Raw genomic sequence first — 72,089 nt, forward strand, 5'->3', positions numbered from 1 at the left:
GACGTTAATATCTAAATAACCATTTGAGATGCGTTTATGAAATTTGGAACACATATGTATCTCGCGAGTCTCAATATATGAGCCAAATTTGACACATCTATGTCAAATAGTTTTTGAGTTATGAGGAGGTCAAAAGTGGCTCCAAATGGTTCGTGTAATATTACACACGGTGCTACTAGCCAGTTCTGTTACTAGAACTTGGCTGACACGCTACCGCGTGTCTAGATAGCAGATTAGCTATTTGTCTTTTATAAACAATTGATAGGTTTACCTGATGATACCTGTCATTGGTCAAAATATATTATTTGAAATTCATAAAATTTTTAATGTCATTTAAATTAATTTTCATAAAATTGTTATTTTCAATTTTAACATGGATGCTATGTGAATACATGTAAACTAGACCATGACTCACCTGTAAGTGATTTTTTTTATTTCTTGTAAAGATGTGTTTTTTGGGCATTATTCTATAATTTGGTATCAACAGGCAGATATCAGAAGTTTTAAATCCACCGTAAATGAAAGGAGTTTTAACGTTTCTGCAAACTCGTTCGAACAAGCTCTCAACACATTAGAGAGCGTGCAAGTATAAGTCGTTATAGCTATCGATTTAACGTCCTCCATTATTAGAAGATTCGGTCTTGCCCTCTATAAGTGGTAAAACTATTTGGTATTCTAGCAAATGCTAAGAGTTTGCAAGATAGTGTGGAACAAGCATTATATTTACTAGTTATCATTCTCGACCTCATTCGAGTCTAATTAGATTTAATTTACTTTACTATTTTGTTAATAAAATATCCTGGAATCCAATTTAAACCATGCTGGGACCCATTTAAACGTTCATAGAAAAATAATAAAAATCGGTTCTTATATGTGTTATTCGGCTACACAAGGTGTAAAACTGTTAGTAGCAGAAAAGAGCTATCCGAACTATTTATAATATTAGCTCTAGGACATAATTACGAGTAAAATTTAAAGAAACAGGTGTATTAACGGCTGCTTCACGATATACATATTTATGATAATATAATGTTTAAAGCTGTAATACTATTAATACAAGAAATAAGAATAAACTTATAACCCCTACTTTCCGTTTACATACATCTTATTATTCATTAAAATATTATTTAAAAAAAAAAACTAATTTGTTTAGGCTCGGGTTCCATCACAGGACAATAATTATTGTGAAAAACATCATTGTAAATCAATTTATTTGAAAAGATCAACTATGCGAGTTTCTTGCCATTTCTTCTCGCTGGAGGCGAAACGGTGGTACCTAGTATTTAAATATTGACGATTCAAAAACGCTTCCTTGTGAAGTTTACTTGAATGAAATGGATTTGATTTGATTTGGCTTTAACCAAATCAAATCAATTAAAAAATAGAGCAACATAGCGACACAAAGTTGACCCGGCCGAGTCGGTGTAGAAAAAGTTCATAAGTTTTCAATGATGTCTTGTGTCTTGGTATTTGTGGAACCGTCGTTACTTCTGATTTTCAATAACACGAGTGATTTAGCTACTTACATTAGGATCAGAGTAATGTATGTGATGTTGTTCAATATTTATATATTTATTTATTATATAGAAATCTGCAAAGCTTACTTTCAGATCTAATAAATTTCTTTCCGTAATTGGTATTCAATGATTTCGAATGGATAGAGTAAGGAATGAGTAGATAAGAGGAAGTTTGAAAGTGGCACCGGTAACCGAGAAGCTATCTGGAAACCGGCTGTCTTGGTATGGGCATGTTATGCGGAGGAATGAGGACCATGTTGTGAGAAAGGTTTTGAGAATGGATGTGGATGGAAATAAAGGTGGGGGACGACCAAAGAAAAGATGGATGGATTGTGTGAAAGACGATATGGTTAAAAAGGATGTTACTTGTGAGATGACGTCCGACAGAGAAGTATGGAAAAGGAACACTTGCTGCGCCGACCTTAAGTAAAATTGGGATAAGGGCAGGAGGATGATGAATTGGTATTCAAAATAAAATAATGCTTCTGTAATTATACACATGAAAAATCGCGAATAATCGCCTTGATAATACTTAATCGTATGCCGTGACGGGAAACGGAATGTCTCTCAGTTCGGCCCGCTCTTTGTCGCGAGATACTAACTAGTCTTAGTTAAATATATTAACAAATATATATATTATTAACGAAATCTATAGTACTTAATATTATCTGGTGATTGATTTTTATCATAATGATGATTTATCATAATGACCATCAATTTTTTTTTTAATAATTTTTTTTTTTGGAAAACTCTATATTAAATTACATAAATATTGCAATTTAAAATGGTTTTATGTTAATTTTGCAAGCAAATTTTATTTTGAGGCTAATTAAAAATAATTAGCCGTGTTTTTAAATTATTATTAAGTTATTACTTATCAAAATATTTTGTGTCATTTTATACATAATAACGTATATAAATATATTATTAATCAATTACAACGCACTACAATACAAAACTATTGACATTCTTTGTGTAAGCATTTTCATCGTATCTTCATTGGCTGCACGTTACCGGGTATTCCCCGTTTCTTGCTTAGTAGTATCACGCCGGAACTTCTTTATCAGCAATATGCTCAAATTACACAATTCGTTTGATACGCAACAACAAGTACTCACATATAACATGCACTAGCTAGTCCCCCGACTTACGCGACTACGAAAATTATTTTATTAATATACACTTAAATAAAATTAAAAATATACTTCATTGAGGGTACCATTGAAAACCAGCATTAGGTGTCCACGCCTATTAATTGCTGAATGGTATACCTATTTGGGACACGTCATATATGTTTATTGTAATATAGTATTTTTTTTTTGTTTGTTTCTTTTAACCCTTTTTTTGTATCAATTAATTTTTTATTGTTTATTTTTTTATGTTCTTTTGTGTAAATGTTTTGTACGGTCCCAAATAAAAGTGTTCTTTCTTTCTTTCTTTCTTTCTTTCAAATAGGCTCTTACATGCGCTTCTGAATCGTCATTTTATATAAATTTTAATATAAAGCAAGTAGTTGTTCCGAATGAAGATTGTAGAATCTTCGAGAGGACCCGATAAAAAATTAGTACCTAGTTACTCTTTTTAATCCACCAAATAAAATATAATATATTTGATGTATTATTATGACTATTATATAAACCAGCACTAATAAATTTTAATGTGTTAATTTCTTTCATAGTTCATCTCGTGCTCGACGGTAAACATCTCCTCTCTTTTCTTTGCTCATTTCCTCAAGATGATGTCCTTAGCCCAGCAGTGAGGCATTTACAGGCTTCTACTATAACTATACCCGGCCTCTTAGTTTTAATTAAATAAAAAACATAGATGCAACGTTGTTTTTGTGTAATAACCGTGTGATTATAGAACGTCAGAGATGATAAGTACAATCGACAATATAGGTGACCTGAGATGGCCCAGGAGTTAGAACGCGTGGGGTACATGTCAGTCACCTACTCGTGGTGTACCCTCGGCAACGGGGCCGGCTTGAGCTTGCTCGACTGCCACGATGAAGACTGGCGCGGAGGGATGCCGTGGGGCTGCTCCTGGTTCGGCAGGGCGGACCATGTGAGTGGCCTAGTGGCTAGGAGGGAGTGAGAGGGCTCGCTACTCGAACCTCCCAGGAGTTTTACACCGCCGGTCAGCGGCAGAGCCAACCATCTTATCCGCCGCAGGGCGCCAGCTTCGTTGACGCGCGTACCATGTGTTCAGTCGCCTTACGACGGCTGCCGCTGGCGGGGCCGCGGTTGCGTGCCATTGGTGATCCCGTTGCCTTACCACTCGGCGGCATGGTGGAAACCCGAGGATGGTTTTAGTGGGTAGGCCAGGGCACTAGGCCCTGGCACGGGGCATAAGGCTCCCCGGTTGAGTCCCACATAATTGTCCCGGTCCCCCGACAGAGCAAAATGCGTAAATACATTTCCTACTCGTAAAACAAAAAAAAAGGGGTTTAGAAGGCGTGCATCTTAACCGATGGTTGCAACTTGGTTGATTACACTACCAGAGCAATACCCAGGCAAGAATCACTGAATTTTCATGTGCTTAATTTGTGTTTATAATTCATCATGTGCTCGACGGTGAACAAAAACATAGTGAGGAAATTTGAATCCACAGCCATATTTGAATCCACCAGCCCAGCAGTGCGCATTGAAGCAGCGTGGTGGAATATTCTCCAAACCTACTCCTCAAAGTGAGAGTCAACCTTAACCCAGCAGTGGGAAATTTACAGGCTGTTAATGTTGTAATTTTGACAAATTAAACCAGGTTTATCTATATAAACGTAAATAATTAATTAAAGGATAATGTAAGCAATTGAAGTTATGAGATGCTGAAAGATGTCCATCCTAATTTAATATATTTAACTGAGATTTAAGTTAAAGGAGGAGGTTGAATAGACCCCGCGCCTGCCATTAACTGTAGGTTCCGACCATAGAAGGGTGAGCGTTCCTCGAGCATGGTACTATTATGCAATTTGTGCGTCCACGTTTATTTAAATAATATAAAAAGTGAAGCTAAAGTCCAGCAGGTTCACAGCCAGGAGATATAAAAAGGCTGAAAGTCCTATCAATAATTAGACCGTAGTCCAGCGGATAGTCCAGTTATAACTGCGATGTTTTAATCGATGATTAATCCGTAATGCCGCCTAATACAAGCAAAACGCTTTTGGTGTCTAAATCCAAATAATTAAAAATTTATAAAAAAAAAATATTGAATAAAAAGCACATATTAACACGTACGTTTAAGTCGATTTAGCATAATTTGTTATATTATATGACGTAGTAGATTCATTTGTTCTTTGTTATATCATTATATAGTATAAAACAAAGTCGATTTCCGGTGTCTGTCCCTGTGTGCTTTGATCTTTAAAATTATACAACGGATTTTGATGCGTTTTTTTTTTTCAATAGATAGATTGATTCAAGAGGAAGGTTTATATGTATAATACATAAAAAATATAGTAGAGAAACACTGACAATTTTAGAGGCTTCTAAAGTGACGTCGTCAAACACATTTTATTGCGCTTACATTGCATAGATAGATCAAAATAATGTACTACAGTAGTGTATAACTTAAAAGGTATCCTTTACTTTTGCGAGAAATAATGGCTTATTTTTGAAGCGATTTTAAGCATATATAGTATTAATCCGTATCCAATTCAGTACCTTAAATACATTTTACATTTAATATAGAAAAATATGGCCTTTTACAAGCAGTTTGTATTGTCTAATGACAAAAGCTATGAACGTTGTAAGACATTCTGTAGTTTATTTTGTACCAGCATTTGATTACCTAAACCAATATAAAATACTATTTTCTTTATTGGCGCGTGACAAACCACTTAGTAGAGATACAAGTAGGCCGAACTCCCGCTAGTACATTGTGTCATTTATAAAAACATAAATACATCCCCTACGATGTCAATTATGATACCCCTAACACTAAGCTAAGGGCTACAAACGACAATCCTCGTATAAAAGGATCCATGCGCCATATCAGCCTCAATCAAATCCGTGGTTTAGGTCCTTCATTGCGAGAACCTATCATTTCAGCATCATTACGGCCTCAAGCCACAGCCAAAGCAAATTTAAAATGACATGCCATAAGGCACACTTATGCAGTGACTGAAATTAAGCTAATAAATCTTCATATCATCAAGAATCTGATGTATCAGAGTGTATTTAGCACAGTACTTAAACTACGCAGTTATATTTTACTAAATAACATTAAGATCACTCGGTGAAGTAATAGCATTTCATAAGATCATTCTGCGTGTACATAGTAACAATATAGCCACCCGAATTTAAAGCGATTGTACGAAACAGTTTTATAATTTTGCCATCACGCTACTCCATGCTGGTTTCATCGCAATGTTTTCCTTCTTTACCGGGCATGAGATTAATTATAAACACAAATTAAGCACATTAGGGTTTATTAGAACTTCCGCGGGTTTGAACTCTAACAACTCTAACCATCACGGCAATGTAAAATTATATTAAAATAGGTAAAGATAAACATTAAAAATAACTCAATGACTATTTAACATTTGATAGCCAAAATGATCTTCATTCGATTTATGGAAAACGACTAAAATAAAAATTATAAAACAAAAGAATGGTGATAACATCACTATTCTAGAATAAAATATAAAATAATAACGTTATGTCACATACATTACTGGCATTGTACAAGCTCGCCTGGATAGGTACCACTATCTCATCAGATATTCTACCTCCAAACAGCAATACTTAGCATATTGTTAGGTTGTGTGTCTCAGACCACCAGTGACTGTAAGGAAAGATGACCACAAAACATCTATACCATGATTATAGTCAATTATTTTGCTGGCATTTCTAAAATAAATGAGTAAAAAACATAATTTTATACAAACCAAGGTTACGTTATTTAAAGTTGACACATTACTTTGCCAAACATCAATTAGCTCGACTCGTATACGAACCTGCAGCTTCTCCGATCCGAACCGAAGTCGGCCATCGCACTGGTTTTAGTGGGTAGGAATTCCATATAAATCTGTGAAACGGGCTTGGGTACCTTCCTAAAGATAAAAGCTGAGTCTTAAACCGTGACAGCAAAAGGCATGATCCCATGACACTCTCAGTACTCTTGTGTGTGCAATTCTGCATGGCACGTATGTTTTATACTTCGTTGTTTATTCGTGTGCCTCTGTTCAACTATAATATAATCGATACGTATTGTGTAGTATTCAAATATTTATAAATTTTTTATTCAACTAACATATATATTGTAATGTATTAAAATTAAACAAGATATACACATTATTTATATTTTTATTTATATTAAAAAACATAGAATATACAATTTGTTATTATAATACGATTACAACAAATTTCATAAAACAAGACAGTTGTAGTATCCAACATAAATGAATATTATTAAACATTAGATGTATCCATAGCATCAGATATGTTTCTAGTACTGATGGATCTTCTACGAGGAACATAAAATCTGGACTTATAAGCCTTATACAAAACTATACAAACTAAAATCAAAAGAATGAAAGCAACACACGTTTCTACAAAAATCGATGATTTAGGTTCGATATTGGAAGTCATTTTTTCATTTTGAGGTACTGATGGGTTTGCCGTTATTACTGACTCAATACGCTTATTCATTAATAATATTCTTTCGTCTACTTCAGCGAGTATTTTTTCTTTATCTAATATCATGGCATTGTCGAAATCTTGCCTTAACTGATTTATATAATTAACGAAATTTTCAGATGTTACATTAAATTGAACTGGCGCAGATATCGTCCTATTAAGTGAATTCATTGCAACAACTACCTTTAATATTCTATCCAGTAATTTATTAGTATATTCCTGTTTTTCATTTAATTCTAAAGTTCCATTACTCAATTCAGTGATTTTAGTTGCATAGTCTATGCTCAAGATTTTTAACAATTGTGTGTCATTATATATATTTTCATTTTTTGGTTTTCTTTCTTCACTTCGACCTTTATCAACATTTAAATTTAGAAGAATATCTCTTATTTCAGTTAATACATTAAAATTATTATCTCCATGTGTTTTTTGACTAATGTTTGCATTATTGTACAATGAGTATTTTTGATTTGGTATACAAGTTATACCAAATAGGTTTTCTTCTTTAATTTTAACGTATCTTAATGCAGTAATAACCAATGGCTTGACGCTATGTTTTATTAAATTGTATACTTTATCACATGGCAGTGGATTATCACCGATGCTTAATTTTTTTATGGTCGTACTGCCGAATTTTTCAATCGAAATGTCTGTAATTCTATTATGATCTACAATAAGTTCTTCTAAGTTTGCCACTGCATAAAACCGTTCGGCTTCTAAGTCACTTATAAAATTATAGGATATATCAAGGACTCTTAAACCAATCAAGTCCTGGATTACACCATAGCTTATTACTAATAAATTGTTGTGCGAAATATTAAGTAAATTAAGCATGTGATTATCCTTAAATACGCCAGGTTCTATAACGTTTAATTGATTGTAACTTATATCAATATTATATATTTCACCCATGCCCGCAAATACACCAGTTTCTAACTGAGTCATATTATTGTAACTTAAATCCAGAAACTGTAATTTTTCAATTTTATTTAAGCCAATAGTACTTAAGTTATTAATATAAGAATGTGAAACTTCTAAATTGGTCAATTGAGACATATCACCGAATTCTTTCAATGTTCTATTTGACATGGAACCTGACAAAATTAATGTTTTTAATAACTTAGCTTCCTTTAAAAAACTTGCTTTTAATTGTATATTAGAATTAAATGACAAATCTAAATACATTAAATGTTTTTGATATTTAAATGTTTCGTCATCTACAGATTTAATAAGATTATGCGATAATAATATTCTATTTAGTAATGGCATACCTTTGAATATATCACCAAACAATGTAATGATATTGTTATTATTAAGTAATAGTTGTTTAAGATTTACTAAGCTTGTCGAATTTAAACTAAATACATTTATTTCATTGTAAGACAGATCAAGAATTTCAATGTTTTCGGTATTCAAAAACGTGTTATACTGCAATTCCTTTACTTTGCTATGGGATATATTAAGATAACTCAAATTTATCATATTATCAAATGATGCATTCATTATAACATTCAACAATGTATGAGATAAATCAAGCATTGGAATGGAATTTAATCCTTTTAGAGTTTCCGCTTCTAAATTACCGATTATTGGGTTTTTGTTCATTAGTATATTACTAAGACGTTCTAATGTTTGAAACGATTGAATATCGATTTTTGATATATGATTTTGTGATAGATCTAAAAATTGTAAGTTTGGTAAACTCTCGAAATAATCTTTTTTGATTTGTATAATATGATTGTCATGTAATAACATCGATCGAAGGTTGATCAAGTCAGTTTTGTCAAAATCTATCTGAGTAATTAGGTTGAATGATAAATCTAACTTTAGTAAGCTTTTAAGGGTTTTAAAAGATTTATTTGACAACGATCTTATGATATTATTGTTTAATAATAATTCTTTTAGACTATCGAGACCTAAAAATGCTAAATCTTCGATTGACGTAATGCTTTGATAACTGATATCTAATCTAGTACTTAATTTCAAACCTACAAATGTACCCTTTTTTAGAGACCCTTGTATATTATTTTTTTCAATAGCAAAAAATGATATAGATTCTGCTTGGAAAAGATATGTTGGTATCTCAGTTAGTTCATTCGCAGACAGATTAATGCTGTTTAAAAAAATATTTGTAGAAAAAATACTTTTTCCTATAACTGTCAAAAGATTACCACTCAAGTCAATTTGTTTTAGAGAAATTAAATTATTAAAAACATTTTTTTCTATATTTACAATATAATTGTCGCTTAAGTCTAATATTTCAAGTTCATTTAAATTTTTAAAATCTCGTACCAGAACATTTTCAAGTTTATTATTATTAAGATATAGTTCTACGAGTTTATTAAAACGGAATAATGACGAATTTATGTCAACAATTCCATTATTAGACAGTTTCAAAATTTTTAAATGATTTATGCCGTCGAATGTCAATAGTGTTATATTGGTAATAAGATTGTAAGACAAATCTAAAAGCTCTAAGTCATAAAATTTATTGAATGTGGTATCAGGCAAATATGATAGTTCGTTATGAGATAGCCAAATTTTTTTTAATCCACTATAAATGTAATAATCATTTTGATTATCATCTATTATTTTTATCTTATTATAAGAAAGATCTATTTCTTTTAAAGAAACTAGATCATATTCATTGTATAATTTGGCAGTAATTATTTCGTTGTGTGACACATTTAACAGTTCTAGTCTTGGCAAACCATAAATAGTTGGAACTGTTTCATAATTGTTAAATGTAATATCCAAAACGGAAAGAAAATGATACAGAGATTGAAAAGTATTTTCCTCTTCTAGGGTATTGTAATTATTGTTATATATTTTATAATATAGCCAAATAGGCACATAACGATTGTAACTATAATAAATTGAGTCATTACATTCATGAGAAACAATACGTTCTATATTAATTTGTTGAAAGTCCACGTTGTCAACGCAATACATCTTAGTAACACATATGTTCTCATCTGAATGACATCCAGGCTGATGATCAAGAAATTCGCAATGAGAATAATTAATCACTATTTGATATATTGTCAAGATTATACCTGAAAAAAAATATGTATAAACTGTTATAAGTATACGTTTATAATATAGTACTGTTACTATGTTTTTGATTATACATTAAATTTCTTTTTACTGATATTATTTACTAAAATGTTGTTTTAATTCATCACATCTATTCGGTAATATAATAACTTAGCATTTTTTTGCATTAGCAGCCTGTAAATTTTCCACTGCTGGGCTAAAGGCTTACTCTCCCTTTGAGGAGAAGGTTTGGAGCATATTCCACCACGTTGCTCCAATGAAATTAGACACATGCAGGTTTCCTCATGATGTTTTCCTTCACTGCCGAGCACAAGATGAATTATAAACACAAATTCAGCACATGAAAATTCAGTGGTGCCTGCCTGGGTTTGAACCCGAAATCATCGGTTAAGATGTACGCTTTCTAACCGCTTGGCCATCTCGGCTCTAATGGCAAACAGTACAGTTATTACATGAATATTATGTTAACTATTATTAGATTATAATCTATCTCGCGATTATATAAACCGTTGAGAGATTGAGAACAGTACTTACAATAACTCATTATTATTCGGTACATTATAATCTATCGGAATGAACTTCAGTTATATTACAAAAAACTTAAACCTAACCTAACCGATAGATTGTTTATTAACCAAATAGCTTTATTGTTAATTAAATCGCCGTTTAGAATCTCTTTAAGCTATACGATTACGAAAGAGATTATATCAAACGGTAGGTATGTATTTAAAATATCACGGTGACATGACATTTAAAAATGATAGTGACGCAAGAGGACTGATTTTTAAATATTGTGTAGGTTTAGAAAATCTTAAGTTTAAACTGTCGAGCTAGATTCCGTTTGAGCTTTCTCCGCCATCTTGAATATGAGGGGGTATTTTGTTTATTTTGCCATCGTATTGCCAATTATATCATATGATTTTAACCAAGTAACCAAAGTAAAAAATAACAGACTAAAATGACAACTACACGATATCTAAAAATCAGCCTAAGTTGTTCACATCTATGATATAATTAATGTCAAAATGAAATATCTTTAGCACGAAGTCAAGTCATGACTAAAAAAAATGATGAATGATTGAAAATATTAATTTAATACAATGTACTTGTTTGAGTGAGTGAGTCATATTTTAAAGAGATCGAACGTATGTGCATCGTTTGTTCTTTATGTTTTAGATATTATTAAGAGTACTCACATATTAAATTTTTCATGGTCATCATCAAATTTATCTGAAAAAAAAAAATTACACATTATTATTAATATTAAATTTAGGCGAAGTTTTTTAAGCGCCATGCAATAAAATCGTGCTCAGGCATTGTATTTTTAAAATTAATTGAGCGCATCAAAACGAGGCCATAAATCCACAGACCAGTCACCAGATGACGTGGATAATGATGATGATGACATCTTCCTGGTAGCTTCGGCTATTGCAGCGAATCTCTAGGGAGAACACAAGTGCCCTTTAATAATCTGGTACGACTGGAATGAGTTCAAGCTCAAAACTGATTTACGTGCTTTCTGAGGCATGGGAAACACACACACTGCGTGGTGTACACACAGCCGACCTGGAGACTACGGACTAGTTACTGCTAATTACTACTTTGCTCCTGAGATACTACTACCTAACTACCTACAGAGATACCCACTATTATAATTATATTCAATTTAAAAAATATTTTAAATAAAATAATAATATAAATCCTATCATTAGCAGCCTGTAAATTTCCCACTGCTGGGCTAAGGCCTCCTCTCCCTTTGAGGAGAAGGTTTGGAGCATATTTCACCTTGCTGCTCCAATGCGGGTTTATTATAATAATAATAAATCATATCATCTATAAAAAAATTGAATTTGTCGATAACTGGCAAAAATAAGGATGTCAATCGACATTTTTTAGTTAAAGTAGGTAGTCACTTTGGCACTGTAAGAATTACTACCAATCCCTTACATCACCAATATGCTACCGACCATAGAAATGTACATAAAATTCTGGCTGTAGTTACACTGGCTCACTCACTCGTCAATCCAGAACACAACAATACTAAGTATTGCTATTGTTGCTGGCGCTAAAATAAATGATGGGTGGGTGATACCTACACAGAGTGGCTATATATTTTTCAATAAAGACAAACACCTTCTTGAATGAAATATACGTACTTATATGTTACGTGCTGCATAGCCCAGAGAGAGGGGCATAACTGACATGACCAAGTCTACTAATGAACTGTCAATTTCAAGGTTCAAGTTAAATCGGAATATAATCGGTAACCAACCGTTAACGCTATAAATTTATTATTGTCGTTGCCATATCTAACACAAACTTTACATTCAAATGGAGTTATTGATTCACGACAAGAGAAGACTTGACAAAACAATTATGATTAACACTGCCTTGTTTAATTAAACTTTAAACTCGATTTGACCATTAGTAATAATAAAAAAAAAATGTCTTACCTTTTATACTTTAAACACAAGTTATATTATATTTTGGGTAATATGTAATATGACCTTTAATGATAATATTTGTATATTCGTCGAAACGACATATTAGTAACGCAGCGTCCTGTGGAATGTAATATACATTGGTAACGATATTTTATTTATAACAATGATCACAGGAAAGTTAACCCGTGACTTCGTCTGTTTCATTGACGTAATAAAAATTAAGCATTTCTACATATTCATTATTATGCAGATATTATTTATTGTTGTTACTTTACAGTAAAAAATAAGTAACATTGATAAATCACTTCAAGTTTTTATATTTATATATAAATTATTATTATTATTCAAATAATATAATAACATTTACTATGTATACAAATATTTGCTATAACAAAGGCTTTTTCATCTATCCCATTTTGTATTATATATAGAAATATATATATATATATATTTTAGGGCACTATATATGATTAAAATTATAATGAACAAATACACGTTTACTTCTTTGATATAAAGTGGAAGTTGATATTACATATGCTAAAAAAAGATTATAAATTAAATTAAAAAACAATTGTATTTCAATGTACAAACAAGTTATTCAAATAATTTTATATTCGTAAGCTTTTGATAATAGTTTCATTGTAGATTAATAACAGAAGGAGGGTTCTTCGCTGATGTAGAAAAACCTTTAATATCGAGTTATTTGATAGCTTTTATTCAATTTGTATTTTCAGTCAAATTTTTATTTTATTTATTTAGAAAATAGACGGATGGTCAAATGAGTATAAGTTAATTTAAGCTGGATTAAATAAGGTAAAATAAATTAAAAGTTGTTCCGGAATCATTTTAACGCTCTAAGGACCTATTGATATACTCGTAAAAGACAATTGATACATCTCGCAAGTTTTGAAGACATTTTGTAGATCTTTTACATTGTTAAAAAAAATGTGGTCCTAGCATTGAGCCCTGTGCAATTCCCTGTGTTTTTCATTGGATCTTACTAGAAGCCTCAGCAATTTCGAACTTCCGAAATGGCCTATCAATTGCATTTATTTACCCAACCTTAGAAACTGTCCTCTAATTTTGATGAAATTAAACTTTTCTCGAAAAAATAGTGTTCAGACATAAACATATTCACATCAAAATCCTCATTTACTTAACATAATTCGAAAATAGTGTAATTTTTACTACTTTGTAACTCCAAGAATATGTCAAAATATACTTTACTCAAGAAGCTTTCAGGAGCAATTCTGAGTCGTCATTTTACAGAATTGTATCAAATGGTAAGCTACTAGTTAAAAACAATTATATTTCTACTTGAAAGTCAACTTGTATTAGCGCCACACTCTTTTATAATAATAAATATAATTTTCGGTTGAATATTATACCTTATTTATTAAGTATTCATACTTTGTTAAAATCATCCTGGATCCTGCGTTGCCCCAAAGTAATATGCTATAAAGTTATCTCTTATAAATGGATATTTGCTATTTAGAGATGGATGAGAATTGTGAAGAAGCTCTCAATACTGACGCAAGAACGCCACCACCGTGACAAAAGCTCGGACCACATCTAACAGAAGAGTTGGATGATTGATCGTGCTTTCTTCAAACATACGGATTTTTTTTAAGCCGATGGACTAGAAAATTATTTATTCTTACATGATTGTCGAATACCTCAGATAGCTTCGGTTTGCAGATATAGTGATCTTGTTTGGCGACTCTCGTGCTATTCCGAGAGACCGGTGGACTATAACACTAACAGATTTTTATATAAAACCTTTAGAAAACAGCAGGACAATGCTGGTTACAAGGGCGATCGCTTATCATGAGTGACAAAGATATTTCCAGTTCAGACAGAGCACTGGACGTTAAAAGACTTTTAGATCTGGATGTTTGTAGGAAATTCTATCAAGTTTAAATAAATAGTTCACAGTAGAACAATTTGAATATATGTAGGCCACTGCTCTTTAAAAATCGTATCGTATCGTATTAACAAGCGTATTCTTAGATATAAGCTTTTTATTCATTCTGGGTCAAACTTTTACAACTTAATGTAATAAAAATGTATGAAATAATTTATATTATACTAATACATATATATATATATATATATGTTTTCACATTGGTATCTATTAAAAGACTTAATAAAAATACATACAGAACCAATTTAAAAGTACCAGAAATAATTAGATATCGCACCATGTACGCTGACAGGACGCTTGGTTTGCATACATAAAGATCAATCCTTCATAAAAAATAAAATACACGAACATTATTATTATTCAATATGAAATAAGAACTAAATTTCTACAACTTCATTTTAACCTGACATCTTTTAGCCACTGTACGGGTTATCGACGCTTTAATGAAAGAAGTATAGTGTTCAGAACGTAGTGTTTTCGTATCTTTTTAAAGCTAGAATATTTATATACTTGTAAGAGTTATTTTTAGAAAGTTTATAAATAAATAAAAAGGATGCAGCAAACGTTAGAATTTTGCTTTGTATGACCAGCGTAATGCCACAGATCAATTTCGCCTTTCCTCAATTTCCACCAGCCGCTACTGCTCATCCGTGATACCCCTATACTATCATCTGCATAGCAAGGTATGTTTCCAAAGGAAAGCATATCATTGATATGCAAAAGAAAAAGTGTGAGTTGAAGTACAAGCCCCTGGGGGAACCATGTAGTCTATGCTAGGGAGAATTCACTATATGGTTTTTTCACGCAACCATTTACTAAAGCTGACAATCAACGCTTCCCCCATGCTTGTCGATAGCTTCACTCCATTGGTGTGTTACCTAGGCTAGAAGATAGCCAGTGGACTATTTTGATTGAACCCTTACTGACGATCATTAATTAGACTTTGATCCTCTAGGTGCTGGATCAGTTGATTATTTAAGATCCGTTCCATTAGCTTACAAAATACTGACGTGACAGCTATTGGCCGATAATTTGCCGGGTTAGACCGGTCCCCTTTTTTTGATAACCGCTTGCACATTAGCTTCTCTCCAATGACATGATATGAAATGAGGATGACAGCCAAGGCGCTTTAACACTGGAGACACCTCTGTTGCATACTCCTTCAGCACTATATCTGGTATTCCATGAGAGCTGCTAGCTTTGTATACGCCAAGCGATTGCAGTTCCGTGCCAGTTTCCGTGCACATCTTGCTGCCAGATTTTAATGTCAGAAATTGTGTAAGTGTTAGATGCAAATAGGATTCATTATTTTGCCAAAAAAAAATTTGTAAAATTGGAAATTTGTTTTATTTTTTATCGAATGACAGTCTAACCAGTTGAACAAAGATCTTCTATGCTATTGAGACAATTAAGAAGGTCTAAAGCTTTTTACTTACTTGCTGCTGTATGGAGCCGAGCACGTTGAGCATAGACTATAATATGCAACGTACTCTGCTCCAAACAGATTACATGAACATATCACGCGACATACAAATATATATGTACGTATAAGGATACGTGAGATGAGGAGATTAAAAACCCCTACTTGTGAAATAATTTAAGTGTGTTTTAGTGAAACTAAAACGAATTAAAAGGTGAAAAATGTCTTAATTAGGTTTTTATTATTAAAAAGTTTTATAAACTCCTACAAAATAGTTTGAATAATGTACCATTAACGTTTTACTTAAACATCACAAACACAGACAGCTTCATTTATTAATAACAGTGGCGACTTCGCCCGGGTGGAATTCCTGGTTTATTCCTTTCGCCGATTCTTGTATGATCCTACGTATTTCTTTCAGAGGTAGTTAATTTATGACCTTGATTTTGACTAAAAATTATGGAACTTCGTGACCTATGTACCTACGTTAATAGGATTAATTATTATTCCAATAATTAAAACCACTCTATACGTTTTCGTGTTATCGGTAAACTATGGCAAACATAAAACATTCTCTTTTAATGAAATCGGTTAAAAATACTGCAAAGTTAAGACAGCACCAACTTCCTTTTCCCCATTGGAATGACAAATTATATACCGATTTTGGTCAAAATATAATCTAAAAAATCCGAAAGCAAAAAATTAGTAACATTTGTTTCAAAAAAAAAAAGGTTTTTTTTTTTAGACGAACATTTGTAATAATAATGCGATGCAAAACGAAAAAGGCTGCTCTTTATATTATTATGATAACTAAAGCCATGATTTATAGTTTGTATTCACAATATATGAGATAATAATAACACATCTACAATAATATAAATATACTATAACATAACACACCGTGAGGTGTCTCATAGCTGTGTAGCTAGAAAAAAACTTCCTAGGAAGTCAAAGATTAGTTATTTTATTAGATGTGCATTTAAAACTATATTATGGTCGTAAGTTTACTGCCTGCTCCACTCAACTCCATTTATTTGTCTTTTCTTTTCGTTTGGAATAAATTATAGTACAAAAACCTTCTCTATGTAAAAATAAAAATACTTTTACATATTATGTTCCCACTTTCACGGTGATTGGTCCAGCAATATTGGAGCCTATTAACCTCAAAAATATATCATCATTAGTGTTTAAACGTATTTATTTTCATGAATATAATGATTTCGTCATAATTCGTGGTAGGGCTTTGTACAAGCTCGTCTGGGTAAGTACCAAGTATTCGTCAGATATTTTACCGCCAAACAGTAGTACTTAGGATTCTTGGGTTCCGGTTAGGGTGAGTAAGCCTTTGTAACTTGTTTGCGGATTGACGATGTAAGGGACGCTTGCAATTTTTTACCATGCCAATGTTTATGGACAGTATTGATCACTTACCATCAGCGGCTCATTTGTCCGGCTACCTATTCTATAAATACAGACATATTATAAAATATGCTTTGTAGGTGAGGAAAATAAGGGCGATTAATAAAAAATATAAAATAGTAACTATCTGTTAACATTTTTCAATGACAAAATACCGACGTTCCTTTTTCTGGTAGTCAGCAAATTTAGCTGGCATCAAATTTAATAACGCTCACGACATTGGACTTTGGAGTTCGACGTAGTGCAGTGGTACAATCTACACATACCTAAACAAGATATCTGGATTTAGGTGAGTGAGGCCATATTAACGTAACATAATAAAATTTTGTTTCACATTTTTGGCTTTCTTCTAAAACTTTTTGCAATCCTGATATGTTTGTCACAAAATAACTCATTTTTAACAAAATCAATTGGGTCAAATTTATATTTTAATGCTTGTTTAATCTCTTTAATGATATATCAATTATACCAACATCAAGTTAATTTATCAATTATCAAGTTAATTATTTAAGAAAATAATGTTATGATATTACATCATATCAGTAAACTACTTAAATAATTTATTTATTAAAGTTGGATTTCTAAGTCTGTTAGTAATTAATGATATTTTTTTATCTAATAATTATTCGATTTAGAAAAGCAATATTATCATAATAACGCTAGTCTCTTAAGTCAGTAATTTGTTTTTACTAAGCGTCTCTTTTATCTTAGCAAGTATTTGATTTAAATATGATATTTAATAGTAATTGAAGCGAGGAGAACAATTTATAACGTGTACAAAATGCAGTTTAATCATGACTTACAAACAAGAATGGTATGTTAAGTCTATCTAAATATATATATTTTTTATTTTTCTATTTCAGAGTAACTGCCAGATCTAATATGCAAACATCATGAAGCAAGGTAATAATTTTTTTTTCTATCAACGTATTAAGTAAACTGTCTCGTTTTTATCTCATAAAAACGAGACAGTTTACTGTCGATGCTACTATGTTATAACTGTACTACAGTTGAATGTATGAAGTATTGTAAAAACTCGAATAGAGGTTACTAGCTGGATTTTTAGTTTATCGCATTAGTGGAATTTTTTAGTAATTGATATTATCAACTAGATCATATTAGTTTAATTATCGATAGAATGTAATGGCTAATTTGGTGGTAGGGCTTCGTTCGACCCTGTTTGGTTAAGTACCACCTACTAACAAACATCATTACTTACTATTGTGTTCCGGTTTGAACAGTGGTAAGCCTGTCTAACTATAGGCACAAGGGACATAGTATCTTAGCTTCAAAGGCTGATCGTATATCAGCCGTGTGAGGAAAAGTTAATATTACAAACAGCTCAATTTTTTGAAGTGGTGGTTCCACACTTAGCTTCAAGCTATTTTCCCGTCGGCCTACAATAAAAAAAAAATCGTTCTTGATAATTTGGTTAATATTTTTACTAGCATTTATTTAACTTTACCTTTGGCTCTTGTATCTCATTGCATTATAATCTAGTTTACTATCTAATTCGATTTTTAAATATTGTTGTTTTCGAACGTAAGTAAATTATATTTTATTATATTTTCAGTTATAATCATAATTCTAATACTGATCTCATCGACAACTGTCCTCTGCTACTGTCCGAAAGATAAGATACATGGAATTGAAAAATGTTCCTATCGAATTGAATGTATTGAAACAATAAAGGACATAAGGCTCGACAATGAATGCACGGGTGCCGCCAATATTGACATTAAGATAGACGTCACTCTCCGGAATGCTACAGACAGCTTCAATCTCAAGGCAGACACTGATTTTCTTTCCATGATTACAACCCTGAGAATGTTTGGTAATTGGCCACGAACCGATCTACCATTTTTGGATAGCATGCATCGCCTCAGGAACGTATACCTTACTTATAGCAACATGCAAAAGATAAACGATAGTCCATTTCGAAACCTTATCAATTTAGAAAGTATTGATCTATCTCACAATAGCCTATCTGAAATCGAAGAACTCTTTCAATTTGATATACGTCCATTTAAAATGCGTAAATTATCACTGGCGTTTAATTTGATAGAAGAAGTGCCTGGTTATACATTTGAAGCTCTTACAAGTCTACAAGAATTAGATCTGTCTCATAATTTAATTAAAGAATTAAGCGAGGAGCCGTTTTGTAATCTTACCAATCTAGTTGTTCTGAGACTGAACAACAACAACATTGTATATCTTAACGGTGCTATGAACAATTTAACAAATCTGCAACATTTATACTTGAGGTATAATCAGATCGAAAATATTGATATGGAATCTTTGAAAACAATTAACCATTTACAAACATTCGATATTTCTAATAATAAAATAGAAATTCTACAACCTATAATATTTTCAAGGCACTGGGATCACTTTAACGATCGATCAATTTTCAGAATTATTTTATCAGAAAATCGAATTGTCTTGCTGCATAATGCTACCGATTTTTATGATAGATTCAAAAAAAAGTTATTAAAAAATGAAGTCCAGCTGATAACTCAGCTGGATTTATCTAAGAACTCCATAAGCCACATCGAATACAACGCCTTTCATTCAATTGGTCGACTTGATTCATTGGATTTATCAAATAATAAACTATTGAGTTTCAATGTAAACTCAGAGGATCTCATGTACGTTAAATATTTAAATTTGAGTTGCAATTCATTAAATAGTTTGTACTACGAAAGTTTCTCACTGATGCATAATTTGCAAAACTTGGATTTATCGCACAATTTAATGGATTATTTCCCGGATCAATCACTATCAAATACTTATAAGTTAAAAAATCTCAATGTGACTTATAATTATATCGAAGAAATCCATAACCTGAGGATAACTTTTCATTCTGAAGGCGGAGTCTTGGATCTCTCAAACAATGGCTTATCAACCATATATATACCCGTAGATGAGGCGTTAGGATTAACTGAACTTATTCTCAGCTCTAATAACATATCAGATGCATATTTAATAAGATTAGCGGACCAACGCAATCTCACAAAACTGGACATGAGTAAGAACTTTATTCAAGAATTAGATGAATCGTCTTTACAATTACCTAATTCGATTGTATGTTTGGATTTAAGTTTTAATGATATCCAAGTCATTGGCCCGTCGGCATTTCATCGCGTCAAACAATTGAAAACACTAAGATTATCTCACAATCGAATAAAAACTATCGAGTTTGGTGTTTTCCGGGGATTAACTGAGCTATTGAACTTGGATCTGTCCTATAATGAAATCGAAATGTTAGATTCGAAGGTTTTTATGGATTTAAAGTTTTTAAGCGTACTGTCTTTGCGGCACAATGGTTTAAATTTTATTGATCGTGACAGCTGGCTAACACATAAACACAATTTAAAAGTTTATTTGGATGACAATCAACTTTCTTGTGATTGGCTCGCGAAGGCATTATCTGACTTCAACAACGGATATTCGAAGATGTATCCAACTGTTTTAGTTTCAACTATTAGTGGACATTCGATAGAAGGGATTCCGTGTAAACAAGAAGTGGGATTTATATCAGACCCTCAAGCAAAATATATGATAGATGAAAGGCTTTTGATTACAAGTCAGAAGATTCTAAAAGCTGTGCAAGATCAGACATCGTTTTTGAGTAAGTTTGTATTGCGTTCATATCGCCATGGTGCTGATCCAGATCTTGTTAAATAAGAACATAATATACATACATACTTCATTGTATACTTAATAGTTTTTCCAAGTGATTTTTTTTAATGAATAATTCATCATTTATATACGAATTATATGTTTTTTATTGTTACACTGTAAAAAAGATATCGTATTTGTAAATTCTTTTTTTTTAAATAAAGATATAATATACATACTAATTGATTTTCATTTATACATAACTTGGTCGTATTTCCCTTGTAAATTCTAACGGTTGTTTAATTATACAAGATTAATTTGTAATTGTCATTAGTAACAGGAAAGTTATTTTACGTTACCTATTTCTAATGTTCCTATTTTTATGATAGTAATATTCCTTGGTTTAATCTATACTATATATTCCTCATTCTTTCTTTGTTTCTCTTTAATATTTACTATTATTATATACTAGCGACCCGCCCCTTCGCACGGGTGCAATACTGATAATAAACATGACAAAATATACAAATCGATATATCATTGCATTTTAAATCTGTAATATCTTCAAGAACATTCATTTAAATTACATGCTGTAGGATTATATTGATCTAGATTAAATACTCAGTGTATTTAAGGTACTTAATTTGGTAAAAATTAATGCTGTATTGCTTAAAATCAATAATATAATCAATAATAATAGTCAAATGGCTTGTAAACTGGAAAGAACAATAATACCCAGATTTTTTTAGTAAAAAAATATTATATTCATAAATTGTAAGAAAAGCACCAAATTTGGGGTTCCAAATTATTATATTCTACAGGACGCCACAGGGTCATTATCTATTCTACGATAATGAGTGAATGGTCAAATAATTTGTGTCGCTGTTCTATTTTGAAAGTAAAGCGAGTCGGTGTGATAAGCTCAAGCGTAAAAGTTCAATGCTACGATTGGCGGCGCATTGATAGTGTACCATGCAAGCAATATTTGTTGCCACCTCCAATTCCTACGTCATAGTTTGATGGTAGTCTTACCATAGGTTAGACAATTTTCTAATTTGATTCCTTAAATATTTTTTTTTATGACAGTTGGCAAATGTGACATTTGAGGGTTAGAGGTCCCCGCTGTCCATAAATATTTTTGCCGCATGAATATTCAATAATATCTTACATAACCAATGCGCCATTAACCTTGAGACCTTAGATATGTTCCCTGTGCATTTTTATCTTACCCTTCAAACCAGAACACAACAATACCAAGTATTACTGCTTGGAGGATATATGATGAGTGAGTGGTACCCAGACGGGCTTGCACAAATCCGTACAAATTTTTTTTTTAATTTCTTTATTTAAACTGCAATTACGTTTTATTATATTTATTAATAATACCAAAATCTTCAAATTCATTGTAATGATCACTATAGTCAACGGAAAATAATGCCGCACATTCAACTTCACCAACAGTTGGGTCACGGCTGACGTGGAACGGGATCAAATCTGTTAGCTCTAGCAACGCTAAGTCTGATTTAACGGACACCATGAACGCTAATTTCGAACTCTCCCTGAAATTATCGACAAATTAAAATATATTTCGGGTAGCTTGACTGACGCTGACTGAACCCTACGAGGTTGATCAAAGTAATGTGCAACTGTATTGTTCACCTTAAAAACGTCTGCGATGGTACATGTCTTTTTCTTAGGGATAACCCATAATAACCATTTTTTATTCTTTACTTTTTACTTGGCTTCGAAGCGATTTTAAGCAATACGGCATTAATCCTTAGCCAATTAGGTACCTTGAATACATTGTGCATTTCATATAGATCAATAAGTCCCATTACAGCGTGTAATTCAAATGAATATTTTCGAAGATATTACAGATTTAAATTGCAGACATATGTATGTATTGTCTAATGACAAAAAGCTATGAACTATTTATAAAATGACTTTTTGTAGTAAATTTAGTGTCAGTACCGCATGCATATTGGGGCGGGTCGCTAGTTCAAAATAAAACGTTTGTATTAAACACACAATTACTGCAAAAATAAAATAATTGTAATAATTTGTTGCTCCGATAATTGTCAAATGCATTTTGCCCCCTAAAAGTAGTAAATTGTGTCAAACTAACAAATCATGATTTCCTTGCTTGCTATCAAACTGCTTAACGCTGTATGCAATGTGGACAGCATCGGTAAGACAAGTTGCTTTGAAAATTCCCATCTAAAAAATTAAATTGTCGATGAAAACATAGGTACCGATAAAAATAGTATTATTACACTAAGCAAAATTATACGAACAAAGGTGGTTAACGTTAAGAAAGCAATCTCTTCCATACACCTTTTGGACTTAATGTATTAGCGTTTGGAAGTATGCACTTTTGTGTTCATGTTGATTTTTGTGTTAATCGAAAAAATTAAAACAAACAAAATTCACGTCTTTATTTTATTATCTATATTAATACAGTAAAGTTGTAGAGTTTATTTGTTTTTGTTTGAACGTAGAACTGAAAAATCAAAATTAGTTGATTTTAATAGTCCGACTAAAACATAATGCGGTTTATGACATCAGTAGACAAATAGGCCCCCTGATCGAAAGTGCTTATCACTGAACATTGATTTTGTGTCCGTATGAAGTTTTAATCATTCCTTACATAACCAATGCCGGTGGCAACCTTGGAAATTAAGATGTTATGTCCCTTGTGCCTGTACACTGGCTCACTCACCCTTTGAACTTGAGCACAAAATATACTTAGTGCTACTTGGCAATAGAATAAAATTATGTTGAATATGTGGTACCTACCCAGAGAAGTCCTAACACCAAGTAACATTCCGGCTATATAACATCACGACCCACGGGAACAGGCGTGGATAAAAACACATCGACCAACTAGTTATAATATAAATCACATACATGTATAATTTCCTTCTTGTAGTTCGCCATAGTTTCGATAGCTTTGTATCGCTTCGGCATGTCGATCATAACTAAGACGTGTGGTGGAAGGTATTCCGGTTCAGGAGTCACATTTTCTGATACTAACTGGAATATTTACTTAAAATTATGGACACAACATGACAAAGAATCTTTAGTCTTTATAATTCGACTCGTACTTACAAAGAAGAAAAATTTTATGAAACATATATTATATGATTTTCATTTCAAAACATAGGTTAACATATCTATATAGAAAAGTTCTATCGTTTCATATCAAAAGTAATGTAATCAACATCTTAAAGACATTTCTTTCTACTCCTTGTCTTAATAATCAAATAGAGCATTTTACATACATACATACATACATACATGCATGCATTCATACATACATACATACATACATAAATACATACATACATACATACATATATACATACATACATACATACATACATACACACATGCAGGTTTCCTCGCGATGTTTCACCGCCGAGCACGAGATGAATTAAAATAAACACTAATTAAGCACATGAAAATTCAGTGGTGCCTGCCTGGGTTTGAACCCGAAATCATCGGTTAAGATGCACGTGTTCTAACCAATGGGCCATCTCGGCTCTTCTCTTCTCTCTCAAATAAATAGAGCCTAAGAGTTTTTTTTATGATATACTCGTAGCTACCTATGCGGTCAGGAAAATTGGCCACCAGATGGTAAGGTGGTAAGTCTCTATCGCCCATAGACATTGGTGTTGTAAGATATATTAACCAACCTTACATCGCTAATGATCACCAACCTTGGGAACTAAGATACGTCCCTCGTGGCTGCAGTTACACTGGCTTAACCCACCCTTCAAACCGGAACACAACAATACCAAGCATACGTATAGTTATAATGAGTGTGTGGTACCTATCCAGACAGGCTTGCACAAAGCCCTAAGTGATTTGAAGGCCATATTGACTCCAACTTTTCAACAAAAGGCCACGATCCTATGACGTATTAATGCCGTGGTTTCTTTCATTACAGAAATTCTAATCACATCAACAATGAGCAAAACTAATCACTAAGTAACAAGTTAAATCAAAAATAGCCGAAACGAGATGAACAACATTTCAAATAGCTATCTCTTTTTAACAAAGATAATTACGATGGCTATTACACTTGTTTACGAATATTGCCGTCTCTTTTACTTAAAAAGATTTACTGCAGATTTTCAGATACTTGAACATCGCGAATACATTTGATTCGCAGGGCTTGGTAAATGATCACTTACGGTTGGAAATAATATAGCAAGGCCATTCGCTTTAGCTATATCGTTTGGCGGTGAATAGAATCCTGGTATAACAAGTCCGGCTGGCGGAAAATATTCATCATAATTTTCTTCCTCACTACTTTCTTCTTCTTCAGGAAGCTCCTGTAATAATTCACGATCACTAATATATGTAGGTCGTACAAACCTAGTACTGTAATATAAGGTACTTAATAAAATTTGGAAATGTCTGACTACTATATAGTGGATAGTCTAAATCAACAATATGACATTTTGCACTGAAATTCCGTATGGAACGTAAGTAAGCACTAATAGAGGATATTTCAAAAATCATTTCCAGCTGGAAATAAAAGTTCGTCTGCAAATTCGTCATTTCTTGTTAGAAATATGGAAATCGGTATTTAGGTTTATGTTATTGAGGTAAATACAGATAATAAAGATTTCTTGAAAATTCATAACCTAAGAAGTTGAAACTTAGGACAAAAGTTTGGAAGGATATTGACCTTTTCCGCATAAACATACTTCTAAATGACAATCGGTGTTTAGGTAGTATGTTTATGAAGAAAAGCCCAACGTTATAGTTTTTTTCGACGGGATATCATCACATCCATTACACGTCTAGTTAATAACAAAGATTTGATAATAATTATACTCCTGCTAGTAGACACTGGAGGTTCTATTTAGATTTGGGGTTGTTTTTCATGGGATGTTCATTGGGATGAATTTTTTTTTATTAAGCTTACCCACGATGTAAGCCCGATGTAACCTTAACATCTGCCTTATACCATGCTTTTGACCAAGGATGCAGTCAAGAAAGACGGAATTTGAAGTATTCAAGTACTAAGCTACGTTTTATATTCATTATGCTGAAAACTTTTTAATATCTAAAGTTCGTTAGTCTGTTTCTATTAGTTTTTGCATAATCTAAAACTATATATTGAAAGTATTATAGATATTATGTTATAAGTGTTGTGTCTGTATTAACGAGATTTAGCTTTTTTACTTAATTTTTAATAAAAACGTCTTTTGCATAAAATATGCCAAATTAAGTCCACCCATATTTTTTTCCATGTTCGTTCCGTTTTTAGGGTCACCTTACCTCTAAAGAAAAAAGGAACCTTTATAAGATCACTTCGTTGTCCGTCTGTCCGTCTGTTTATCTGTCTATCATTCGATACACTTTTTGTCAGAAAAGCGTAAAGGCATAAAATTGAAATGAATACCAAATACTGAGGCCTGATGTCCCTTTACCTCAAAGGGTGAAATATCAAACCTCTATATTTCGCTTTTCCCGTACAATCGTAAAGGGACTCGAAACCTACAATGTACTTTCCTTTGACCTAGTATTATGAAATTTGGCAAGAAATAAAAAACAAAATATGATACAAATATAATTTACAGCACTCGAGAATTATTTACTTTCTACCTGTGAAAACATTTTTAGAATTGGATCAATAATTTTGGGCAACAAACAAATTAGCATAGATTGATGTCAATTCGTGGACTAAATTTATAATTAGTAATAAATTGCACCCTTGCGAAGCCGGGACGCTAGTCACAGAAAAAAAAACACATGTAAACACAGCTATACAACAAATTAAAGGCCGGTAAGGCTACTGCGAGATGTTCATGGACGGCGTTAATTACTTTCCATCAGGTGCGCCTCTGGCTCGTTTGCCACGTATAACATAAAAAAAAATACGAATCCTCTTTTATTTTCAAATCTCTATAAGAACCAAAAAATATTCTCAATCTGACTCAGACGACTTCCCGTATATTTGTATCATTGGTTTGATCGTGAAATAGTAGGAGACAAACAGACTTTTGCATTTTTAATATTAGTATAGATAGATCATTTGAAGCATCAATAGGGCAATGGATTAACGGATAATTGCTACTGACAACAGTGACGCAATAATATACGTAAAATTGAAAACTTTAAATTTAAAAGATGATTTTATTTTTATTAGAACTGTAAATGTAATGCTAAGAGTAACTTTGTATTATAATATAATATAGGTATATATATATATATATATATGTCGGAGAAGCAGGATGCCGAACAATTGGGTTCGGGGATTGATCCGACATTTGTAAGACTATGTGGGCGTGCAATGGAGATATTCACAAAATAAAGCGTATTTAATATCGTCTAATCACCGTATTAATTGATTCAATAATCGTACATCACAATAATATCAAAGGATTACAATAATTCATCTCGATTAAGAGCAAATGGGTTTGCAAGCAACCATCGCATTCGAGAAGCTTGTCAAAACATAACGACTCGCGTTGCCATGACACTTACAACTCCATTCGGGGTAACCCGCTCTTAAAAGTAAATCAGCCATCAAACATTATTGCCAACTACTCGATTCCAATATCCATTATTTATTTACTTTTAAAGAAAAACAAAACTTTTTATTAGAAATATGTCCCTATTACAGTCTTAACTTTACAAAAGCGTTATGTCAAAACAAAAAGGCCATTTCAATGCTTATGAAATAAAAATAGAACATATTTAAAATTCTAAATAACTATGAATAATAATTTAATACAACTAACCTCAGGTACGACGATATCGACTCTCTCATCAAAAGGTTCCTGGCGAAGCTTTTCCAATGCTGATAAATTCTGTAAAAGTATTTTTTATTTAAACTATTCACTAGCACCATATCTATATGTTATTTTTTTAACGTTCTTCATTTATTTAAAATAAGATGGCAGACTAGTTATTGGACCTGATGGTAAGCGGTCACATTGACATTAATACTGTGACAAGAGACAGATCCTGGTCCATGGGGTTGGATGACCTTTCCTTCCAAGCAATCGTGCTGGCGATGCTCCGCAGGCAATCGGATCGGAGATCCATGACCTCTTTCTGTGTAACTGTCATAAGGAAAAAAGACAGCGAAGAGAGAACGAAAAAAGACTTGATCTCGTTTATTGGAAATGACGTTTCGAAAACCTCAAATGCCCATCTGACGACGGCTGTCTCGCTGCCTTATGCGAGGTTATCTTCACCCCCCGAGTAGAACTCAGTCAAGCCACGAGCAGAGCAAAGTAAGGCCGCTGATGTGTTATCTACACAATTGAGGTGTCGAAGACAGCCATCCCAATGATTTTAGTGGGTGTGAATTTCTTATAACACTATTATTTTATGCGCTTTCACAATTATAAATTAACAGTTTTATATGGTGATGAAAGAAAATAAATAAAATTGGCTAGCTATTAATATAATGTTCAGAGGTCACGTGGCTTCAAAAACACTATTGGTCTAAATGCATAATTTGATGGTAAGATCTCAAAAGATTAATAGAAGAACATTTATAATCTCCACAAAAATGTTCACAAAGCGCTTTTCAGTTATTATATCAGAATTACGTACGCCAGCTTTAAGCAGCTGAAGCTTTTGTTGTTCCCGTAGAGCTCGCTTAGCTTGGATTGCGTCTTCAATAGCTTGTCTCGCTAAGCGTTGCATCTCCGACAGTCGCCTTGCTCTTTTCTCTAATGCTTCGTCCTAAGAAGTAATAAGAATAATATTCATTTCATTGAATTCTACTAGCTTTACATTGAATTTTGTCCTCTAAAATCAACATACAATTTTACATTCAAGTGCTGGTTAAACCTTTTTAAAAATTATACCAAATATATATTAAACTTTACAATCTATTAATAATATTAAGATATCTTTACTACATAAGCATTCATTTATTACATTTACGAATTTATATCTATATAAATAAAATGAATATTTGTACTATTGTCCTTTAATACAAAATAGACCCTTATTTTACAAGTGCAAAACCAGGGCGAGTAACTAGTAAATGGTTAAGATGCTTGAAAATTGTAAATGTGTTACCCTTCTTTTCAACTTATCTTCATGACGCTTACGCAAAACATCTTCCTTAGCAGGGCTGAAGGTTTTATACAAATCAAATGCAGTCTTTCTAGGGAATTGTTCATTTAATGACTTGGATTCATCTAACGGTGCTAGTTCCTCATAAAGAATTCTACGCACTAAGGCTAAAATCAGATTAATAAATTGTTGTAAAAAACTTTTCATCTGCGTTCTCTTCCCTCTATGTTCCCTCACTCTATGAGGTAGATATATCTGATGTGACAGCAAGTCCAACACGAGCGGAAATAATTCACGTACAAGATCAACTGTTTTATATTATTCCTGTATTCAACAAAAATTAAACAATGTTATAACTGGATCGTTAAAAGAACGGCAGCAAAATTTCCTTAATACATGCAAAAATGTAAATTCTATCGAGAAGTACTCGCAAGAAACTCAGTAGTTACTTTTTCTACCAATATCATTGCATAATTAAATTTTTGCTTAGACCATTTTGTTCGAAATTACTTTTTCCTGGTACTTCAAGAAAAATCAATTATTGTTCTTTATCAAATACTTAATTACAATACAATTTAAATTTACGTTATAACCCAAAAAGTTTTCTGGGAACATTCTGAAAGAGATTTTTTATTATTGATTGCGTAATTAGTTTATAAATATGTCATTATCTCAGTCAAGAAAAAGCCAACATATAATAACAACGTATCACGAATTGGGAATAACGAACCAAAATATAAATCGTTGTACTATTGACCACCTCAATACTAACATACAAAATGTTTATCCTCGTCCAATAGTCTGAAACAAATAGCAAGTGATGGACCAGATAGTAACATATGCAAAGAAGCTTCGTTGATCGGGGCATCCCCAGCATAGAGTACGTCTTCCGCAATTTCCTTGGTCAAATGAATCTCTTCACGACCTACCATAATTATATCTGCAAAAATAACAATTTATCAATGGTATACTTGTTCTTTTAACCAGCAAAAAATACGTCACGTGATTTCGACTGACTTTAATATGAAATAAATAATTATCTTTTTAATAATCAATAATAATGGCACGCTTGTAATGGACACAGTGAGACAGATCAGTGAATACATCAAGTGAATCTGAATCACCGATCACCGGTTGAAATCAACTCATGAATCACTGAGTTTTCATGTGTTTAAGTTGTGTTCATAATTTAAAGTAAAAAGTACACATAGCAAATACGATGTTTGTTGCAGATACATGTGACAGATTTTCATCCGATACATGCAGGTTTCTTTATCATTCTTTTTTGAGTTAAATTATAAACAAAATTTAATCAAATAATTCATTGGTGCTTAGGTACAAACCCGTAATCTTCGCTTAGTTCAACTGTTTTTTTCTAATCACTGATAAATTTTGGAAAAGTCCAAGAATTGTTCAAAAACGTGCTACGTTAACCGGCAGATTTATCAGGAGGATAAAATATTATCAAATTAACTAAACTATTAATATCCCATCTCTCATACAATTCAGGATGGGCATGTTTCGCATGAGGCCAGTAAAGGACAAAGTTGATATGCTTCAGATGGGGCACCATTAGCTCAGCTCTGTGACGTTTCCGAGCTGCTTGGCGTTGATTTCTTTGAGTCACCGCAAGCATTTCTTCTTCTTGTCTCTCCAACAAACGTGTCTTTAGCCATTTCTTTAATAATAAATAACTTTGTATTTACATTCTTTCTGTGTACAGTAAAGCTATTCTGTAAATTCGAAATACACCGCAGAACACGATCATGATATGTCCAATGTACATTTACTATTACAATAACATTTAAAGGTTACGCGCATCAAACGCAGTGAATCGCCTAGGATCGTGAATCTAGTCTAGTTAGTCGGATTTTAACATTTGACTATTGAGATACCAACTACGAAGAGAGTTGTCAGAGAAAAAAACGAACTCTTTTAATTATCACATGGATAAAATAATTACTAAACATAAGTAACAGAAATGACGTAGTAGATATTTGTTTTGTTTGTAAATGGTTAGTTCCGTGACAAACGCGTGATTAAAATCTTACGAGTATAAATTCGTTATAAATCGCTTCCCAAGTATCGTAGGTATTGTATAAAAAATCACGGTGTCCTAATTATTCATTAAGCATGATATTCAATTTATTTCATTGTTTTTAATTATTCACATTGAAGCCTTAATACAGATAAAACATTTACTATGTCTATTACACAAATCGTGATTGCGTCGAATGCTGGCAACATTTCCTCGTTTCAGTAATGGATATTATTGCATATTATAATTCCTTTTAATATCGTAAGTAAGTTCTTGGTGGTAGGGAGCGGTAGGGCTTTGTGCAAGCCCGTCTGGACCATCCACTCATCAGATATTCTACCGCCAAATAGCAGTACTCACTATTGTTGTGTTCCTTTTTTAAGGGTGAGTGAGCCAGTGTAACTGCAGGTACAAGGGCCGTAAAATCATAGTTCCCAAGGTTGGTGGCGCATTGGTGATGTAAGGAATGGCTAATATTTCCTACAACGCCATTGACGGGCGGTGGTGACCACTTACTATTAGGTGGCCCATTTGCTCGTCCGACTAGCGATATCATAAAAAAAAAATATCTGCTCCATCTGCTACCTCATAAGCTACCTGTTCCTCTGGCGACGCTTCACCTATGTCATAGCTTGGTCTCTCTACTAAGCGACCTTCAAATCCTTTATTATAATAATCGATCTCCTTTTTAGCTACTTCAGCAAACAAAATGTTATTAACCCCTCGGAAAACTCTGGTTATTTTGTTATTCTGTAATTTATAGATTACTTTTTAAATAACATCAGCGAACGCGGAATGAGAACTATTGTATTATTCTTACGTCTAAGAAAACGACCGCTCCATTTCACTAGATATTCACTATTGTACATAACGTCATATTATTTAACACAAATTACGAAAAAGAAATATGATATAATGGATACAAATGCTTTAGTTATTAATTGCTAAGGACAAGAAACTCAGTAGTTAATCTTTTTACGTCACCTACGTAAAAAAAAAAGAAACAAACAGTTGAAACCATTATTTTTTTTTACAAAATAGTTAAGGTGATCATAGAAGTGTAACACTTTCAAATCCAGAAGAAATATATTTTAACATATTCATAAAATAGTCGCCAATATCCAAAATTAGTATCATAATTATTCAAAAAACATTTGGATATTAATAAATTAGTAGACTTTCTTGTAATCCCTAACAGAAAAATAACTAAACCGATGCAGCGCGTTTTGGATAAAGTTTCATATATTATAATACGGGCCGTGATAGACCAGTGGTTATATGACGTGAATCTAAAACGATGATTCAGAGTTCAAACACTGCAAACACTACTGTAATCATGTGCTTAATTTGTATTTATAATTCATCTCGTGCTCGGCGGTGAAGGAAAACATCGTGGCGAAGTAAGTTACGAACCTTCTCCTGAAAAGAGAGAGAAAGACTTCGCCCACCATTACTATACTAATCTTATATAATAACTAGCTGAACCTGTGGCTTTACCAGCGCGAAATTTAAAAAACACAAACTTTCAACCCCCATTATATCCTCTCAGGGGTGGGGTTTCGTAAAATCCGTTCCGTCTTTACCATATTAAAAACCTACCAGTCAAATTTCAATTTATAGGTGTTATAGTTTCTGAAATTTCGTGATTAAACATTGAGTGGTATTTCACTTATATATATACAAGGTTTTACAGTAATAGAAGTACTTCCACTTTCGCTAACTTCATAACCTTAAATCATAATAATGATGACGGGCGTAATTAATGTGTAATAATAATATTTATTGAGTATTTACCAAAATAAACAAAAACACCGGTTCGCTTTGACATTGAAACCGACTGAGGGATTGTATTTCATCGACACACACCTGAAAACAAGTAATAAATAAGCATCCACACACACGTGGTGTGTATAAGTGAGATGAATTTGCTCAGTGGACAAAACAAGCATATTTTTACCAAAGCAAGAACCAAAGATATCTTACGTACAAGTTTGGACTGGAACGGAAATTTCACAATTTTTATTCATCTCATATATTAGGAATAATCCACCTATCGAGAGAGCGTGGTGAATCTAAGTGTTAACAAGGCTTGTGTAACCCGGTTTAGGTAGGTATCACCTACCCGATTTGAACAGTGAGTAAACCAGTTAAACAGATGTTATACGCAAGGTAAGTACATAACGTCTTAACTCCCATGGTTGATGGCGCATTGACGGTGTAGGACATGGTCAATATATCTCATAGTGACATCTGCAGTCGGTTGTGACTACTCACTATCACCATTGACCGGTCTACGTAACTAAGCCCAATTAAAACGGTTACCCAGCTATGGGATGTCAACGTTATTATATATGAAAATAATATACCCTTAATAAAACGACCTTTCCGTCTCCCCAGTCTAATTTAATTTTGACAAATAGATGATCTAAAGCTGTACATGGTCCAGCAAATGAGGAATGCAATTCAGCACCTGTAAATAAATTTTACGTCCTTTTTTAACTTTTTATGTTGGTACTACGAAAACGAGTCAACATTATTATTGCAAGGAATAAATATTGATAAAACATTAAATAAAAACCAGACAAGTGCGAGTCGGACTCGCGCAGGAAGTGTTCCGTACCATTGTCTAGGTAAACAACTGTAGGAACACATTTATTGATATCAAGCAAAAGAGGGCAAAAAATTCGCGTTTGTTGTATGGGAGCCCTTAAATATTTTTTTTTTGTTTTGTTTTTAGTATTTCTTGTTATAGCGGCAGCAGAAATACATAATTTGTCAAAATTTCAACTGTCTAGCTGTTGCGGTTCTTGAGATACAGCTTGGTGACAGACAGACGGACGGGCAGACGGTGAAATCTTAATAGAGTCCCGTCTTTTAAGACGTTCTGTAGTATATTTTAGTATCAACATTGCACCCGTGCGAAGCCGGGGCGGGTCACTAGTAAAATATTTTTTATAATCCGTTACAAAAAAACCTAATTAGAGATATTATCCACAACTTTGCATTTTCTACGTTGTTTTAAAAATTTTAAAATATTTTTTATATACCTTATTTAGAAATATAATTAAATTGATTTAATTATTTTTTCACAGACTTTACTGTAAACAATCAGTAAACACTAAGCTCTTTTACTTAAAAAAAATAGAAATATAAAAAAAAAAATAACAATGTTAGCTTTTTTTATAAACATCAAAAATACACTCACATATAAGCCTTTCCAAGTTATGAGCAAGCATGTATTCAAATTCTTTTTCGTTATCAATATTGATGAACAATTCTATTTTCTTTTTCGCCATTTTGTTAGAGATACGTAATATTTTAAAATCATGTTGGTCGAGGTAGAAACCAATACAATTATAGCCCAAGTGATCGAAGAAATATTTTAGTTTGTTTGTGTTTGAAAATCGAATCAAAATATAGTCAGAGCAATGATATTATTTAACAGCTGTGTTATTGTATTGATGAATTAACTAACGGATAACCAAGAAACTATGAATTATGATCAGTAGTCCAGAAATTATGCGAAACGTATAAAAATACGTACACACTTTATTTATACTCTATTCCAACCATAAGAGGAAATGACAGCAAATGAACGCGATATTAGCGATCGAGAGCTTAATTAATCTATAATATTCACTATAGATTTGCGAAAAAATGGCGTTTTGAACGTTGACGAAACTGTTATCGGAATTTAGGAAGTAAAATGTATTATAAATAATTATCATAAACTCTGAGTAGTGCACAAAACAGCTGAGTTGCTGCTGAGCAAAACGCATGAAATAGACGTAATTCCAAGGTTTGTTTCTCTTCTTTCCTACTTCTATTGGAATAGGTTATAGGTATGTTAACGGGCTGAATCATAATATACTCTCCGTAGTCGGGTAAATAGTAATATTAAATAGTAACCGATTACCGATAGTGTTGTCGAAATGAAATAAATAAATATAAATAAGTACACGCCTGGCAACATTATTTTTGACATAACAACAAAAATTGGCTTCTGGCTAAAGGTAGCGCTGGATCTAAAAAAGCTGCTTTTCAATACAGAACTATAGTAGAAGAATAAGACTCAGATTATATCGACATTTCTGAACTAGATCATTTCCATAGGTTATTTTCGCCGAATATTTTTACAGACATATTAGAGCAGGCCAACGCCTATGCAATATCTAATACTGAACATTCTCTCCAATTAATACAAGACGAATTACATGATTTTTTTAATCTATATCTACATATTATTATTGTAAGTATATAATTTAAGACGACGTTGATACGTCGGCATTTTTTTACCGATTTAAAAAAAAGTTTTTTACCGTATTTTAGGACATAAGTATTACGTGGCTGTTGTATAGACAAGGTTTCTCCAAAACTAACAATCTATGCTTCTAAAGGATATGCGGTTTGAAGTATATGAGGGTTTAACAAAATGTGGATGTACCAAAAACGTGAGAAACGAAAAAAAGTGTACTACGAATTGAAACAGTGGACACGTTAGTCATATTGTCAATATATATTTTTTTATTTTTCCGTGTCACTTAATTAAGCCTAATCCTTATTTTCAATAAAAAAAATATAACAATTATAGATTTTTTTTCCTAGCAAATTAAGGAAGAATCTTATAAGTTAACCGTGACTTGTGTACTTAACAACGCCATCTATTATTGCTAGTTTTAACTATGAAGCACGAATTGTTATTTAATAAAATGTATATTTTTTATTATATAATTATGTAACTAATACTAATGACACCTAAGGACACAGAATAAATTTAAAATTGTCTTTATTTGGAAAAAAAAATATGTGATTTTTTTTACAGTGTTTTTAAAATTATTTTCTATAAAAAAGGTATTTTTAAAATAAAACCAAAAATTTAAAAGAAATATTATTTTTATTTTTCGATTATAATATATTTTTCTTTTTTATTCCGTCTTGATTACAAATAAAATATTAAGTAACGAATTTTATGTTTTTTTTAGGTATGGTAGTATTATTTAAAATGTCAGACGGCCATATTGAAATTTTTAGTGATTCGGGAATTATCGCTTGCGATGGAGTCATATTTTTGCGTAATAAAATCTGATTGTAGTACTGTTGGAAATTTATTGAAATTATGTCATTTGTTTATCTTGTCCCAGCTCGGTCGTGTTCAATGCAGAAAAGTCTCTATCGTTTGACAAAATTTGTCTGAGAATTGTTATTGTTCGAGAAATTGTCGATTCGGGAGACATCTTGTGTTGAAAAAGATACAAGTAACTTGACTTGTCTGATTTTGTCTTTCACGTGAAAAGTAGCAGAATTAGTTCCGTGTTAGAAAGTTCGCAACCATGGATGTGTCGTGGGGTAAGTGTCCCTTGTTATTGCAAATATATTAATTATTGTGTATAGTAGTGTTATAAAGCCATTACGTTGTTTAACAGATGCTGATAACTTTGAACCGAAACTTCCGACCACGTTGACGTCCAACAAATGGGAAGGCGAGGACGAGGAAGAGACCGTCAAGGTAACGCAAACAGCTGCCAAATTGTTAGCGTATCTCTACATGAGTGTCATAAGATTATCTTCGGATATATCTCAGAAAGTTAGTACATAACCTCAATTTTGCCTACGTGTTGACGTCAGCTCGTTTTACAGGAAAGTTGGGAGGACGAAGAGGAAGAAAAGAAGGATGAGGAGAAGAAAGAGGTAGCTCCTCCACCACCAAAACCTAAAAAGAAAATATTAGACAAAATTGCCGAAAAAGAGGTAGGTAAAAAAGTATCAATATGTCAATGTGACAATCTTGCTTTTTACCTTTACATTTTGACATCGTTTCCTGAAATATGACTTACACAATATAATGATAACAAATATTAAGACATTGAGTTTAATCAGACAAGTTCAATATGCTTAATATACTAAAGAGTATGCAGTATACCATATGTTTTGTTTAAACTAATTAGAATTAAATGTCAATTAACATTCTCAACAAGGTGTGCTTGGCAACAATATTAATAAAATCATGGTCACTTAAAATATTACTCAATAGCATAAATGTTTGTATGAAATCATTTTTAGATAATATTTGTGATCTAAATATGCCTATTAATTTATACCTGCAACAACAGTTTTTTAAGGGGTGATTAGTGAAACAGCTGTGTTCTCGTATGAATAAAGAATGAATGACGAGGATGAAAGCAATCAATTATTACTAAATAATATGTAAACAATGCTGTATGTAAGGCTGCTTGGGAGTACAAAAATGTCTTTAATTTTTTTTTCTATATATCTTTGGCCTAGTGCGAAAAGGGCCAGTATTAATAACCTTTATGTTGGTAATCAGAATAGAAACATTATACAGAAATGTTTTATATAACATATGCCTTTTTAGTGTATTATTGACAGTATTTATTAATGCTTTTCCATTTTGACATTAATAAATCTGTTATTTTTTTAAAATAACAGTCTGTAAATGTCCTACTACTGGACTAAGGACTCTTCCTTTTTTGGAGGCTTATTCCAATTTGCGGATCACATGAGATTCGGTAGCAGAATGTGCAAGATTTTATTGATGTTAGACACATGCCGGTTACTTCACAATGTTTTTAAATTATACATACATCCATGATCAGTCATGGACTGTGCTCAATTTACTGATTGTTTATTCCATTGATGATTATCTAATAGCAAAAATATTAAAAATGTAAATTAGTATTAATGAAGCCTGATTTTTATAATCACTTGTTAACCATTACCAGAAGAATCAAAACAATATTAAGACAATATTTCTAAACAAAAATGTTGATTAATTAAATTATAATTTCTTTTTGTCATTGATTTGACATTCAAAATAAATAAAGTATTGTTTAACTCGTCACCTTTTAAACAATATTTATAGGTATAGTAATTACATTTAGATCAATAAAAAATAACTGCACTTTAAAAACTGACCCTACTTAGGCTTAGATTATGTTATCGTCATCTTCATTTAAACCTATATGTGTTATGATTGTCATGTAGACTTTTGCATTTTGATGATATAAGACATATTATTATTATATTATGTAAATTGCTGACTAATGATATTAATAACATTATAAATTGCAGCGGCTTGAGCGTGAGAAAGCAGAACGTCTAGCTGCTGAGAAAGATGAGGAGCTCACACCGGAACAGAAACTTGCTGAGAAATTGCGACAGCAAAAGTTACAAGAGGAGTCAGATCTCCGACTTGCCTTGGAAACATTTGGTAAGAATATAGTTTACATTTCAAATATGTAATATAAAAAGATTCCTACACCACTTGACTTACTAATAACTTTGTATCTATATAAATGTTTTTGGAATTTCTGATACATAGTAAATTTTAATATTTGAGACAGAATAAAATAAGTCTTCAGTACCTGATAATATGTCAATGTTTTTAAAAGTTAAGGTCATAACTCAAGGTCAAACTGAAAGATTAGCCTTGAAAATGCTTAAAAATGTCTTTTGTACAAAATTATCCATCCATATTATATTAATCTTATATCTTGCTCTCTATCTATTGTTCATTATTAATACTATAGCCTATTCCAACCTCAGAATGATAATGATGATGCAATCATTGGTCTAGATCTTTGTCTATGTATAATTTTATGGTAATAATGGATTTGTAAAGTTGATATTAGAGCTTTTAATGTTTAGCCAAAGTAATATTAAAGTCTAATGAATTTGTTAAGTGGAGTACTGTTGTATTATAAATTAAGAAAAGTTTGTTGTGCAAAATATAATAAAATATAGCCAAACTATTAATTATTCTTTGAGTGGAATGGGCTATGAGTCTTCAACAAGTGCAGGCAACTGTACAAAGTTACAAACTCATATTTTGTGAATAATAACAGGCTTTTTTATAAATATAAAATTGGTTACTTCTGTGTTTATATATGATGTAATATTAAGTTACTTAACTGTTGTAATAAATTAATTGTAATTATTAATTATGTCTATGACATAATTATTACAAACAATTGGTAATGATAATTGCTGTTAATGTTTTGTGTAGTTAGTCATTATCTTAATATGTTGGAATATCATATGTCATAGAATTTGTTTAGGAAAGATGCATAAAACAAATATATTTCTAACAAATATTTTACAGTCTAATCTAGTTTAAATACTACAATCAAAATACAAGTTAGTAAGATATTAGTAATTACTAATGCCTCCCCTTTTGGGGAGGTTTGTCTCTTATTCCATTATGCCGCTTGCCTACAGGTGCAGGGAATGTGAAATATCATTCTATTTATATCTCAAAGAATTGATTGTATTGCATTTTATCAATATGGTTAATAGTGTCTATGCCTCGATAGTACTACTATATATGTGTTATTTATTTCAATAAAAAATAGCAATTAACTGATGAGTTTCTTGATGGATCTTTATAATTTTAATTGCAATGGGACAATTGGCTGGCTTATAAAGCCACATATCCTGAGGTTATTTGTTCATCACTATCCAATAAAGTTATCAGATTTTCCTGTAATATAATTCTCAGTAGCCTTTCTCGCAGGAATAATTATTGGCCTGCACCTCTTTTGAGTGTTGCAACATTTGCACCTCCTATTGAATTAATAGAATGAGGGAAAAGAGAGGGTATCTTGTATTTCTGCATACTTGTGTAGATAGCTAGGCTCTCTTGAGAATGGCAGCTTTGGCAGTAATTTGTAATGAGGTCATGATCAGCACAGACAATAATATTTATATAATTTTGTAAAATGACAACATAAACATGCAATTTGATTAACTGTTTACATTGTTCTAGGTGTGACTGAAGGCAGTACTGGCAAGTTGGATAACTTCCATCCAACCAATAAAGATGAGTTCACAGAGTTTGGTGACCTGCTTTGTAAAAAGATCAACTTTTACAAAGCCAAAGATGAATTCCCTGCCTTTGTCGATGACCTGGTCAAAAATATTGTAGTACAAAGTAAGTATGTATATGAATTGCAAGACTAAGAAATGTTTGTCCTTGCTAGAAATTAATAATCATAACTTATTAAAGTTATCAAGATAATAAAACTTTTTAATATTCCAAGGTCAGTGAACTAGACGTGATTGCTAAGTTATTGTTACAAGCTTTAATTTAAAGTCTGTTTTAAAATAAATTAAATTAAGAATACACTACTTGTATTGTACGGTTCCCAGGACTAAGTTTACATGATTTCAGTCAGTCGAATTTGACTGAAATTATCTTTGTATTTTTAAGCAGTTGCAATTTATCGAGTCATGATTTATCTGGTAACAGAGTGGTGGCCAAAAGTTATATTTGAAATACATGATAAACATTATTAATAATTAAAGTCTAAGAAAATATTTCAGCTGTTTTTTTTTTTTATATATTTGTAGTTTATCTTTCTTCAGTGTATAAATAACTATTTAAATGTTAATATTTTTAATAAATTTCTATATTTCCGCTTACAGTGCCATCAGCCGACATTAAGAGGATAAAAATGACAGTGGATAATCTCTATATTGAAAAGCAAAAGGCGGAGAAGAATGAGAAATCAAAGAAGCCTAACAAGGGCAAAGGCAAGGCTAAATTAAAAGTGGAAGGCGATAATGTAAGTTACCTTGAATTGACCATACAAATACCATGTTTAAATTCAGCCTATGTTCAAAACTTACGAAAGTGTGTTATAAAGAGATATGGCCAATGTTTCCTTTGCATATATAATTTTTCCATTGTGCTTTCTTTTGAAAGAGTTTGTGTATGTATTGGTGAACACTGTGACAATGTATTTGAAAATATAATAATGATTGGGTTAATATATCAATCAATTTCGAATTTATACATTACAGCATAAATACTTATCCTGTAATGTTTATCAAGTCTTCTGAAATATATCACAATATAGACAAAATATGCACCATACTTTCCCTATAACTCTTTGAAAGAGATGTTTCCAGTGTAACTGCGTCCATTTACCTATCGCACGCTTTGGACACATTGAAATTATGAAATTGTCTAAGTTATATAAAATGATCATATACAAAGTACCTTATCCTTAGACGTTATGAAGTATTTATCCATCCTCAGAGCTATCTGTCCAATGGTGAGACGGAGGTTCACAAACCATACATACATACTTAAAGGCCACTTCACTATAATATATAAATAACAGATTTTCAATAATTAACCGAAAAAATAAGAACAAAGTCTATAATAACTATTTGTTTTCACAAGATCAAGTCAATAATAATTATACTTTTATTTCAGGCTCACCTCAATCAATACGATGCCTACGGTAACTTCGATGCTGACTACGATGACTTTATGTAAACAACACAATATGTTGTAAATCTTACACGATACCTGGCCTCTGATATGATTGCAAATGTCGTTTATTTATCACAAAACAATCTAATAAAAAGTTCATTGACCGTATGTCAATATACCATTTGGTATGTTTTTTTTTTATACTATTGTATAAAGGTAGCAATGTGTTGCTTTCCTCAAATAAAAGTACGACCATGTCAAATAACCTACGAGTTAATATGTTAGAAATTTTATTATCTGTTTTTCATGTGGCTTCACCAATATGGTGTGTAGATTTGCCATATTGACTTTTATGGTTAACCCACTCTACCATCTTTCAACAATTAATATAACGCAATAGGAATTATTTTAATACGGTCTTGCACATAACTTATTTTAATAACATTTGATTATATACTAACTATATGACAGTTTAATAACTGCTTACTAATAAAATCAAAAATTGATTACTAATGAAAACTATAAAATAAGCCATATCATTAACTCTGAAGTATAACTTTACTAATATTATGAAGAGGTAAAATTTGTTTGTTTGTATGTACGGGGTAAACTGCAGAACTAATGATCCAATTTCATTGGTATAAAACCACATTATTTCTGAGTGTTATGAATATATATCATAAAATTTACGCGTGCGAAGCCGGGGCGGGTCGCTAGTCAGGGATATATACTAGTAACAAAAAAAAATCCTCTTGTCATTAAAATTTAAGTGATAATATTCTAAACCTTCTCTCTCCTCATTGGTATGATATTCATCCTTCGTTAAACAAGTTTGCTGTAAAGTATGATACAAGAACTAGTCCAACAATATAATATCATCTTAGTATGAATTATAATGGGAAGACCCAGTAAAAATTTCATTATATCCATTGAACTTATTTCAGTACATCAAACATTCAATTTCATATATGTGTGAAAAAAATAATTTTTGATAGAATGAAGTGCATGTCTGCATTAGTCACAAGTTTCACAATATGTGTAATGTAAATAATCCGCTGAAAATAATATATATAATATAAATTTAGTTTAAATATATGATTCACCTGCATTAGAGCAGTATGGTAGTATAATCTCTAAGGCCAACAGTGGTACGTTAACAGCCTACATCACTTTTTATATGATTAAGTTTTGTTTACACCACCTTGTTTTAATGACTCTCACTTTATATCATTAAATTTGCTTATCATACAGAGGTCAGGTATTAAAGTGGTCTGCACAAATTAAAATATCTAATCACCTTTTTACTTTTTGGCAGGACCATAATAATCTGAGCTCAACTGAGTATTTGTACTGCATTTCTTGGTAGTTCTTTTTTTTTTCATTTTATTACTAACAGTATTTAAAACGGGATATTTACTATGTTTTTTATTTTTATTTGTTGGAGCTCGATATTTCGACATTATCTACGAATGTCTTGTTCACGAGACCCGAATATCGAGCTCCAACAAATAAAAATAAAAAAATAAAAAACATGGTAAGTATCCCGTTTTAAATACATTTAGTAATAAAAATAACCATGTTAATTTAAAATCTTATTTTTTCATTTTGTTTTATTTTCTACGATGTGGTAATTTTCTTTAAATTAATGTCCCAAATTATTTTAATTTTTTCATAACTTGAAATTCAGTGTTGCAATTTAAAAAAATGTATATAGTTTGTACAGACCACTTATCAATGCCATGTATCCTATATTATACATATTTTGTAATATACTGTCGTTTCATTTAACGGTTACGGTCCGATGTTATGTTATATAGATAATAAATTTTTTATTGTGATAATATTTTGCTTTTTATTTTTCCATATTTCATTTAATTTAAAAAAGGGTTGGCAAATGGATAACACGCATTACTTAAACGATGCAATGTATGTTTAATGATTAATAAGATCTCAGCGCTAGCCTAAGGGCCAATCTCGATACATACATAACACATAACTTACTATGTCCTGCACCTGGGTGCTGCCTGGTCTTGTTGAAATGAGTACAAACTGGTGCACTATAATATTAGGGAAATTTAGACTGGGCTTTTTATTGACATATCCATCCTCCTGCCCTTATCCCAATTTTACTTGGGGTCGGTAACCATATCGTCTTTCACACAATCCATCCATCGTTTCTTTGGTCGTTCCCTTCCTATATATCCATCCACATCCATGCTCAAGACCTTCCTCATAACATGGTCCTCATTCCTCCGCATAACATGCCCATACCATGACAGCCGGTTTCCACATAGCTTTTTATGGACATTACATTATTAATTACATTAACAGCCTGTAAATTTCCCACTGCTGGGCTAAGGCCTCCTCTCCCTTCGAGGAAAAGGTTTGGAGCATTTTCCACCACACTGCTCCAATGCGAGTTGGTGGATTCACATGTGGCAGAATTTCGTTGAAATAAGACACATGCAGGTTTTCTCACGATGTTTTCCTTCGCCGCCGAGCACGAGATGAATTATAAACACAAATTAAGCACATGAGCACACAATCCATTGGTGCGCTTGCCAAGAGTTATTTAATTTAATAATCGTACAATAATTATTAATAGTAATTAATATCATGCAACGATAAGTAATAATAAAATAATTTAATGAGCGCGCCCTTATGGTAACCAGAGAAAGCTCTTAGAAACAGTCCCTTGTGGGCTTAAGACGTGGCTAAAAATCCCAGAGGCCCGGGTTCCTTCAAGGTTACTTGTAGTAGGCCAGGAACCTGGGTACATTTCTGAAGGTTTCCACTGCATGAAAAAAATTATAATTATACAGCAACAAAGTTCTTAATTATATTATTTTTAACAAATATGAACAAATCGTTACTAATAAAATATTATAACAAAGTACGGGGATAGGATATAAAGGTATTTTTTGTACACTATACGCGCTGAAATTTACCAGTGTACGTTGTATTTTAAAGTTTACTAAATAAATAAATTGCGTACATTCAAGTGTAGATATTATTTACGCAATTCATCACAGACAATTCATGACGAAAATCTTATATACGAATAAACGAAATGTTTTTTTTTGTAATGCCGGTGAAAAACTACTAAACCAATATCGATAAAACTAAGAAATACCAGTAAATGACGGTTTGAAAAAGATATTTGCTTATAACATAATACATGCTGACATCAGTCAGCTGCTTGCCGGTTCGGAATGTAGATTCTACCCAACTTAGTACCTAGTTGGAATTTTATATTCATTAATTATTACAATGTTTTTTTTTACTTGTTCATATATATAGCAGGACGTGTAAATGTGCTACTTGATGGTAAGTGGTCAGTACCGCTCGTACGAAATATTAACCTCCCATTAACCCAACAACAAAATTTCACTAACCGTTCAAATCGAAACACAACAATACAAAGTATTCCTGCTTGGCGATAGATAATATGACGAGTGGGGGTTACCTACCCAAACGGGCTTGCACAAAGCCCTACCAACATGTGATTTGTCCATATAATAGAGTTATTTTTACACGTAATTATTTACAAGACATTTATGCATTTCAGTATCATTTTTGTATAACGAAAGTGTTGCGTCAGTACTATGGAATTTAGGACGCGATGTTTATCGGAATGATGTATCAAAATTCCTTTTCTAAATTGAGTGAAACTAAAACTAAAGCGTCGACCACTTTTTGCGTGCCAAAATCACTATAATTAAATACTATGGCTTAGCAATATAAAACTTGTAATATAACTGTCATACTTTGGTCAAAAAAACAGTAGTGTGTGTCCGTTCGTTTGTGTTTATACCTAATAATACTAGTGAATATTTCTTTAATATCTATACCTAACATGTTGTAAAATTTGACTATAAATATCTCAATTTTAAACTTCTTCGTGTTATCTTGATAAAAAATTGTTCCAGTCATGCAAAGTTCACTTTAAACCGCAAAGGTTACAACTAGATATATCAATAGGCAATGTTATACTAATTTCAAAAGCACATCTCTACTGTCGACACAAGGCAAGTTGACCCGGAGTTCAAACCACCATAACTATATGCAAATAACAGCCGCGTGTTGCGAAAGAACGAATTATTTCAACGTTTGATCACACTAATACCATGAAAGTAGCCTTCGATGTTAACAAGAACGAGCCTTCGATATTTGAAAAGTAGCAATCAAATATATTTATCAAAATTGAAGACTGCAAACTTCTTGGTTCACTTGGTGGTAGGGCTTAGTGCAAGCCCGTCTACCCAGACAGGTACCTACTCATTAGATATTCTACCGCCAAATAACAGTACTCTGTATTGTTGTGTTCCGGTTAGAAGGGTACTCACCCTTCTAACCGGAACACAGCCAGTGTAATCACAGGCACAAGGGACATAAAATCTTAGTTCCCAAGGTTGGTGGGCATAGGTGATGTAAGGAATGGTTAATATTTCTTACAGCGCCTTTGTCTATGGGCGGTGGTGACCACTTACCATCAGGTGGCCCATATGCTCGTCCGCCAACCAATGCCATAAAAAAAGAAGTGGTAGATTTTTTTGTATGATAGTTCATTTTCGATCGTTACGTTCAAAGACGAAATGCAAAATATTAATCTCATAGTGCCGTTAGAAGTTATAACTTAATATTAGTGTTAAACTTTTAACGTAACATTGACTCTACTTGATTAAAGATTATATTAATTTTAATTGGTCAAGTAAAAGATTACGATAGCGCTACGATATTTAATTTACAACATCCTCGGGCTCACAGTTGCTCGTGCCTCTGTTTACGTTTTACATATATAAATTTTGGCGTTATTTTATATTTTTACTGAACATCAGCAGATCTTCGCTGGACCTCGAGCTTGTCGTCTTCATAGAAGACGTGGTCCATTTTTTTTTTCATTTTAAAATAATATATAAATAATCCATAATAAATAATAATATATAAAAATACTGTATATAGTTGTTTTTTTTATACCCAATTTACTGCAGTCCTGCGGGCCTTGCTCCGTGCTCTCATTGTATTAGATAAAGATAAACTTGGACGAGCAAACTTTAGGCCAATCTCATTAGTCATTGTGTATTTATTACATTGTCCATACTCGGCTACCTTTAAATAGCTGAGATTTAAATTGATATAAAATGTTCATTACATGTCATTGTTCACGGAAGCTCACGATCCGAGATGGCTTAATGAAACTAAGATAAAGGTCGTGGGATCAAAAGTAGATAAACACCAACGAGTTTCTCATGTGTTAAAATTTTCATAATTCTTGTGTACGCTATGTGAACGTGAATATCATTGAGACCAGTGTGTTTCGGATCTACTACTTACAATTAATAAAATATTCTATAAATCCTTTCTTGCAGAATTAGTGTGATTGATTAACGTTCTTCATATATATTTATCATAGAACCTAAACCAATCATGAATACAATAACAATAATTTCTTAGGTATTTAACAACTATTAAAAGTAAAACGGTCAATGTCTAAATCTAATTGTCTTAGATTAGTATCAAAGACAATTAGAATTATCTAATATTTGAAAGTACGCTACAAGGATTGTTTGCATTTGCATTAGCAGCCTGTAAATTTCCCACTGCTGGGCTAAGGCCTCCCCTCCATTTGAGGAGAAGGTTTGGAGCATATTCCACGACGCTGCACCAATGCGGTTTGGTGGAATGAACATGTGGTAAAATTCAGCGGTGCTTGCCTGGGCTTGAACCCGAAATCATCGGTTAAGATGCACGCGTTCTAACCACTGGGCCATCTCGGCTCAACAAGGATTGTTTAAGGAATATCTATGTCGGAAGACTCTGTACTAATAATTTAATTAGTATAATTATTAGTTAAACAAGAGAATAGCTTTAAAAGTAATAAAACGTAATCAGATAATTTCTTTACAATCACAATATAAAGGGGCGACGAATTTCAGAGCATAACATTGGACCGTTTGATTTTTGAATGTGTCCCGGAAGCTACACAATAGACTTGGAGCGATTACACAACCCGATTTTGTATAAAATTACTTCAGCGCTTCCTCGAGTTATTACCGTTGCAAAATATTGCAATTTTCAACTTAAGTCGTTTCGAGTGAGATGGAATTGTTTTATCGCAATATATGTATAATTACGTAACTGTTAAATATAGATTATTCAACTCTAAGTAGTTTTAAATCGACAAGTGTTAGATATAACTTTGACTCACTTGAGATTTGTTATTTCAGAAACTTATTTTTTGAAAGTATATTTAAGTATAGTTTCAAAATAGACGCTTATGACATTTCGCGAATTAGTTGGATTATATCATTTGAAATAATGCCTAACTTAGCTCAGGTTTATGCAAAAGCTGCAGCATTATAAAAAGCTTATAGAATATTACTGAAGAAACATCTCTCACCGTCTTGAAATAATCTAAAAATTCCCACTGAGGGCTGGATTTTTAAATATGATAAATAGTTATCATAGACAAATGTACTGTAAAAAATGTTAACCATTCCATAGATCGCTAATGCGCTACCAACCTTAGAAACTGAGATGTTATATCCCTTGTGGCTATAGTTACACTGTCTTAATCACCCAAACTACTTTTCAGCAGTAGAATGTCTGATGAGTACTGGTATCTACCCAGACGGGCTTGCATAGAGCCTTACCACCAAGTAGTAAGTAGTAATAGTTAAATATTAATATAAAAGTTTTATTAAAATTAAATTAAGAGAATGTCGCCCTACGCCCTTTATCGCTCAAACGGTAAGTTATTCTAAGATCATTAATTTTATAGTACTTTGTACATTTACTTAGTTCGAAACAGTTTTTCTCATATTTATTGTTTTTTTAGGATAATCTTCATAGAAAGAAAATAATTACTAAGTTTTTGAAGTCAGGTAACAGAGGTAGCGAATTTATTTTTAGAATTTTTTTATTTTACGAATACAATAATCAAATATATGTTGAAAGATGAAGAATGTTCAGGCAAGCCGTATCCACATTAGTTACTAGTCTTATTTCTTTAACCGCAAATCTTGCGAACAGAATACACTTGCCAAATAATCGTCCAAAGTTATACAATGGTTTCTGTTCAATGAGAGACGAGACATTGCTTACCATAATCGGTCGTAGATCCTTAGCTGATCAGCGCCTTCAAACAGAGAATCAAACTCTTAATCTTTATATTTGTAATAGTATTGATTACTTGATATTATTAATTTAATTACATTATTATATACATTATAAGTTTTTAACTGTGGCTTCGATCGCAAAAAAAAAGTATTTTAGTGTATTAGTTCGCTAAACACAGTAATCGTTTAAATAGTCACACAATTATGTCTACTGAATGCGAACTTTTGGTAAGTCTTGAGCCTTTGTCCTAACAAGGGGTTCGCTTTATACCAAACTTCATCAAATTCGCTTCAGTGGTTTGGCCGTGAAAGCATACTATACAGACAGAGTAACTTTCGCATTTTTAATGGAGGTAAGTATAGATTGTTGTACCGTCTTTATAAAATTATCTTTTGTTTAAAGATTAAATTACAGATAATTCCTTGAATAACCTTTTGTTTAACGCTATTATATCATTTTGTGCCAACCGTACAATTTTGTTGGTTAATAAACTACTGATCGAAAATCGACGATAATCATTATTAAACATTTGAAGAAAAAACATTTATATTTCCCTTTTCCAAAAATAAAATTATCCGCACTTCATTATATATATTTTTTTAATTTATAAAATTCGTTTGATTTAAAAAAAAAGAATATACTGTTCAAAAAAACTGGAGAAAAAGAGTATCCTTCCGAAACGATGGAACAGTTGAAATATTCACGACAAAAATGCCTTATAGTCAATAAGTTTACTTGAATAAAAATATTGGATTTGAATTTGAACTGTAATTAGTTTAATTAACTTATTTCTATATAAATAAAATACAATATTCGTTTCTTTTTTTTTTTTTTAAATCTTTATTTGAAAAGAGGCTTCAGTCGCTGAGCGACTATGTCAGCCTCATCGTTCTGATTTACAAATCACTAACTTCTTACCTTAATTAATTTGATTATCATAGAGTACACACTAATGGCCAAATTGGATGAAGGATTAGACAAAATCAAATTACATAACCCAACATCATGTAAATTAATATCAAATTCTAATTCTAATGTATCACGTTCAGCTCCAATCCGAGCACACTCCACCAATGCGTGGAAAACATCTTCTCTTTTATTGCATAATGAACAATTAGGAGACTGTACGGTTTTCATCATGAACCCGAACGCATTCAGTGGAATGTGTCCGGATCGGAGTCTTAAGCTCGTAACCAACATTTGTCGACTCAGCGGAACATTAATAAACCACGGTATTTTAGGCGGCTCATTCATAATGGTTTTATACCAAACACCTTTTTCCACTGACCTTTTGTTAAAATACTCCTTTCAAATTTCTATACATTTAATTTTAATATCTCTCAAAATATTTGTAAAAAAAGGTATATGGTTTACAGGTATACCTTCTACAATTCCCATCTTTGCACCAATATCAGCAATTTCATTACCAAATCAAATCATCAAATTGACATGTGATGGGACCCACTGAAATAATATTCGTTTCACTAAAGATCATTATAATAAGTATGATTGATACCTAAATATTATTATTATGGATAAATTTGGAAGTTCCTGGTTAAGTAGTATCGTTAATTCTCTCCACATGACAATTAAAACTTGCTCAATATTCGAGCAGAATAATGCCAGGTGACATTTTGATAAATGGACAAGCCGCCAGTAATCTGTGAATAGATTGGCAACAATGGATTGCGAGGCAAAATTATTTTGTACCATATTTGAGGCCTGGAAGCCTTTTATTCGCATGACAAACGCCATCGTTAATCAGTAATTCAGTATTTAAGTGTTACTTTCCATGATATATTATGATGACTACCCGCTCTAATGTAATATTTAACGTTTATATTTTTCCAATAAAAGAAGGCAATTATTACTTAGTATATACATGAAAATACTTGGTTTTAGTTCTTTGTGAAAGTCCGTCTGGATAGTTACTAATTCATCATATTATATTGTAGCGTTAAACAAAAACTATTGTTGTGTTCTGTTCGAAGGGTGAAGTGAGCCAATATTGGCTCAAGGAAGTAAACATCTCAGCTTCCAAGGTTGATGACAGTTTGGTAATTTAAGAGATGGTTTATATTTCTTATAATGCTAATATATATGGGAGGTGATGGCCAATTACCATCAGGTGACACATTTTTCAAGATTTTTCTCTATTCAGATTTCATACAGAAAATTGTTGGTTGTTTTGTTAGTAAGCCATCTGAATAGTTGATCTCGAGGAGAGCTATAAGGACATTCAAAGTTATTGGAATTTTTCTGTTAAGAAATTCTTAATAGGCTGCAAATTGTCATTATTTAGAATCCCATGCCTCACAAGACACATAAAGCACATTGTTCTGAACTTGAACTATATCTGGTTGTATCAGATTTTCTGTCCCATCGAGTTACGACAGTGTGTGAGTAGAAAGTGCATCTGTTAACTAAAATATGTTCCGCACAGGCCAGTCTCACTTTAAAATGGACAATTTTATTATCACTTTTCTTCCTAGCATATGTGTTGTCCTCTCTTCAGGCTCTAGGTCAGTCCATATCGAGTCGTAAATTCCAAATTTACATCTCATAAAAACGCATAACATCTTACCACACCGCTGAAACAATACTCATAACTCTTTACAAATGACCGTTGCGTATTACATAGAACAATGGTATTACGAAGTTAGGTTCACTTGATTAATTATATTCTTGAAAGTACATTCTCAAGAATTTAACGTTCATACTCGAACGTAAAAAATAAAACAGCGGTTAGAGGTTATTATTGAGCAATTGAGAGGCATTTTTTAAATGTTTTTTATCTGTTAAAGATAATTTTAAACGTTGTATGAGGCAACTTTACACTGGTTGGCAAAGTGGTCGGCTGTCCGGTTTGCTGTATCTATTGTGTCTGTTCTATTAATTATTTTTTTATCTTTTGAATAATTGGTTAAGTTATGTGACGGCGACCACCGTAATGTCTGTATAGACTTGCGCTTCGAACTATGATGATATCTACATAACATGTTATTGTGCCCCTAATTCACTGAACAGCTCAGAAAGTAGCATCATAATATTTACCAAATTACATTAAAAGTACACACATATGAAAAAAACCCTTGATACATTGTAATTCAGAAATATCAAAATTTGATGCAATTAACAGACTATTTTATCTCGTAACCATTAACATTGAATTTTTCACTCTCATAACGTGTGAAGTTGATACTCGCAAATAATAATAAGGTTTTAAATTAACTATTATTTCGTACTTTTGCGAATTCCCATGGAACAAATTTCAACTATAACTTTTATGTTTTCTCATGTTTCTGCGTATGCGTCATGTCACAGAAGACTGCGGAGTGGGAGCGAGAGACTTTGGTGACCCGTTGTGCTGAAAACAGGGGAGAAGGTGCTATGCGTTGGTGCTATGCGCACCTTCTCCATCTGCTGTATGCGTTATTGGAAGTAGGGGGTTTCTGCATCCTGGGAATGCATCTAGTTTGGAGGCCAAGGTTGTTCAACCGTCGGAGCGTCATGGTAGTACCATGATGCCCTTAATAGATGAATAGGGCACAGCTGATATTTTAATGGAGATTTCGTTGCAATCAGCGCCAGCGAGTCCAATATATTCTCACTTCATGTAGGGAAAAGTCTTTAAGTGCCTTTTACAGCGAGACCAAAAAAAGGCAATGAAATCTACCACCGGATTATAGAGACATTCGCCCATAACGTTCATTGTTTGACTCGGTACATTTGTTTGCAATTAGAACGCATCGAAAAACCTCCTTTTTTGAAGTTGATTAATAATACTACTGATGAACCCGATTACAATACAAAAAAAGCATCATAATAATATTATACACTAGAAAGTGGTGAGTGAGTCAATAGGTAGGTGTCTCGAAAGGCGCTTTATTAATGTACCATTAATGTAAATATTCTTTTAAATCATACTGTCCCTTGTCAGGGCTGGCCACTCACCGCCTGGTTGACAAAATGAACGTTTTTACAAAGAAGTTGTAACGCCACAGATTCAAATCAGGAAGCGTCATCAATCATAAATATTTATGTTTAAAACTTAACAGCAATGACGACATAGTCTTTTTTTAACAATATCTCAAGATGTGACAATTACCTTTCTGTAGTATTATGTGAAATTAAACACAAATGTATGACATTCAAATATTAATTTACATATGTGCAATTTTTACTACTTTACTTAATGTGTTTGACATTAAATATGACTATTGGCAAAACACAGCCTCGTTGATCTATGGCCGAGTGGTTAGAACGCGTGCATCTTAACCGATGATTTCGGGTTCAAACCGGGCAGGCACCACTGAATTTACATTTGCTTAATTTGTGTTTATAATTGCATGTGTCTAATTTCAACGAAATTCTGTCACATGTGTATTTGGGTTGGTGGAATCACCAACCCGCATTGGAGCAACGTGGTGGAATATGCCCCAAGACCTTCTCCTCAAAGGGAAAGGAGGCCCCAGCCCAGCAGTGAGATATTTACAGGCTGTTAATGTAATGTAAAAAAATGTTAGTCTAGTATGACTACTAGACTTATTCAGCGCCTGAAATTTCTCAGGTCATGTCGAATTTTCATTCCAACACTAAAATGTGCGTGCATCTGTGTTTGCGCGCTTAAGTATGCGCACTGTAATATAGCAGTTTGCTTGGCTGACGAATATTTTATGTTCGATAATCCCATTAAAGATTATCTGAAGAGTCAATTGAAATAAAGAAAAACAGTCTTGGACGCTCATTGTATAAACCATTATTTTATAAAGAAATAAAAGTTTGTTTGTAAAACTAATTATTATAAAATTCATTGGAATCTCAAGCCCTAAAATAGGAAAGCGCATCATAAGGACCTATATGTATATTATGGTACAATTTAGTGGACTTTAACAAAAAATAATACATATTTTCATTTGTTAATGTTGCGTCAGAGAAGTTTGTAATATATTAACCCTACATCCGCTCTGTCTTGTACAGAGCGATCATTTTTTAATTATTCAGTCCATTCTATACATTCATAAGTCTATAGCCATTGGCACAATACAAACCTTAGCTTTAGTTATTCAACGCAAGTTTCATGAAAATGAAATTCACCATCAATAATGACATTTCACTTCATCTATGTACATATTATTACTGTATTCGAAAGCGCAACGTTGGTACGAAACGCGTTATCGATAACTAAAATGGTGCGTGCTTAGATTACATTGTTGAAATAATTTAGGTATCAATTTCACCTAACGTTGCGAATATTGCGCTAAGCATGGATACCGGAGACCCTAGCTGAGATTACAAACTATTATAAGAATTTGCTTGTAGGCAGTAGTAGGCTATTAATAGTATGGGAAAAATGTCTGCAATGTATTTTGAGATGCCATTATCGTATGAAATAAATATATTAATGATTGTTATTCATAAATATTTAATAATCTGTATTTAAAGTAAATATAAATGAGAACAAAATCCGTAAATGTTATTATTACACTAGCAGCCTGTAAATTGGCCAATGCTGGGCTAAGGCCTCGTCTCCCTTTGAGGAGAAGGTTTGACCATATTCCACCACGCTGCTCCAATGCGGGTTGGTGGAATACATATGTAGCAGAATTTCGTTGAAATCAGACACATGCAGGATTCCTCACGATGTTTTCCTTCACCGCCGAGCACGAGATGAATTATAAACACAAATTAAGCACATGAAAATTCAGTGGTGCCTGCCCGGTTTGAACCCGAAATCATCGGTTAAGATGCACGCGTTCTAACCACTGGGCCAGGCTAGGCTGTGTCATTATAAGACATATCTATTAAAATTAAATATTTTCTGAAAATAGCAATGACGGTTATAACACTGCAGTTAAGATTAATAAACAATAAAATTCAATATATTAATGAGAATCTTCTTCCAATTAATTCAATTTAAGAAATGACAGTTTGGTGTGTCTATAACATTTAAAGTGCCGTCGCTTACTGCCTTTATTGTCTGTAAATAGGTTTATTCGCCTACTGTTAATGGTGATAACTAACCATTCGTGACCGAAGGATCTATCGTGAAAGGGAGGCGTTACGTAACCGACCGGCTTACCCTAACGACATTAGTTTTGTTACGTCATCATATATTCATGTCTCTGTCTAATATAGGTCGAAATATACATGTAATAGTTCCGTTTCACTCTAACTCATCTAGGTTAGTATATAAAAATAATTTCCTGTTCAATTCGGGTTAAGTTAAATTGATGATTTTATTTTCACTTCCTAAAGTCATTAATTATTAATTATACACCTGATGACGATATTTAATCTAATATGTAAATTTGCTGATAAAATCTATAAAGATATAGAATCGAAAAATAATTATGATAGAATAAAATGGATAAGTATTTTTTATTCCCCAAAAATTTTGGTATGTAGTTAAACGCAAATACATCGGACGAAAGCCCTACATAACTAAGCCAACAGTAGCCAACTGCTAGACATAGTCAACTCTCAAGTTCCGACTTCCGCTTCCAGTTGGGGGACAGAACACATGTCACACAAATTCACACAATCAACGTCATTAAGGAACCATCTTCACGTCATCGGTCCACACGGCTGGAGAGCGCCCGTCTTTGGGTTTACCGATCCACTGTCTCCACCCTAGTTTGCTCCAATCGCCGCCATTGCCGTAATAATTCAGTTTGTAAATTTTGCTAGATACTCAACAATAAGTTGCTCTTATACAAATTTCTAAGATTTTAATATCATTTATTGATTTATTATTGATTGATTACTGATGTCTTAAATCAATACCAATAGTGAATTAAATTAAAAGAGTTTTTACCTTAATATTTGATCGTATAATTCGGTATGGGACTGTGTCTGAAACATTCACAAAAAAGATAGAAAAAATATATTTTATAATAATAATCGCTCTGCACGTTTAACAGTTTATTTATTTTCTTGTCTACTCGACTGCACATATGCAACGGACTTCCTCATCTCGAAAATTTAGTTTCATAATTATTCTTAAGTACACATTTGTATGTGATAAAAAAAAAACTCTAGTTCGGACACACAATAACCGACCAGGAAACGTGATTACAAGGACAGCTTGTACTTTCACCGCCTTTCTATTCGACGATCATCAAGATATAGCTAAAATATCGAAGTTATAAGTTTGTATTTATGAATGACTCTCGCTAAAAGAGTAATTTGTGCCAAGGTTTTTATTAATTAGCGATATTACTAAGGTTTCCTAATTCGTATTAGTGTAAGCGTCTATGGTATATGTCAGAGAAGTAGTCGGGTTTACAGTTTCCATCTCAGTGAAACGCAATCAACTTAAAGAATCTTTATTCGTTATGTTAACAATTTATTGTATTTTCAAAAAATGTGTCAATGCAATATGGCGTTGCTATAACAATGCCTGTTTTTAACGCGTCCTCTTCGAATGAATCAAACGGATATTCACAACGACAACTTTTTATAATAAATTAATGCAATTACTGCAAATTCATTCTTAAAATATAGTTTAATATTAAAAATGAATATCTATTTGGTTCTTATTATTAAATATAACTCTTAATTAATTACAATTGAATTACTTAAAAAAATAATATAATAATTTTATTACATAGTCCGTAATGACACATTACAGGTGGCGCTGCAAGACGAATCTAAATTAAGTTTTACTTATTGAATAATAGTGTTTTAGAAATTTACATAATAAAATATAATTAAAATGATAATTAATAAACAATATATAATTATTATTTTATGTTATTAATATTTTAAGCCATTGCCGATAAATGGCGACTTGCGTCCATATATACGTACTCGTTCATAACCTTGTAATTCTTACTTAACTCTCCCGGAGTTCGTGTAATAGTTACAAAACACATTCCCGTCCTACGGATATATATTAGCTATTTAAGGCATGGTAATTGGTCAATGCCTCCTACGTAGCCAACGGGCAAAGACTATGAACAAAGATGACCACTTATCACGGACTCATTTGTTATTACGACTTCCTGTAATTCGATGAATGTTAATATATTATGGTTACTGGAATAGGTAACTAAGTTCGATTCGTTATATTCAATCACACTATTCCACCGTGCTACTCCAATTCGGACTCGTGAATTCTAATGTGGCAAAATTTCGTTGAAATTGATACATGTATGTTTCCTCACGATGTTTTACTTCACTTCCGAGCACATAATGAATTATAAACACAAATTAAGCACGTGACTTCAGTGGAGCTTGCCTGGATTTGAACCCGCGATCATGTACGCGTTCTATCGGCGGCTCGGCTCGATTCAATCATTTATCTACATTTGGAATATGTGGTAGCTCTAAAGGTTTGGCTCATATGGGCAATTCTACTATTATATAAATTTTCCCGGTTCTATTTCAATCCAACTGCGATTGAACCGCAACTGGATTTTTATATTAGTGGAATAGGAAAACCAATAATGATAACATTTCGATTGCAATAAAGTAAGAAATTGTTAGTAGAATTTACACCCTTGTTCTTTGACGTGCTCATGTTGTATAATACTGATTCAAAATGGTTGACAAATTGAAATAAAACTAGTTTTTAACGGATTTAATCGCGTATATTAATTATTTTAACATCCCGACGTTTCGAGCACTTTGCAGTGTTCGTGGTCACGGGCAGACTGACCGTGACTGTTACGGGATGTTAAAATAATTAATATACGCGATTAAATCCGTTAAAAACTAGTTTTATTTCAATGTGTAATAATCGCGAAAATCTAAGACAACATTATGGTTGACAAAGTATACTCGAATGAAGTATATTTTGAGGTCTGATGTATATTTCTACATCTTGAGGCAATCGCCCTAGGATATTTATGAGTTACAAGTTTTTTCAATTATTTCATTATAATATTCATGAAATTATTATTTAATAAAATGTATGGCATGTAACATGACGAATCATAAATTTTTTATTAGTCCACTTGATAAATAATATGAAATTGATTTTGATTTTTGATATTTTTTTGATCAAATAAATAAAATAATCAATTAAATTATCAGGGATCTTATTTTCAATTTCCGGCAAAAAACTTAAAATTTTCAATTTTGTAAAACGTATTATTTTATGCAAATAATGAAATTTTATGAAAATCTTCGGTAATATTTTTCCTTAAAATATGTCGAAATAATATGTAATGTTTAATACCGTTTACTTTTTACCTCGTAAAGAAATGTTTAAGAAGCGAGTGTCACTTGAATTATTAAAGTTTACGAGAGGTGTGTTGTAAACATAATACGCGGTTACCTAAGCGGTCCGTCGCATCCTTTCACTAGCATAGCTAGAATAAGCCTGATGTTCGAATGAACCGTAGCTTTAATCTCCTATCATCAAATAATATATATTGTAATTATAAAGCATAATAACATTTTATACAAGTATTGAATATTGTTTTCTCAATTTAATTAATTCTAATAACACTATAAGAAATATTTTTTTGAAGTAAAACTTATTTAGAATCCTTATGATTCTAAACTCACGTGTCACGACAAAGAGACAAACAAAAGAAAACTACTAATCATACACATACTTTTTAAAACTATTATAATGACGATTAACAGAATCTTAATTTAAATGAATGCGTCAACAGTTTAATAGAGCTGTAGGAATCACATTAATGTGTATGTATATCTATATATATTATAAGTGACTTAATTAGAATTTATAAACAAATTTGTACGTGTGTGTGCGTGTCTATTTATACAAGTGTGTGACATACAGTGAAGGTCTTTTATGCGGTTCCTACAGCACTCCCCCACGTTTAAAAGTGCTTATACGTGTTAATGTATGTGTAAGCCGAGACAAAGGTGATTGGCTCTATTTGTAATGTGTGAGTAGTTGAGGGCACTTAGAGACAAAAAAAATTAAGAGAAAAGAAAGGTCACTGCACTGAAAATAAACGAAATACACCAAAGAGGAGGCCTTATCACATATGGGAATAATTGACAAGTTGTTGTAAATTATGTTTATTGTATTTTAAACAAATGATAATATATTAGTGAAGAGAGTATGAAAGTTATATCATTATATATTTAAGATGAAACAATGTTTTATAATTTATAGAAAAAAAAATACAAGTAAGTAGATGTTATTGGTTTTACCAACTCATTCGTATACCTATATGTACGTATTTATTATTTCTGAGTTCTTCTTAATTACACATATACTCATACATAGGACTTTGGTGTACTGTCAAAGTTATAATCAAAGATAATAGGATTTAGACAAAGAGAGATTTCCTCCTTTCTGTTTTTAATGATTTGTTACATTTCTAACAGTTTTAATATTATAAATTTTCTATTACCTATTAACCGATATTTCTATTTAAAATAAATTCAGAATGTAGCAAGTTGCAACGGAACGTCAGCCTTAGGACGAAATGACGTTAGCGGCGATCCGACCGATTACCGACATAATACCAGAGATTACTCATGGCTTACTAGTAGAAGTATATTGTGATAATAAGAGATCGGACTTTAATGCATACTTATCACGTACCTATTAAATAAATTATTAAATTTACACAAATAACGATTCCCACACACACACATACACGCACACACACACACACACAAACACACACACACACACAAAGAGAGAGACAATACATGCTACAAAGTTGTAAATATTATTAAGCTACTAATTGTTCTATTTTTATTCTATGCCTCGTTTAAATAATATTCTTTATTGTACTTATATTTATTATGTCGTTTTTTTATCCTTATATGTCTTATAGTTAAATTTAATTGTATAATAAATTTCTATAAAGTTGTTGATTACAAAATTCATAAAAATACGTGCGTTAATTAAAAAATATATATCGAATGATTTTGAAAAAAATCCTTTGTAACTTTTAAATACATTAACAAACCTTTTCAGAAATTATAAATAATATGAGTTGTCGTGAGTGAGTAACCTTTCCGCGAATTTTATCTTTACGCGCGTAAAATTAATATTTTCTATGTGAACCACTTAAAGATTAATTAAAATAAATTAACACTTTGGTTTGAGTTTTATTTTCATACCAGATATATTAAAATTAAAATCGGTATTTTGGTTTAGAAAAATAGTAGATAAATAAAATTCATATATAATATATATTTTAAATGTAACAGTACTTATATACTATTGATCGTGTCATCAAAACTAGCGCTAATGTAAGCTATATAGTAATTATTTATGCCTGCAATTAGACACGCTGACTCACACTACCATTACAAACTCGACAATACAAATCGTTTATGTCTAGACAAGTGACACAGGGGACACGTGCATTCTTTCACATAAACCTATGTACATTTCGCATATATATAACAAAACTGGTTTCTGTAAACGGTGTGTTAGGAACCAGAGGGTAGCGACCCATCAAGAGGTACCTTCCTACCCGATATGTGCTTTTATGTATCCATATAAAAAAAATGTATGCAAAAATTTCATGATGGGCGGTCGAGTAGTTTAAATTCGAAAGCGTTATAAAGCAAATAACACTCTCTCGCAATATTATTTACAATTGCAAACACACACACACATAAAGAAGAAAAAAAATTAAGTCCGCAATTCATTATACAATAAAGACTGTATTTATAAATATACTTGCTAATCTTTGAACATCTGCCTTTTTAATTTCAACAGAAAACAGTTATTAGGCGCTTGTGATATAATTGATTTTGAATAACCTGCCATGAAATGGTACTAGCGATGGAACAGCGAAAGTGAACGGTGCGATCTGTACCATCCGATAACAGTCACCATCTGGTTTGGTTATTATACAAGCTATGAGTAAGCTTTAACCTAATAACATTGTTACTTTATGCTTTGCTGAGTTATTTTTTTTTATTAATTGTTTTATGTATCACCTGAACGAACTTTTAATGAATGAAGGTGTAATAATAAGTCGACGAAATGGTCTTAGAAAATGGCGTCCGTCAAAAACCACAGTTTGATTGAGTTTTGAGGTTTTATATAAGTTTTTTTTTTTTTTTAAGAAATCCATTCACCTTTGAATAAACTATGTGCGATTAAAAAATTGAAATAGCGAACTTTTATAAAAATCATATTATTTTCAGACTTTAACCAATTTTGTATTATTTATTTAATGCTTCAGAATAAAGACATTTAAAGATAAATTAATTAACTAACTTTGCAATTTCGTAAAGACAAATCGTTTGTTAAAGAACATTAATAAATTTAGTATTATATATTGCTCAACACAATATTATATAGATGATAAAAAGCGTGAAGCTAATACTTAATAAATATATTAGACATAACTATGTCTTTGAATTTTTGGGAAAAGAGTGCCTATTTAGTTTTTTGCTGGCCTTTCTCGCTAGAATCTACACTCCGAACCGGTGGTAGTAACATGACGATTCAAAAGTTCTCGTACAAGCCTACTCAAATATAGAATATTTTAATTGTGAATTATTTAAAGCCCACATTGTCATATGATTGCTTTGTTACGGTTTTAGGTAACAATTATTCGTTTTATAAAACTAGTTGTTCCGTACGGCTTCGCTCGCGATTTAAGGATTAGTATAAGGCATAAAATTCGTCCGACCTTCTGGGTCAAACTTAACTCATACGTCTGTAAGTCTGTTTGTGTAACTCTGTCTGTCCATCGACGGACAGAATTACAGTCGTTTATATATCAGTATCTTGATAAACACCGATTATTGTCAACAAGACATTTCGTGAGGACTCTGCATTCGTTTTGTTTACATAATTATCTATACTTTCCTTATTATTACATAAAGCTGATGAGTCTTTGTTTATTATTTAAATCCACTAACATTCTTCACCAGTCTGATAAAGGAAAAAATCCGTTAAATAGCTTGCTTATTGAATAAAGTCATAGAATAATAGTATTCGCCCGCAGCTTCGCTAGTGTTTTAAGGGTTAGTCCTTCCTTGGAGTTCAAGCTTGACTCATAACAAAGACCATCAAAGTTGGATTAATGGTTTGCCTGTGCAAGAGCAACAGACAGACTTAACGAGATACTTTCGTATTAATAATATTAGTACAGATATCACATCACGTCCAATCCAGTAGTGACTAAACAACTACGCAGAACATCATAGTGTACAAGTGTGTGCTCAAACTATTCCGCCACCCTCATAACCCGATGGTAAATCCTACACAACCGATAAGAGTTCAGGCGCAGGACCATCGACTTTACGACTTACGAGGCACGGGAGTGTACACCAGTACCACTTCCAATTTCCTCCGGGCTGATAAACAATTCTGATTAGATTTCTACAAATAAATCCAATCACATTGTATCAGCCTAACCTGGAGTTTGAATCCAGTATCTCGGGATAAGCGTCCTTATATTAACCAAGGAAAAAATCAATATAAAATTAATCAGTTAAAAATGTATATAAACCTAAAATATAAATACATATTTATAATATAGTACGCACCTCTCTATACAGTGTTCATTTTATATACATATGTATTAAATTAATTTGTTATATTATTATTATTATTTTATTTATTTTATTATTGTATTTAATTTTTTTGTATATTTTCGTACATATTTTACTATTCTGGTCCGCTATTCTAGTTGCCTAGAAGTAATCGTTACTTTAGCGAAAAGGTCACCTGCTGTACCTAACGCAACTTTGTACATTGCAGTACTTTGTACTGTATCAATATCACGTATATTATATATATTAGTAATCAGAGCACAGCAAAGAATAAAAGACGAGATGTTCCAGTGGTCACATACGTGAATTTTAACCGATGACTGTGGGTTCAAGACCAATCTAACACCACTGAATTTTGATGTGGTTAATTTGTATTTATAATTCATCTCGTGCTTAGTTGAATGAAAACACCGTTACCGGCATATATCGGATAGAAATCTACCGCATTAACCAAACCGCAATAAGCATAAGGTAGCATGGTATGATAAGCTCCAAATGTTCTTAAAAAACGAGAGAGACCTTAGTTAATAAAGTTTAATATACATCAAAAATCATAGTATAAGAAATTCTGTACAAAAATCTTCCATCAATGAATATTCAATGGATGGATAAAATGATTTGCTCTGCATAATCGGCCTTTGAACTCTAATATAGTCGGTAAAAGTGATATTACATAACGAACGGGTTTTGGTACGGTTCACATATTATTATTGTTTACGTAACGCGAACAAATTGCTTGACCGCTTCGCTGACTTGAGAAGATGAAAAATTATACGTTGAATGTATTGATCGCGAATGTATTTTAACAATAATGACATACACTAGTCGCTAACTGATTAATCAATTATTTCACGCCTGAGCTTAGACTTTTACGAATGAATATTGTATAGCGGGCGAACGAAACATACTGATTTCTCTTTCGCTTTCAATAATTTGATATTTGAAAGAAGAAGACAAAACATTTTGAACTATACGACGACTATAATGTTTATTAGTAAAGGGATGATGACGTCCACTTGCACAGTTTTGATCACAGACAATCTCAACGGAGATGTACTTACTGCGCAGGAGATAAAAACTAGTATAAAAATAACGTTACATGCGTTTCTTCCACGTAACTTAAGTGTCAACTTCCAAACCTTAAGCTGGCAATGCCAATCTCTTAAGAGAGCTTGAGCCCAGGATTCATGAGTGTCACTCTTCCATATAAGCAAGCCCCTAGACCAACGAGGCAGACGGAGTAAAAAATTATTCTAATGAGCATTCATAAAGAATCCAGGAACTTCACCTGTAAATAGTGACATAAAGGTTAATATTTCTGACAGCGTAAATGTCTATGGGCGGTGGTGACCATTTAACATCAGGTAGCCCAATTGCAGGTCCGCCCACACTTTAAATAAAAAAAATTCGAAGGAACTGGTTGGAAACAGACTACCTGAGACATATTATTATCCTGTGCAATTTATATTGTAATGTAAATTATACGTTTTTATTCAGGGCGCCAATTCTACTAACAAATTGTCTGAACGTACTCGGTGTTGCTGAGCCGTTTTCCTGTTCTACTAACACAACCAGATGCGGATCAATATAACATATAAAAAATATAATCGAAATTATATCAAAACCCATATAATAATTAATAATAATAATAATAATTATTATTTATAATAAAATTATAGTATTATTATTTTTACTCATGTATAATAACATTTTTAAATATAAAATACAAATTTATAAAATATATTTAAAAATATAGAATACAGAGGCCAACCATTGGCGGGAACAGGGTCCAAGCCACCGGTGGTCAGGGCTCCAGAGAGAGGAACTTCCTCACAATACGTGCCGTGCCGAGGAGTACTGCCTTCTGCATCAAGCCCTTGACCCAGCTGCCTAACGAGAGCCTCTTAAGGTGTTGGTCGAGGCTCTTGGCCATTAGGCCATTCGCTGAAACGACTATTGGCACAATAACTGCTGTATCCACATCCCACATGTCGACAACCTCGTGAGCTAAGTCGAGATATTTTATTTGCTTATCTTTCTCAGCCTTCACGAGATTCTCGTCATGAGGGATGGTGACGTCAACAATTATCGTGCAGCGCTCTGACCGATCTATCACCACTATATCAGGCTTGTTGGCGACAACAGCCCTGTCAGTGATTATAGATCGGTCCCAGTACAGTGTGATACGACCATTCTCGAGAACTGGGTCGGGCACATACCTGTAGTATGGTACCTCTGATACCACAAGATCGTATCGAAGTGCAAGTTGTTGATGGATAATCTTGGCCACTTGATTATGCCTGTGCAAATACTCTCCGTTAGCAAGACGAGAACAACCGGAAATAATATATCTAAGGGATTCGCCCGGAGTGTGACACGCCCGACATATGTCCACCGTGCCATCCCTCACAATATACTTCCGGTAATTGTTCGTCATGATAACTTCGTCCATAATTGCACAGACAAAACCTTCGGTTTCACCGAATAGGTTACCGAACCGTAGCCAAGAAACGGACGCCATAAAGTCCACATCGGGTCCATGAAGGGCCCGATAGAAGCGTCCATGTAACTCCTTGCTCTTCCATACCCCCTTGCGATTCTCAGTACTTAGTACTACGGGTTTGCGCCAGTTCTCTTTGCCTAAGGAGAGCGGAGTTAGCCCCTTGTCCATTGTAACTACATCTCGGTGCATATCCAAGTCAGTGTGGAGAAAATACTCCCTGAGTTTGTATACTTCACGGTTATGTAGGGTCTTGGCATTTAAAAAGCCTCGGCCACCACATCTCCGTGGGATATACAATCTCATCACCGAAGACCGAGGATGATGCATCCGATATGCAGTCAGCAGGACACGGACTCTCCTATCCAAGGCGTCTAGTTCTTTTTGAGTCCACTTGAGTATGCCGAAAGAGTACATCAAGACCGGCATGACCCAACCATTGAAAGCGCGAACCTTATTGCCACCCGACAAAAGACTTTTGAGCACTTTTTTCAGGCGACCAAAGAAACGCTCCTGCAGTGATTGTTTCATGTCGGTCACATTGATGCCTAACGCTTCCGACACACCCAAGTATTTGTATGATTCGTTTGCGGACAGTGATCTAAAGTTTATGGAATCTGAAAGTTGTAATCCGTCAGATTCCATAATCTCTCCTCGCTCTACATGCATAACCGCGCACTTGTCAACTCCAAATTCCATTCTAATAGAATTACTAAAAGTTTCTGTTACCTTTAGTAACTCCATTAATTGTGAACCTGAAGGTGCAAAGAGCTTTAAGTCATCCATGTAAAGTAGGTGGGATATTACTTTACCTCCTCTCCGCAAACGATAGCCTAACCTTGAACCCTCCAACAGAGTACTTAGAGGGTTCAAGGCTAAACAAAACCACAATGGACTCAAACTATCGCCCTGAAATATTCCCCGCTCAATCCTTATCGGTTCGTCATTACCATGAATCGTTCGACATCCTGGATAGCGAAGGACTGTCCGCCATTGCCCCATACATGATCTCAAGAAACTGCATAGAGTTGTATCTAATTTATACAACTCCAGCACCCTCAAGAGCCATGTATGCGGCACGGAATCATAGGCCTTCTTGTAATCTATCCAGCATGTCGACAGACTCTTTCGAAAACGACGGACCTGTTGGCTAATGATCATATCAATGAGGAGTAGCTCCTTAGTGCCTTGTGATCCACCCCTACATCCATTCTGAGAGACAGACAAAATACTATTATTCTGTATGTGACTATTAATCTTATCTCTCAGAATGGAGGTAAGAAGTTTATAGACCGTCGGTAAACAAGTAATCGGTCTATAGTTTTTAGGATCCGTTGCACTACCTGACTTATGGAGCAGGTGGGTGACTCCAGTGGTAAGAAACTGTGGTAGCGACCCAGACTCTAGAGCTGACTGGAACTGAGATGCCAAGCATTCATGCGAGCTGCGCAGCCATTTTAGCCAAAAGCTATGCAGCCCGTCCGGTCCCGGAGACTTCCAGTTGGGAACGGACCGAACTGCAGCGGCTACATCTTCAGAAGCGATGGAAATTTCTCCCATCGCTTCCAAAGGCTCGCATGCTTGCCTGACCTCCCGCATCCAGTCACCTTCAATGTGGTCGACGGGCACCGACCAGATGTTGCGCCAAAATGTACTCGTGGCGTCATCATCTGGGCGACACCCATCGCTCACACCCTGGTCGAGTCGCTCCCACGTTCTGTACACCCACCTTTGATCGTTCTGGAACATGCGATTCAAGTAATAACGGTCCACTCGCCGCCTGTACCGACGGATGCGGCTCGCCCATGCATAAACTTTTTGTTTTAGGAAGTCAATACGCTCCACGACATGGGACGGATATTCTTGCGGAATGATACCAGTCCCCAAGAAGGCCCGCCCCACGTAACGCATTACACGTGGACGCGTATTCCCCTCCTTAAAACAATATAGTTTTCCAATGAGCACTCTGGTCTCATTAATACGCTTCTCAATCCTGCTCTGCCAGGCCGGTGCAGCAGCTTTTGGTCGTGTAGCTCGTTCGGTATCTTCAAATGTAACACCGGCTACACGACATGCTGCAACAGCCGCACAAAACAGAATTGAGTGTGTATCTTCGAGATTTTCACTGCTCTCAAAATAATCTGCGAGCAGTGAATCCAGAGTGCACACTAGGTCCCTATTCCGTTTAGTCATGGGCAAACGTGGCAACCGTGGCCTAAGCTCAGCGGAAGTGTTACGATACTCCCGAATCGCATCCCCCAGTGCGCTCCTCAGTTGATCACTGTACTTACTTGTTGTAATAGCCATATCACCCTCGCCTTCATCAACATGATCCGAACCCTGTGGTGTTACAGGAAGTGGTCCCTCAACCACAGGCTGTGACGGGGCGGAAGTGACATCGCTATTACTCACTTCTGAGCGAATCCGATCAAGCACGGTGTCACTCAGCCTGTTGTTACGCAGAATGACCCGCACCTGATCCGACAGTCGTTGAGCCGAGACGTTGATAGCCGGTTCAAGCGCCTGAAACAGAGAGAGCATCCTAACACGGTACACCGTGAGGTTAGTTCCCCCCTCTGTAGCCCCATAGTATGCGCGCATGACATTTTCATTAATGGGTTGTGTCCATCGCATGCGCTGCACACCACCACCGAAAGCGGGGACTCCGTTCGAGGCCGGTTGGCCTCTGGCTCCCAAGCCCGTCGGTGGCCGGCGTCTCCCCGCTCGACGTACAGGTGTTGGCGACATCGGCGGGGAGAAGTACTCGTCGCTCGAGCTCGACGCAATTGCAGACACTAGATTAGTTCCTTGTGTGGGGTCCTGTGCCTGTGAGGCGGAGCTGAGCGGCGAGTCCGGAGATGGATTGTTGTGCGCTCGTTGTCTGGCTCTTGTCAACATGTTCTTCGATTTTAAACATTATTTTTGTTATGACACTGTCACTTTAATTTTTGTTAGAATCCACATTATTGTTGATATATATTCATTCATGTTTGTATATAGGTATGTATATTTTATTATGATTGGTCTTAAAATATCTGTTTTACACTTTTTCAGTTTTAAAAATTAGATTTAAACTATTTTAAATAAATTTCTTTAAATAATATTATGACAGCCCAAATTTTTACATGTTGACATATTGGTTGGTTGCCAGGATATTAATATTAATATCTTGAGAATGGGTGTTACGTGACATAACAATGAAAAATAATACATACATAAGTAACTGACTCTTAGACTAAATGCCTCAAAACACATTCTCCGTTCGACGAAACGAGTTATTATATATAGTTATATTATTATTATTTATAATAATTAGAATTGGCCCTCAGTTAAAATTCAGCTGAGATTATTTTTATAAGTATTTGTCAAAGTTATTCGTTAGTAGAATTGTACCCAAAGGGTACACTATCAATTTAGTAAAATTATCTTATATGCATAACCAATATGTGCGTCGAATAAAATTGCCAAGTATAAGATTTAAGTACACATCTGCTCGGCTAAAGACCGGATCTAAAACATCCGTTTGTTTTTTTTTTATTATAATAAAAGACTCAAACGAGTCGTCAGTACAATAAAATCATCATATACTTACAATATATATTTATACAAATATTATAAATACGAAAATAACTGTCTGTTACGCTTTAACCTCTGAACCACTGAGCCGATATTGATGAAATTTGGTTCGCAAATATGACGCAAGCTTGAACCCTAAGGAACGACATATTATATTTACTATAAAACCACACAGTACAGACAAAATACTCATCAAGTGGTTGTAATGTAATTACAATTAATTGCGAATTAGTAATTGTCAACGTTATTTAAGAATATTAATATTAATAATTATAAGAACGCAAATCAATAATAGTTATATACTAAGCTAGTAATTGAGTTAAAAAGGTCAAGATTACTTTGTCGAAATCTCGATTCGAATAATAATATACATCAAAATGTTTGTTTGTCTTTAAAATTTTATCGTACGTTCTATGTACGAAGTTCAAAGCAAGTGTGTAGTGCGTTCTTTATTACTATAAACTATAGACATTGTAATCGTTTATAAAAAACAATTTAATTGTCTATACGCCCGTCTTTTGTTTTACATATACGGGCCTAATAAATAAAATCGTAAAAGTATTCATCGTAATATTAAATTGTATCTCTATGTACACGTATTGAGTTTAAAACAGTATGTTATGAAATGTTATGAAACATGTGTCCATCTGCATATTGAATTTTATTTAATTTAAAGTAGCCAATTGTATTGAGGCGGCTTTAGATCGCCAAGGCTTAACAATCTCTTCGATTGCACAAACGTATTATCGTTGCCGCTGTTTCGTCGAACGGAGAATGTGTTTTGAGGCATTTAGTCTAAGAGTCAGTTACTTATGTATGTATTATTTTTCATTGTTATGTCACGTAACACCCATTCTCAAGATATTTTAAAGCTTAATGCTAATTTTACAAAACTTACCTTTGGGAACTTGTTTAAATACTAAATAATACGAATTGAGAAGTATTATTTTTTTTTACTATTTATAAAATGGAAATCAACAGCCAATAAATGTTGCACACTGTCCGAAGAACTATTTTTTTTTGAAGAGTTCTTAAATCTTTTTAGAATTATTAATGAAGGTTTTAAAAGTAAGTTTTTTTTTTAAATCACGTATTTCAAAGGCAATTAATTTTTATTACACTATTTAATTTAATACTTAATATTTAAGTCATCAATTAAAAAATGGGCTTATGTAAGTAACAAAAAAAACAAACAAATTATTATATGTATTAAGTAAAACTACAGATTACTATTCTAGCTAAAACTTTACACTACGCCATCATCTCGGAACGTCATCCTGCGAACCAGGGATGCTCATATACTTACATTATTATTGCAATAAATCGTGGTCAGTAAGTCTGGACACTTTCCGGTCGCTACGGATTCGTTATCCCTCGGATACCAGAGTAAACTTTTCTTTGCGCACACTTCTGATATAATAAGTCTGAGTTAGATGATAATTTATACTAATAATTTAAAGGAAAATAATTAGGTAAATTGGTAATTTTTAATTAATTATTTTCCTTCAAACTTAATGATTATAATTCTAGCTCTCCGACTATTGTAAACTGAATCTTATTGTGTATATGTTCCTCATCTCATTACGATAATGATTTGTACTTAACATGTTTACGCTTGAATTATTTTTATTTCGTATAAAATAACATATTGAATATATTTTAAAGTTTCAACGTTTTTCAATTGAAACGATCGATTGGATAAAAACAAAATCATAATCAAAATATTCTTTATTCAAATTCGCTCATAATAACACTTTTGTTACAGTGTCGAATTAAATGTAATGCTACCCATTTGGAAAGTAGATTGACTGAGAGGAACCGTTATGAATCTCAGTAGTTACTATTTTCCACCATTTTAATTACAGTATATATCAGTACAGATATTTAATGGTTTTAATATATGCATTTAATTAATATATCTAACCTGAGAATTCAATCCGAGCAAATATTGTTTCTTAATTTATCTCACTTAAATGTTAAAGAAAACAGAGACCTACGTCTGTTGGATGATTTATATGGTGGTACGGCTTTGCTATTTGTTCCAGTAAAAAGTGAGAGGTCAGTGAACCAGTGTACAGGCATAAGGGACATAACACAACACAACAATACTAAATATTGCTGTTTGGCGTTAGATTTTGTGATGAGTTGGTACCTACCAAGACGCATAATACAGCTTCAAGTGTAGAACCATACCAAACTATCTACTAAAGCGGAGAAGAGGCCTTGCTTATACAGGCTGTTACCTTACTTTATCTTTTCATTTTTAATTCCGACAAGCTTTAACCAATCACAGAACCGCACGCAGTTTCTGACATCGTTATAATAAGTAGTAAACAAGATTACAGATGTTAGCAATAAATTATATGATATTTCACATTTCGTTGGTCAAGATACTTAAAAATATTTTACACTGACAATGGTTTGAGATGTTATCGTTATTATTTCGCCGTTAAACTGCCATGGCTTATGAAATATATTTAATAACATAAGCCCATTACTGCATTGTAACAATATAAAAAATCGTGACTTCACAAAATAGATCTATGAAATTATTTATGTTAGTCCAAGGTTTTCTGTAAGCTAATTTGTAATTTCAAGGTTTATCCAATCATGAATATAAATACTAAATTGATATGCGACAATAATTGCAATAAGTATTATAACTAAACGACATAAGTATCATTACAGCGTAAAGATATATGACCTTTTTTTAATTTTACAGTGTGTTTTATACTTTCAGCTTAATATGTAAGAACGATTTTATCCTTATAAATATTTATTATAATTATCTTACTAAAATTTTGTTAACTAATATTAATACTTAAGGTTAGATTTTAGTAAGAGGCTTCCTTTCGTAAAATAAAAATGTATTTCTAACTTGTCATATTATTCGCAACGATTTGTTCGAAGTAACAAAACATTTTATACGTTTTTCTTAAAGTGCAAATAAAAAGAGCTCCTCAAATTCGAACTCTTCATCTTCCGCGATAAATATTTTAATTTAGTATTATTATTTATTTCATTATACCGATTTTTTAATTAAGTCTAAACAGAAAAAAAATCCTAAATGTCACAATTTGGATCAAGGACCGTTTCGCCGGTTCTCTGATAAAATAATATTAATAATACGGATCTATACGTCTCGTGCGTCGTAAATAAATTTATTAGTAATTAGCAGTCTCTAAATACCTCGCATCTGGGTTGACTAAAGAGCGCGTGGCTCCTGTTAACAAGATTTATACACATGCATTGATCGAATTGAGCCTGAAGGACAAGTAAAGATTGACAAATAAGTGGACTATCAAATTTTAAATATTTACCTCTTTTCATAGAATGGCATTTAAAAGGGCATTGGAATGGGCACTCCTTATTTTCAGATCAGATTAAAGCATCTGATTATCGTATTCTCAGACATTTCTATACTTACTTTTCGTTTACGTTACGTTATAAGCAGGTTAGGACCGATCCTAGATTTGTTAGATATCGACTTTGTGTAGAATAGGTATTTTCTATAATTCAGGGCAACTAACATAACGTAAATAATAAATAAAACTAAAAAATCTAACATTTGTTAGCGAGTAGCCCTAGCCCCCAATAACGTGTTACGTCATAGGATGTCATAATTAATTATATCACATTATATAATATATAATGATTATAATCGAAACTATTTATTTTACATTATTATGTACTTATAAAATTATTGTTATAATTAGTTGTTTAATAATTTGTTAAACTTTAATTGATACTATTTTATTTGGCACACTATTTAAGACTGGCACAAATACATATACATACTTCTTTTTAAAAAAAAAAAATCATCTGTCACGATGATGATGATGAAATAATGAGATGATTGGAAGTTATTGAAAAATAGATGGGTTGGAGAATGATTATAAAACGTGATTTTATTTTGTCATCTTTCACTACTGAAATTACACACAATTCAATTAAATTAAACGTAATATTTGTTTATTTGTTTGTTACTCTTTTACGTAGAGAAAAAGAGACAGGATACCTAACACCTTCACCTTAGATTCGAGTAAACCCGCGGCTAGATACTAGTCT

General features: G+C 32.8%; 4 protein-coding genes across 5 annotated transcripts; 2 read left to right on the forward strand and 2 right to left on the reverse strand.

The window, feature by feature from the left end:
* Positions 1-6,861: 6,861 nt before the first annotated feature.
* On the reverse strand, positions 6,862-12,777 carry LOC125070603 (chaoptin-like). 2 transcript variants are annotated; one of them, XM_047680543.1, is made up of 4 exons: positions 12,664-12,773; positions 11,581-11,651; positions 11,407-11,440; positions 6,862-10,209 (listed from the first exon to the last, which is right to left on the reverse strand). In XM_047680543.1, exons 3-4 carry the CDS (start codon positions 11,429-11,431, stop codon positions 6,926-6,928), a joined length of 3,309 nt encoding a protein of 1,102 aa, XP_047536499.1. In that variant the 5' UTR covers positions 11,432-11,440; positions 11,581-11,651; positions 12,664-12,773; the 3' UTR covers positions 6,862-6,925. The 2 variants fall into 2 exon arrangements, with proteins under 2 accessions (XP_047536499.1, XP_047536498.1); XM_047680542.1 differs by lacking the exon at positions 11,581-11,651 and having other exon boundaries at positions 12,664-12,777.
* A 4,831-nt stretch (positions 12,778-17,608) lies between these two features.
* Positions 17,609-21,276, forward strand: LOC125070413 (insulin-like growth factor-binding protein complex acid labile subunit). Its single transcript, XM_047680277.1, has 3 exons — positions 17,609-17,706; positions 18,281-18,320; positions 18,991-21,276. The coding sequence occupies exons 2-3, from the start codon at positions 18,311-18,313 to the stop codon at positions 21,102-21,104; spliced, it is 2,124 nt and encodes a 707-aa protein (XP_047536233.1). The 5' UTR covers positions 17,609-17,706; positions 18,281-18,310; the 3' UTR covers positions 21,105-21,276.
* LOC125070667 (thioredoxin domain-containing protein 3 homolog) lies at positions 21,211-34,424 on the reverse strand. Its single transcript, XM_047680615.1, has 14 exons — positions 34,334-34,424; positions 33,495-33,598; positions 32,923-32,994; positions 31,726-31,878; positions 30,570-30,768; positions 29,863-30,030; positions 29,094-29,257; positions 28,620-28,751; positions 27,797-27,865; positions 25,235-25,375; positions 23,946-24,071; positions 23,164-23,255; positions 22,425-22,597; positions 21,211-21,215 (listed from the first exon to the last, which is right to left on the reverse strand). Exons 1-14 carry the CDS (start codon positions 34,422-34,424, stop codon positions 21,211-21,213), a joined length of 1,689 nt encoding a protein of 562 aa, XP_047536571.1.
* A 1,739-nt stretch (positions 34,425-36,163) lies between these two features.
* On the forward strand, positions 36,164-42,215 carry LOC125070497 (eukaryotic translation initiation factor 3 subunit J). Its single transcript, XM_047680389.1, has 7 exons — positions 36,164-36,474; positions 36,552-36,634; positions 36,766-36,876; positions 38,218-38,356; positions 39,911-40,075; positions 40,570-40,709; positions 41,366-42,215. The coding sequence occupies exons 1-7, from the start codon at positions 36,459-36,461 to the stop codon at positions 41,426-41,428; spliced, it is 717 nt and encodes a 238-aa protein (XP_047536345.1). The 5' UTR covers positions 36,164-36,458; the 3' UTR covers positions 41,429-42,215.
* Positions 42,216-72,089: the final 29,874 nt, after the last annotated feature.

This window comes from Vanessa atalanta, chromosome 17 (assembly GCF_905147765.1).
Source record: "Vanessa atalanta chromosome 17, ilVanAtal1.2, whole genome shotgun sequence".
Lineage (NCBI taxonomy): Eukaryota > Metazoa > Arthropoda > Insecta > Lepidoptera > Nymphalidae > Vanessa > Vanessa atalanta.

What these genes read in the sequence shown, in the direction of transcription:
- LOC125070667 (XM_047680615.1), bottom strand. Translation starts at nt 34,424, where the DNA reads ATGGCGAAAAAGAAAATAGAATTGTTCATCAATATTGATAACGAAAAA. An exon ending in TAACTTGGAAAGGCTTATAT is followed by an intron (nt 33,599 to 34,333) that starts GTGAGTGTATTT and finishes ATTTATTTACAG; the next exon opens with GTGCTGAATTGCATTCCTCA. An exon ending in TCGATATCGTCGTACCTGAG is followed by an intron (nt 25,376 to 27,796) that starts GTTAGTTGTATT and finishes GAATTATTACAG; the next exon opens with GAGCTTCCTGAAGAAGAAGA.
- LOC125070497 (XM_047680389.1), top strand. An exon ending in ACGAGGAAGAGACCGTCAAG is followed by an intron (nt 36,635 to 36,765) that starts GTAACGCAAACA and finishes CTCGTTTTACAG; the next exon opens with GAAAGTTGGGAGGACGAAGA. An exon ending in CAAAAATATTGTAGTACAAA is followed by an intron (nt 40,076 to 40,569) that starts GTAAGTATGTAT and finishes TTCCGCTTACAG; the next exon opens with TGCCATCAGCCGACATTAAG.
- LOC125070603 (XM_047680542.1), bottom strand. Translation starts at nt 11,431, where the DNA reads ATGATGACCATGAAAAATTTAATAT. An exon ending in GACCATGAAAAATTTAATAT is followed by an intron (nt 10,210 to 11,406) that starts GTGAGTACTCTT and finishes ATTTTTTTTCAG; the next exon opens with GTATAATCTTGACAATATAT.